A 68,865-nucleotide genomic window follows, 5' to 3' on the forward strand; every position below is an offset into this window, starting at 1 on the left:
CCACAGGGGCCCCAGACCCAAAGGCCTGCTGAAGGTCCTGGCTATAGACCTAGCGACCTGGCGCTGCGACCTTGGGCACATGCCCGCCCCAACTCAGGGCCCGGAACCCTGCGTCTCAGGGGCGGGGAGGACGTGCAAGGAGGGACAGTGCGTGCGCAGGGCAGGCGGGTTGACTGCAGATCCTTCAGATCAGCCTCCAGGCGAAACCATGGCCCCACCTGGCCGGACCGCTGCCACGCCTGAACCCTTGTCGCCCACCGTGTTTACATTCCCCCAGGGCCAGCCACGAGGCTTTTCGCCGCGTCTGCCCGGCGCGGCCCCGCCCTCCGCGGCGCGCGCCAGCCAGCCTCCCGCGCCCAGCCTTGCGCAGGCCCTGTCACTGGGCCCCGCCCCTCCGGCGCGCAGGCCCTGTCACTTAGCCCCGCCCGTCTTACTAGCTCCGCCCCCGGCGCGCAGACGCCGCCACTTAACCCCGCCCCGCCAGCCCCGGCTCCGCCCCCGACCCCGCCCTGAGGTGGCCCCGCCCCCACCGATCCGGCTTCTCGGCCAGTCCGAGCGGGCGAGGGCGGTGCTGAACACCGCGCCGGGCAGTCCGGGCGCTCTGCGGGGCGGGGCCGAGGGTGGCGGGAGGGTGCGGGGGCGGGCCGGGGGCCGGTTCCGCGCGCTGAGATTTTTAAATGTCCCGCTCTTCGCCGGGCGCAGGAGCAGCCGGCTCGACCGCCAGCACGGTGTAGGGGGCAGGCGCGGATCCCGCCACCGCCGCGCGCTCGCCGCCGCCCGGCTCCCGGCCTCCGGCTCTCCCCTCCGCCCGCCTGCCTCCGGCCTCCGCGCGTGCTGCCTGCCTGTCGCGACCCGGCTTCGGGTGAGGCCCCGCGCGGCTGCGAACGGCGCGGCGGGCGAGGACTCCCGGGTCCGGCCAGCCCGGGTGGGGTGGGGTGGGGGTGGGGCGAGGCCGGGTCGCTGGGTCCCCGGGGGCGTCAACGCGGGGTGCCCGGGCAGGGTGTCTCAGAGGGGAGCAGGGGAGGTGTTGAGGGGAAGACTGAGGCAGCCCGGGCCCCGAGGGCGTCGGTGGGCTGGCAGAGCTTTCGGAGGGCGTCGGGGCCCCCCCAACCCCGGGTTCGGACCCGGCATCGCGGGCTGTTGGCAGCGCCGTGGGTGACAAGCCACCCCGGGCCCATCGGCCATTTTCCCGACCGGGCCGGGAGGCTCCCGCCGCTGCCGCGCGGGAGGGGGAGGGGTGTTCGGGGAGGGCCGGCAGGCCCCGGACCCTTCCGTGGATCGTGCTCACCCCATGGCCCACTTCGTGCCCCTCAGGCCTGAGGTCTGACCCTGCGCCCCACGCCATGCCGAGAGAGAGAAGTGAGAGGTGAGTGGCCTGGCCCCTGCGGGGAAGGGAGTGTGTGCGGCGGTGGGGGAGGGGTGGCCCGCACCCGGGACTACTCGCCCTCACCTCTGTGCCACCCTGGCTTTGCAGGGATGCCAAGGAGCCAGAGGGCATGAAGGAGGAGAGCGGCGCCGATGTCTCTGCTCACTCCAGGAAGAGGAAGGCAAATGTGGCCGTTGTGAGTACAAAGGAGACAGGTGGGGATGCGTGGGCTCCCATCTTACCTGGGTACCCGCTGGGCTCTGCCCAGGTAGTTAGTTAGGGATGGGGCGTGTGAAGGGCCGTGTGCGTTTGGGGAAAGGCCGTTCATAACCTAACCAGCTCTTTCTTTTCTCTCTGTGTATGTTGTCTGTGGGCTGCCTGGCGTTGGGGATTGTCGGATGTCAGTTTTTGCAAGACCCAGATGAAGAAATTGACAAAATCGACAAGCCCCCGAGAACCGAGAGCGGCAGTCAGGTGGGCTCAGTCGCTGGTTGGGCCTGAGTGGGGGCTGCCTGCCCCGTGGGTCCGTGGGGTCTTGTCCTGTGTGGCCACTTGCGGAAGGCTTTTTCTCTGTGGCCATGGTCCTGCTGCTGAGCACCGTGCCTGTGCGGGAGTGCGGACCTCTGTCAGCCTTGGGTGTTGAAATGCGTGCCCATGTCTGGGGGAGCGAGAGTGGACGGGAAGTAACTCGCTCCTGTCCTTCTGTCCTTGAAGAGACTGAGCCCTCAGGGAAGAGACTCAGTGGCCTGGGGCGGAATCTGGCCTCCAGTCTCCTCTTTGGGCTGCCGACCGGAGGGGTGGGGGGTGGGGGCCAGACACGTAGCTCCCTGGGTGACTAGGGTAAGGGGGGCTTGTGTGTGTTCACAGACGGCTCCCCCTACTCACACTTGGGTTTTCACCTCACGGAGCTGAAGGCCTTCCCTTAAGGGCCTTTAGATCAGGTTCAAAACTTGAACCCCGTTTCCAGAAGCTCTTCCGGCCCACCCAGCTGTGGCCTGTGGTGGCCGCTGCCTGCGGCTGCCCCCGCCTCAGCCCGAGTGCCAGTGGGCCGTGCTGTGCGACGGTATGTGTGCCCCCACACACTTCTTTACTGACGAGCCCAGGTCTCCCGCCCTCCTTCGTGGGCTTCCCGCCACATTTCCTGCGTGCTCCCGATAACATTATAATATCAGAAGTTTGTGGCAGAAAAGCCTGTATTATCTCTTCACCTCCAGAGATGGCTGTAGACTGTAGTTACGGCTGCAGTAAGGGGGCCGCCTGTCTCCAGACTAGAGGGCCAGGCCTTCGGACGCTCTCCCAGGTGAACGTGGGCAGGGTCGGCATCTGAGCCCGGGGCCACAGCCCTGATGCGGGAACAGTGGGCAGTGCACCCCTCCGTGGGGCCGTGAGCAGCAGCCGCAGGCCACATCATGCACGGTCAGATGGGAGGGCCTGGCGATGAGCATTTCTGGGCCCATGCACTGAATATTGAACAGGGGTTTGTGACTTCCTTCTCTATTTGAGAAGAAATACTTCACTTGAGAACAGGAAATTCCTTTTTGGTCTTTTTGGTCTTTTTCCCCCCTTAAAATCAATGATCAAACCAAGCAAGCTGATGTTGGCGCATCTCTCTACTTTGTGAAATTCAAGTTCGGTTACTTTCTCGGCTGTGCTTGCAGTGAATTTCCGATGGAGGACGAGGCAGTGGTGTTGTCCACACTGACTTCTTGTGTTTCGAGGAGTGTCTGATTTGAAGGGTCACTGGGGCGGTGCCTAGGGCGCCCCAGATGGGTCGGTGGCCCCGTCCCCCACTGCGGAGAGTTGAGATGCGTGATGTGTGAACGGCTATATCACTCCCCCGGGGGGCCTTCTCTGGTTCTCCAGAGATCACCGGTGACATTTGTGTGCGTTTGGTGGGGTAGATAGCTAGGATGTGACCTGCTCTTCTCTGTCCACTCATGAAGCGAGGATTTGGGGGTGACACAGAGCCCTTTTGCCTGTTAATTACACAGACTTACATGTCACCCTGGCTGGGCCCAGCACAGCAGCCGCCACGCCGACCTCCGGGCTGCTGCTCCGCCAGGGCCGCACGGGGCCTGTCCCTGTCCCCTGGGCCTCAGGGGGGACGGACTTCACCTGACTGAAGTCGATTTGACAGGTCCCTGTTGTGTGGGATGCAACTTTCTTGCGGAAGCGGCAGCCTGGACTTCCGTTAGTTCTCAGAACGCCCTTTTGTGTAAGGTAGTTCTGTTGCCGGCTGTAAGGGGCACGGGGAGCCAGGTCGTCAGCAACAGGCAGGTTTGGGTGCTTGCCACCCTCTTGATTCTCCTTGAAGGCAAGCCGGTCACGCCTGCTCTGGAAGAGTGCCTGCCGAGGTCACAGGGCAGCACTGCACTCTGCACACTGCCCCTAAATGGGCTGGCTTTGGGGACCACTGCTCATCACCTGGTTTTCCCGAGCAGCAGGTCAGAACCGGTGCTGGTTCCCGCCCTGAGGTCTGCACTCGGCTCTCCCAGCCGCTCCGCTGCCAGGGGTGGCTCCCTGATCCTGCCTTCAAGCCAGAATCCTTCCCAAAGGATAGGATTAACCCTTGTGTGAGTCGAGGAAGGAGACCGGGATGGGAAGAGGAGGCACCCACCCTCCGGCAGGGTCGGCGAGAGCTGCCTGGGTGGTCCGCATGCCCTGCACCCAGAGCCACAGCCACTCTGGCTTTGCTCTCCTTGGGCCCCGGGACTGCTCAGGCCCCCTGAAGCCACTGGGGCGCTGGGACAGGCAGACCTGTAGCCCCAGTCCCACCCTACTTCGTAGTCAGCTCAGTCGTCCTTCCTTCTCCGGCCAACAAAATGACCTCGCAGCATTGGGCTCTCGCAGGATTCCGTGCGGGTGGGCTGTCACCTGCCACACCGTCAGCAGAAGCGCCACCTTATCATTTCAGAAATCAGTCATGCAAGACAACAATGGCGGTTACCGGCGGGGAAGGGGGACAGGGGAGGGGAGGTGTTGAAGAGTCCATTACAGGCTTGTGTTTAGAGCGGGACGATGAACTGTAGCTTCAAGAAGAAAGTGTCCTAAATGGCAAAGGGGCATCGGTATTTCCAGGTATTGCAACTTGAATAAGGTTAGATGTCCGGAATCTTGAAAAGAGAAGCCCCCTGTTTTGGTTCTCGATGACCTGCGTTCACTCGTCCACTGGTCGTGTCTAACTTTCTGCCATGCGGCTTCGGGGTGGGAGCCAAAGGTCTCGGGACCCAGGCCAGTCTGTCCCCACAGACTTTCATGTCACCTGTGCCTGTGCCTTGACTGGGTTCCCACTGGGCAGATTCTTGACCTGTTTTGAGTGGAGGGAAACAAAAGGTCCCTGTTACGTGACATGTTGGGCTGGTCCCGCAGCCCAAGGAAGACGTCACGTTGATGGGATGTGCCGTTCAAAGCGGGGAAGAAGTCGTGGGTGGCGATTCCCACTTTTGATCTTTTATTCTTGTGAATGGAGAGTGCTTACGTGAGCAGTTTTGGGAATTCTGCCTTCTGCTTCTAAGAAGTTCTTAAATTTTATTTTAAAAATGTTTTATCTCTTTTCAGAGAGAGGGGGAGGGAGGGCGAAAGAGGGAGACAGAAACACACTGTGTGGTTGCCTCTTGCATGCCCCTTACTGGGGACCTGGCCTGCAACCCAGGCACGTGCTCTGACTGGGAATCGAACCAGCGACCTTTCAGTCCTCAGGCTGGCGCTCAATCCACTGAGCCACACCAGCCAGGGCTAAGAAAGTTTTGGAGCTGAATTGTGCTTGTTAAAATACAAACCGTGATTGAGCTATCCCCTAGCGCACTGCAGTTGTGCCCCATGTCTCGCCGAGCTGCCCGTGGACCTGTGCTCTGGTTTTGGTGACGGCATGAGAGCTGTTCGCAGTGGGCAGTGTCTCGTCCCTCCTGCACCCCCAGTGCCGCTCCTGCCTCGTGGGAGAATGACAATCAGAGGTGGAATGCTTCCGCCCTCGGCGTTTCTCAGACGCTGACTCACATTCGAGGACACTCCAAGGGCAATGGAATGAAAGCTTGGGGTCCTTCCTGTGGCTCTTCCTCGCCCGAGTGTCTCCGCCCCACTTCGGCCTGGAGGTGGCTCTCTGGGGTGAAGACACGCCTTGGATTACTGGCTCTTCTGCAAATCACTGAACATTCAAGTAGCTGGTTTCCATCAACATTGAAAAACATGTTTTTCATTTTTAGCCTTGGGATGACCACGCAGCCTCTGAGAACCCATGCTCCCTGATCCCCACGCCAGACAAGGACGAGGACGAGCTGGGGTACCCGAGCTCTGCACACAAGCCCCCCATCGCCAGGCCCGCCCGAGCCACGCCCCTGCCTATGCTGAAGTGAGCCCCTGCCCCCGCCTCTCGCCCCACCTGTTGGCGCTGTGGGCGCACGCTGACCCCCTGTCTGTTGCTTTGTTGCCTGGTGGTGTTTTCTGCAGCTGGGCAAACCGAGAGGAGGTTTGGAAGATCATGCTGAACAAGGAGAAGACATACCTGAGGGACGAGCACTTTATGCAGCGGCACCCTCTCCTGCAGCCGAAAATGCGAGCAATTCTTCTGGACTGGCTGATGGAGGTGAGCTGGTCTCCCTGGCGGCTGGCAGCGGAGCCCTTTCCCGAGCCTCTGAGCTTCTCCAGTCTCCGTGGGTTTGGTCCCAACGGCGCATGCCAAGTCTCAGAAGCTACAGTCACACTACCACGTATTCACTTTTCCTTGCATGCTTCCTTGAAAGGATTTTCGAAGTCTCTTTACCGCCTAGATGTTTCTAAGTTGGCATCTGTTTTTTTCCTTCACAGTTTTGCAGCAGCTTTGCATTTGGGAATGGGGCGGGGGAGGGGCAGGGGCGGATTAGACAGTGGGAGGAAGCAAAGTGTGGACAGGATTACAGGAGAGTTAAGGTTTTGTGTTCTTGAGGATTAAGAGCCCCGCCCCACCTTGAGGGGTATCACTTCTGGCATCTCCAAGGTGTGTCAACCTAGACGCACAGAGACAAGGAGCAGGACTGGCTTAGAACCTTTCGTTACAGAAGTGACGAGCCAGGGGCATGGCCACCTGCGTGACCTGCTGGGTCAGGAACAGGTGACCAGATGCTCCTGGGAGGTTCTTTCCATCAGCCCCCTTTGTGCCCACAGCTCCCCTGAGGTCCTAAATCAGTCTGATGGAGGTGTGGGTGACCGAGCTTTGGGTTGGATCGTGCGATCTCTGTGCTAGGAAGGCTCGTTCCTAGGAGTCTCAGTCTTGTCATTGTCCTGTTGGCCACAGCGGATGGGGCAGTTCTGTGACCATGGGGACCTGAGGTGGGGCTGAGTGTCCCCAACGCAGAAGGATGGGCAGGACAGTGGCAGGCAGGGAGGTCACAGGGTCGTCCTCATGACAGCCCTGGTGGTCCCTGCCCCGTGACCTGCCACGGCTGGAGTCCCGCCTTCTGCCTCGTTTCTGCACTTGGGTCTAGTGCAGTGGGCTTCTGACCCTTGCTGGGGTTTCCGTCGTTGCAAAGATGGTCTTTTCAGTGAACTGTGGATGTTGGTGTTTGATCTTTGTTGATTGAACTGCTTTGGGACGCGTCCGGTGGGGGGCAGGTCTCTGCTATTTCATAGCCACTAGCATCGTCGTGTTTATTTTTTAAAGATCTTGTTAGTTCACTTATAGAGAGAGGGGAAAGGAAGGAGGAGAACATTGAGGTGTGAGAGATACAGTGATTGGTTGTTTCTCATGGGCCCCCAACCTGGGACCTGGCCCTCAACACAAGCATGTGCCCTGACGGGGAATCAAACCGGCGACCCTTCAGTTCGTAGGCCAGCACTCCATCCACTGAGCCACACCAACCAGGGCTGTGACATTTCTAGCAGTGTTTGTCTTGCGTGACTTGTGTGGATTACAAATAGTGTATATCAGGGGTGTCAAAGTCATTTTCACCGGGGGCCCCATCAGCCTCGCTGTGGCCTTCAAAGGTCCAAATGTCATTTTAGGACTGTGTACATGTAACTACTACTTAACTAGGGGCAAGGAGCTCAGCGCTGCCGCTGGGCGGAAACAAGGTGAAGGGCCAGATTTGGCCCAAGGGCCTTGTGTTCGCCACCGGTGCCTTACAGTCTCCAGTAGCACAGGGATGGCGGTGTTAAGGGGACCATCAGGAAGGGGACACACACAGACAGCACTGTGGTGTGTGCTGACAGCGAATCTGGCGGTGGGCCTGTGCGGGTCGACCCGCCTGGTCAGCGGTCCACCACCCTCGGGCCGTTGGCAGGGTGTCCGGTGCTGGCTCATTGGTTGGCTCTGGGCGCTCCTCCACTGTGGAGCCCTGGGAGGCGCGGCGAGGGTCGCCCGTGTGTCCCCATGACAGCCTGGACTCCCGCCCCGCATCTGGGATGTGTCCATAAATGGCTCCGCCGCTGGGGATGCAGAGTTTGGGTGCGTTGCAGCCTCTGGTAGGTGCACGTTGGGGCCTTTCCACGTCGTTCCTGATGGCACCCAGCTGGAGGAGACGGGTCGTGCTTTCCCTGATCCGTGACAGAACTTACAGGGGGCAGCACCCAGAGAAGACTCTGGTTTTCCGTGACACGCCACGCCGCCAGGCTGCGAACACTTGCCCTGAAGGTGTCGCAGGGCGGGGCGGGCAAGGGGACTGTCCCTTCGCAAAGCTGGCTTCTCTCTCCCTTCGTTGAGGTCGCCCTGCACCAGACGCGGGGCACGGCTTTTCCTTCCTGTTCTCAGCAGCCTGAGCTCTGAAACCTGCTGAATGTCCCTGCAGGTGTGCGAGGTCTACAAGCTGCACAGAGAGACCTTCTACCTGGCGCAGGACTTCTTCGACCGCTACATGGCGACACAGCAGGACATGGTGAAGACGCTCCTGCAGCTCGTCGGCATCTCGTCCCTGTTCATTGCCGCCAAGCTCGAGGTGCGAGGCCGGCAGTGTGGCGTGTGGGGGGCGGGGGGGGCTCTCTGCCGCCGATGCCGACCCCACGTGGGTCTCACCGGAGGCCCCCGAAGTGAAGAAACACCAGAGGAAAAAAGGCTAAAAGTTAACCGAGAGCGAAAAGCATGAGTGTGTGAATGCCGAGATCATGGCAAGGACTTGGAGCAAAAATGTTAAACTTGGTCTGAGAGGATTGGAATGTCGGCGTGATGGGAAGGGTGGATAGGCCCGGCTTTCGTTCAGAGATGTTGCTAAAGGCTTTCTGAAAGAGGAGAGTCTCAGAGGCATTCCCAGGAAGAGGAAGTCTGAGTGAGGGCCGGGAGAGGGCGACTGGTCCACACCGCGGGGACCCCCGCAGCAGCTCCGGGGCCTCTCCCATCGGCAGCGTGCCCCCTCTGTGGCCGGCACGCTGGGAAGAACAGCTCTGGGTGCTTGTTCCAGGTTCGGAGGCGGGCAGGGGTGGGGAATGGGCTTCTGTTAGCGGTTTCTTCCACCCCCTCCCCACAGGAGATCTACCCCCCCAAGCTGCACCAGTTTGCCTACGTCACCGACGGGGCCTGCTCTGGAGACGACATTCTCACCATGGAGCTGATCATCATGAAGGTGGGCCACAGCCTCCTCTCGGGGCCGCGCGCCACCTTCTCCAGCCTGCGCACCCCACCTGGCTGGGTGCGGTCCCACCGGGCACAGGGGGCCTGGGTCCTCGGGCCTGGGCTGTGTTTCGGAGGACAGGGGGGAGCAGAGACGTCCTCGCTTTCCTGACCACGGGTCTCCTCCTGTCTCCTGCAGGCTCTCAAGTGGCATTTAAGCCCCCTGACCATCGTGTCCTGGCTGAACGTGTACATGCAGGTGGCCTACCTGAATGACCTGCACGAAGTGCTCCTGCCTCAGTATCCCCAGCAGGTCTTCATCCAGATTGTGGAGGTCAGTGCTGGGGACGGGGCGCCTGCCCCACCCACAGCCCGAGGCCCGACCCAGTGGGTGTCGGCCGGCCCAGAACGCCCCGTTTCTCCCCGTAGCTGTTGGATCTCTGCGTCCTGGACATTGGCTGCTTAGAGTTTTCCTATGGCGTCCTGGCCGCTTCCGCGCTCTACCACTTCTCCTCCTGCGAGCTGGTGCAGAAGGTGTCTGGTAGGTCTGCATCCGGGGCATCCCGGGCGGGCCTCCAGGGCCGGGGCCGGTGCTGGCGGAGCCTGGCTCGAGTGTGCCTTGCAGGGTTCCAGTGGAGTGACGTGGAGAGGTGCGTCAAGTGGATGGTGCCCTTCGCCGTGGTCATCAAGGAGACAGGCAGCTCCAAGCTGAAGCAGTTTCGGGGTGTTCCTGCGGAAGACGCCCACAACATCCAGACGCACCAGGGCAGCTTGGAGCTGCTGGTCAGTCTTGTCCCCGAACATGCCTCGGGTCAGGCTCCGCCCCTCCCACCCTTCAGGAAGGAATGTTCTGCATGTGGTGCGGTGTGGCACAGACTTCTAGATCGTTCTTCGCTGTTTCCCCCACTCCCCCAGGAGAGCAAAGCACATGGTGAGTTGTGCCCAAAGGACACGCTTCCGCCCTCACACTCCTCACTCTTCCAACCCACAGGACAAAGCCCAGGAGAAGAAAGCCGTGTTGTCTGAACAAAACAGGGTTTCTCCTCCCCCGTCCGGGCTCCTCACCCCGCCGCCGAGTGGCAAGAAGCAGAGCGGCGACCAGGACACAGCGTGACACTCCAGCCTCTTCACCAAAGACAGTCGTGCCCAGCCGCCTGCTCCTGTCCCTGCGGGCCTGGCCCGGGCGCCGCCTCTGCCGCCCGGACTCGACCCGGGGGAGCGTCCTCCCCTAAAGCACAGGTGCTCTGTGGATGGCGTGGGGCATGGAGAGGCGTTCCCGCGGCGTGCTTACGTTTTTTCCTGAGTGGGTCAAGTGCACCCGCCACCTCCCGACGCCAGTGTGCGCGCCCGATGCTGCTACGGAGGGTGCTGCTTGGCCTGACGGACGGAGGCGGGGCTGGGGGGCACGCGGTGCTGCCGGCCTCCCCGAGGGCATCCTGGGTGCGTGGTGCCACGTGGGGCAGGTGTGAGTGCCGGGCGCCCTCTGCGCTCTCAGTTGGTGATGTCCGATGCCTTCTATGAACTGTCGTTTCCGAGTTGCTGCTGCGTCTGTCTGGTTTTAATAAAGGCGACACTGTCTCCGAGACAGCTGGTTCCACGAGCTGCGTCTGGTCACTCGAGTTAGAAGTCAGCTCTGTGGCCTATCCTAGATTCTAGCTGCCTGCTTCCCAAAGCTCGCACTTCCCCACAAGGGCACTTCAAAGGGAACTTGGGGGCAGCTCACGTGCTCCCTGGGGCGCCGGAGCTGGGAGGAGGCTCCCGGCCGGCCCATCTCCCACGGGTCTGCAAGGGCCTCCCCCACCCCACAGTTCGGTCAGGAGGCCTGCACACGGCAGCCGGCAACCACCATGAAGGAGAAACTGCTGAGTAAGGTGTGTGCAGCCCAAGGCCGTGATGCGGGACATGCTCTGACCGCCACCCCCGATGGAGTCCCTTGTGTCTGGCTCCTGGGGATGTCACTGTCCCTAGAAGGCCTGCAGTGCACGGTTCACATCATGTGTGTGACACACTCAATGCGGAGGCCGCACCCAATCTCACGTTCCCGGGCCTCCCAGCACCTTGGGGTACGCATGGGTTCGTCAAAGGGAGGGTGAATAAGCAAATAAACTTACTTTTAACTTGGTGTTTTATGTCATTCTATGAAAAATTCTCTGAAGTCCTAAGAAAAACCACCATTTTAAGTGTGTCATAATTACACCAAGTGGGAGAGAAGCACACTTCTTCACACTGGTGTTTTGGTTCTGGCAAGTTCCAACACGGCTTCCTGGTAATGCGCCCCAGGTGTCAGGGTGACGCCGCACAACCGCCATTCACAGCGTCCACCACACAGACAGTTGCTCTCGCCCTAAAAAGGAGCAAGTTGTTACTGGTGGTCCCTCACAAGTGACTTGCAAAAAAAATTCTAAAAGTGGCTCATTTACATGAGACATTTTCTGTGCAAAAAGATGACACTGAACATTTCCAGAGTTTTAGAAGTTGGAGAGGTTGACGGATGTGTGAGGTCACGGGTTCTGGAGAGCGTGTCTGAGGGACCCTAAGTGATCGATCATTCGGGAAGCTGTCCCTTGGCCGGGTCTCACGGAACATGACGGGATGGTCTAGCCTTCTCTGTGAAACGGCTGGAATGCTGTTTCTCGAAATTGATATATTTTTAAAAATAACTTGCCATGGGCAGTTGTCAATTGTTAGTGCCAGTAGAGGGTAAGTCCTGACGGGTAAGCCAGATTGACAGTGATCAGTTATTTTCTGCGGTTCTGCTAGGAACCCTAGAGCCCTGGGTACATCAAGGCGGTTCCCCTCCCCAAGGAGCTTCCTCCAAACTCGAGCCCCTTTTGGGGTGGCCCTACGTGCCCATTTGCTGAGTCATTCTTGTCCTGTGATAGCTGGACCTGCCTGAGGCCGGGCGGCCCTGAGCGGGAACCGGGGTAGCAGTGGTAGTTCTGGTCCCCCTGGCTGGACTAATGCTCCGAGGGGCATTCCTGAGCAGGAGGGACACAGAGGCGGTGTCAGCAGCCGGGGTCCCCTTGTGTACCTCCTGGTGCCACAGACGGAGAAACAGCTCACCAATCACTGTGGTGATGTCTGAAGCTCACGGAAGTCACCTCTGGACCCCATCTGAGCTGCTCTCATGTCTGTCCCCTGAGCCTGAGAAAGAGAACGATGGTCTCGGGCTGATGGGTGGGAGAGTTACCAGTCCCCCCCTCAACCATGTGCAGCTCTTACCCCTCCATGGGGGATAGAAGAGGCTGGGTGCATGCGGACTCAAGGTTCCGGAGATGAGTAAGTCGCGCCGTGGGACCCTTTACAATATGGAGCTTAGGGCGACCCCCCTTCTCTGTCCTTGAACTCCCAACACAAATGAGATTGCAGTCTATTTGGGCAAAATTAGGCTCCAGCTCGCGCAGGGATGGGAGAGACATCAAATCGGATCACGTCTAGGCAGACTTAGCCAGCTGCGCCCTCCCCTACAGTGTTTTGAAATTCAAATCACATTTCTACCTTGGACATTGTTAGAGGACTATTTTTATCCCGCTGTAATCATCTAATTTGCTGATTACGGGTCTCAAATTGCCACAGAGAACTCAATTTTTGAAAGAATTGTCCTGTTTGATCAAACACGTTATTCAGGCAATGCGGCCGTTTGTTCCACAAGGGTACCTGCCAGGCAGGGCCGACCGGGAGTAATGGCATTAGAAGCCTGCACTTAAAACCACGCATTAGCTAATCTACCGGCGACAATAGAGTCTTAAATATAATTTGCCGCCGATACTTCAGCTCCGGCGCGGCAGACAATTGCATTGTAGTGCAGATTCTCCTACCTGGTCCCAGTTCCGAATTTAACTCCGGAAGACTCTCATTCGCAGGCTCCCGGGTTCTGCTTCCCCCGAGCCTCAGACAGGGGGCGACGGAAGCCTGTAATGAAAAAGCAGCCCTGCCGCTGCCCGGCTTTTAACCCGTTTTTTCTGATTAGCTCCGACCCCCAACTGGGTAGCGGCTGGCTGTGCTGAGGGGCCAGTCTGCGGTGGGCTTCCGTCGTAAGACACGCAGGTGAGCTGCCTGTACCTGTGCTGGGCACTACCTGCAGGGTGGGCTGGGTGCCGAGGGGAAGCTCAGGTGAGCCTGGGACCCAGGCGAGCGGGAAGCCGTACAGGTGGTGGTGTGGGGGCGCGGGTGGAGGGTGGGAACAGGCTCCTGCAGCAGGAGAAGCTGGGTGCCAAGGAGCGGAGGATAGAGGGACGCCAGGCAGAAGGGGAGCTGGAGACCGAGTCCCTAAGGGCGGTTGCTGTTAGGCGGAAGAGGAGCCCAGGGTCCCGGCAGCAGGGGGCAGTGTTTGCAGGAGCGGAGTGTGGGCAGATGGGCTCTGCAGCGCTCCTGGGGAGAAACAAAGCCTGGCGCACACAGGTGAAGCCCGTCCACCTCCCCCGAGCCCACGGTCCTGGGTCCCCGCAGAGAAGCCCGCTGCCCGAGGTCACGTCTCCCTCCGCACGTCTTCCTAGATCGTAGCATTCCATGGTTATTTGGATCCACGAGCAGCGGATTCACAGAAACCACGGGGGCGCGGGGGCGGGGGGATGTTAAAAGTTCACAGAGACGGGATCAGACCGTGCCCAGCGTCCTGCCGCTGGTTCTCCCCCTTCAACGTCCTTTCCCAGGTGTGCCCGAGGCGGTGCCTGCCCGTGGGGCTGCCTCAATCCCGACGGCAGGGGACGCTGTAACGCCTCCGGCCCTCGAGCCGCGTTCCTGCGGTGTCGCAGCCACAGGTGGCGCTTCCTCAACACGTGCACACCCGTGCCGCGTGCGTGGCTCTCCCAGACACGTTCCCAGGCACGACAGACACCTCTGCTCCGTGGGGTCAGCCAGTCCCCAAATCCTGCTGATTCTGCCCCCGCCTGCGGCGGGACGGCGCTAGCACTGGGCGCTGCCAGCCCTGCTGCCCATGGCAGTAGCCATCGTCCCACCGGGTGGGCTTTTGTCGGATTGTAAAGACGGAGCAGGGCTGTCGTACGAAGCTAGACAGCCAGGAACACAACACAGAAGCAAGTCCCCAGAGATGCCCTGCTTCACGGGTTCGGTGGTGCGACACTGTAACTGGCTCCACGCCTTTGTTCTTGACACACACCACATACTGAGGCCACTTTCTACAGGGCTCTCTCGTGCGGTGCTGCCCTCGATCCATGGTTTTAAATGTGCGTGTGCATGCAGGCTCCCTCCTTTTCATTGCTATTTTTTAAGACTTTATTTATTTTAGAGAGCAGAAGGGAGAGAGAAAGAGGGAGAAACACTGATGTGTGAGAGAGAGATCGACAGATCGGCTGCCTTTCATACGCGCCGACTGGGGACCTGGCTGGCAAGGCAGGCATGTGCCCCGATGGGGAATTGAACCAGTGACCTTTGGATTTGCAGACCAGCCCTCAGTCCACTGAGCCAGCCCAGCCAGGGCAGTTGTTGCTGCCCTTTTTCTGTGAGCACCTGCCCTCACTCAGCACAGAAGCACAGGACGCGGCGTGGAACAGGTGCTCAGTGAGGATTTGCTCCGCGAGTAAACGGGACTGATTCTTACATAAACAGGCACTTTCATTCAATTTTGCACTGTTCCAGAAGAAATGCTTCTACTTGCAAAAGATCAACATTAAGATAGAAAAGCAAGACACGAACAGGAGTGGATCAGCTCCCGTGTCTGCGCCGGTGCCTTTCAGAGGAGAGCCGCCACGCACCGGCAGGTTCCAATTCCCGGAGGGTGGCGAGGGTGGGCTCCCTCCCGCAAGCCGGGTCTGACCAGTCTTCCGGCAGACCATCCGTTCCCTGGGTCAGACAACCCGGCTGGCAGGGGCCTCCCCTCTTTAGGGGAAAAAAATCAGAAATCCAGAGTTAACATCTTCCAGCACCACGGCCTGGGTACAGCAGGACCCGACGTCTCTGAGAGGCGATGGCCTGGTCTGAAGAACCTGTCCTGGGCCATGCCCTCTGTCCCTGCCGGTCTGTCCCTGAGGCTGTGTGGTCTGGGAGGCAGGTCAGTGCTGCCTTCTGTTGTGTTTGGGCTGCATGGGGGCTTTAAGACATGTGACCCCTCCTTTGACACTCGGGAGAGCTCGCACTGGGACACAGCTCCCCGTTCCAGGCGGCCGGAGGCCAGGGATCCCCCTCCCACTCCCTCTCTATCCCTGAAGCCTGAGCTGATCAGATCCCAGGTGGGGCCCAGCGTCCTGAGAAGATACTGTTCTGGAACCTGAGAATGGGGTGAGTCCAGGAAAAGAAATGTTTCGAGGGCAGCGGCAGAGGTAGCGAGCCCCCCTCTCCACCCTGGATGCCCAGGATGTCTGAACACGTTTACTAATCAGGACATAGCCCCGTGCCAGCCTGGCCCCCACGGCTGCTTGCTGCAGATTCCTGGATTTACGAGGGGTCTGTGGGGCTTTCGGCTCATCGCTTACCCACCCGGGGCCTCGGTGTCCTCCTCAGGCCCAAGGGCAGGGGCTGCTGCACCTGGTGAGCCCAGCCTCGTGGTCGCTATAAGGGCTGCTCCGTCTCTGCTCAAACTCTGTCCTCCAGGCGGGGATGAGAGTGGAGCTGGGGCCTTTTCAGGTTTGCAGTCATGTCCTGGGGAAGCCCCCTGCTCCCTGCCAGGCAGAGGTTTCGTTTCTCTAGATGTCAGGAGGGCCCGGGCAAAGTGACAGTGGCCAGCAGGTGGGCTAGAAACCTGCTGCGGTCTGAGAGTTGCTTTACCTCCTCCTTGTCCTCCAGGTGACCCCTGGGTGGCCTTTGACCCTCGCCCTGTCTAGGGCATGTCCAAGTGAGAGGTGGGGCAGTTGTGATTCCAGGATTCCAGGGCTGCTGCCCGGAAAAGGTCCCCTGTGCCAAGGCTGGTGCCTGGCCCTGCAGGTGGCCCTGGACACTGTCTCAGGTGGGAGCAACATTGGGCTCCCTCAGAGCCTCAGCCTGCGGTCGGGCTGTGTTGCCCCTGGGGGGGGGAGCCCTGCGCTGAGCATGGCTGAAACACTGTCTCCCCAGTTCTGCCCCTGACCCAGAACACCGAGGCAGGGAGAGACAAACCGCAACACAGAGTCCCCAGGTGGCTGAAGGGACTCTCCGCGATGCTCACTGGAGTGCCGTCCGGGGCACGGGCTCGAGTGCGGCCGAGTGGATGCGGCAGCTGCGAGGAAGGAGGAGGGAGTCTGGGGAAGCACCAAGGGCAGCGGGGGCGTCGGGAACTGTCCTGCTTTCACACTCTGGACGAGGGCACCTCCGAAACCAGCACTGGCGGGGCCCCAGGGGTGCTGACGATTTCATCCTTTTGTTCCTGTTAAAAGGAGAAGGAAGGAAGGGTGTCTCTCTGCCCGACCCCTCAGTCCCAGCGTGGACCTGGAGCTCAGCGAGGCACTGGCTTCTCCCCGTCGTTCTTGTGCCCCAGCTCTCCCGGGCAATGCCAACAGCAGTTCACTGGGTCCCCAGGCCCTGTCCCCACCCAGCTCCCTTCTGCTTTTTCTTTTGTTGAATTTTAGAGGGAGAGAGGGACATGGATGCACACACACTCACTGGATGATTCTAGTATGTGTCCTGACCAGGGATTGAACCCACAACCTTGGTGTATGCAGATGATGCAGACTCTAACCAACTGAGCCACCAGGCCAAGGCCAGTTTGCTTTGGAATAACCCACCTAAGGTGCCCTGACATGGTAGCATGCCCTGTTTGGGTGCAGTAATAGGCCGTGTGTGTGTGTGAGATGGGTGTGTCCTACAGTATTAGGGAGCCACCATTGTTAGTGCTTAGTTGTGTGCAAAGCACTTCTCTTCTCCCAAGGGCCCCCCTTGGCGCACCTCAAATCACATTTCTCACCCGAGGGTTCTCTATGAAGAAAGAAAGGAAAAGGGTTATGGGCTTTCTTCCCAGTCCCTGTCTGTTGGATCTCACTGATGGGCACGAGTTAGGAAAGGGTCCGTGAGGGGGTGGGGGGCGGCCCAGCGATGGTGGTGAGAGTCACGGGTCTCCTCCTCCTGCCCCAGAACGCAGGACTTGTTTGGAATGGCACCAAAGAAGAGTTCCAGGCTAAGTGTGCTGGCCCTCTGTGGCCTCTTGTCCCCTCCCTGGTGTCCCCACGAGGCTGGGCAGCTCCAGTCCCGAGAGAAGCCCCAGGAAAGCCTCTGGGTGCTGGTACGAGTCTCGGGTACGAGTGGGTGAGGCAGATGTGCACACCTAGCACTGCTGCTACTCTAGGAACACAAACGTCATCACATGGCATGTGTGACAAATACTGGTTCCAATGCCAGCCCCATCCAGGACTCTCACCCCAGAAAGGGCCTTCAGGTGGCGTTCCAGTGACCCGCCTGCCCCAGGTTACCCCAATGTGGGGGAAGGTTTGAGAGGGGTCCCAATGTGGCCACCTCCATAACAGCTCAGACAGGGCTGTCCTGGAACTTCCACGCAGGGCACTCAAGTGGGAGCCCTGGGCATTTCTTGAGGGCCAGTCTGCTACTTTTGCCCAGCTGGGGGTCCAGGCCCCTGCGGGCAGCCCTGGTGAGCCCAGGCAGAGAAGACTGGGCTGAGCCGTGGACGGTGCTTGGGCAGGAGGGCCCCCACCCTGGGCTCATGTGCCCCAAACAGCTGTGGGACCCTGGCATCCTCAGCTGCCTGACTCGACTCCCGGAGAAAGTCTCAGCCTGACCACCTGCAAAGTCATCCTCACTGGAATTGCATCTACAAACCCTGGTTTCCTCCAGACAAGCTCAGACCTGCACAGATGGGCCCTCACACCACGAAGTAAAAATAACAAAGCGTGCAACTCTGGGCCTCCCTTTTTCTCTGGGCAGATGTTCCCCTGCATTTCGGGAGCGCTCTGCCTGCATCCCCTCCTCCTGCGCATTCTCACCCCGTCTGTTGTGCTGGTGGGGACCAGCCGTGCCCTCGCAAGGGCTTCTGGGGTGCCGTGGCCACACTGCCACTCATGGAATGGTCCCGGGAAAGGGTGGGAGATTGGGGCAAGGCCTCAGGGAAGGTAACCAGTAGAAGTGGGGGCAAGAGGCTGCATGGGTGCCCAGGGCAGGTGGCAGGCAGGATGGAGAGGAAGTCCTGGGGGTTCCTGGGCTTCTGAATTCCCGAACCTCAGTCAGCCTGAGGAGCTCCCATGAGCCATCCACATTTACCGCCCATGTGTGCTGGGAGCTTCTACGCCAGGCCCTGGGATGCTGTGCTGGACAAGGCAGCCCAGAGAACACTTGCTGAAGGTCGACTGCAGTTGGGGTGGCCACACACTCCGGTCAGGGGGTCAGAGCGAGGGGTGGAAGAGAGACCAGAGGAGGCAGGGGCCTTGGCCAGACCCACTGTGGAGACCCCAGAAGGCTGGGTGCCCCTGAGGAGCCACAGGACCTGGAGCCCCAGGTGTGGGGGCAGCTCTGCACTGAGGTCTGCCTCACCCCCTGTCCCCCGAGTTTCCTTTCCCGGGGCCCCGTCTCCCTGTGTTCTAGCTTCCACCTGTCTCTCCCTGAGACAGCACTTGCCATCTCCCAACCTGCTCTGGAGGAGGAGAGACCGGGGGTCCTCACCAGCCAAAGCCCCAGCCTCTCTGTCACCCAGACGACCACTTGGGGTCCACTTGTCCTCTTTAGTGCAGTGAGGGTGTCCAGCCCAACATCGCAGGGCAGTTCAGGGGAGCTCCCAACAGGTGTGGCCACTGATCCCCGGATGGGGGTGGGGCAGGGAAGCGGCACTACCAAAGAGGGACGCGCTGAGGCCGGCCAGCAGGTATGTAGTAGGGAGTTAACAGAAGCTTCGGGGCCCCCGCACAGGCCTGTGTCCCTGCCCTGACCTGTCTCAGCGAATGCATCAGGATAAGTCACTTTGAAGGTGCCCGCGTGGAAACTTCCGTGAAGGAGCCGGAGGGAAGGACTGCGGTCGCGGCTGCAGCTGGGCTCTGCTCGCAGGAAGGGGCAGTCCCGTCTCCGCGTGCGCGCTCACCGCGTGCGCACCGCTCCGCCGTCCCGGTTTCAGTCTAGTCATTTAAGTCGCCTCAACCCCATTTCAGAAGAAAGGAAACTGAGACACAATGAGATTCGGAAACTTGCCCAAGGTCCCGCGGGCGGAGAGGGGCTGGCTTCAGAGCCCATGATTCCACTGCACGAGAAGCCCAAGTACGAACCCCCAAACCCAACTGAGGGCTGGCCGGGTCCCAGCTATCACTCCCCGGGACTGCGTCCCTAGGGCGGCCGGGCCACGTGGGCCCACATGGGCGCTTTACCCCGGGCCGGGCAGCTCGGCTCAAGTGCACAGGACACCTCTTCCCGTGCCTCCCGAGCGTCCTGCCCCACGCGCCCCAACCACCCTGTCGACTCCGCAGCCGCGCGCCTCCATGTCAGGACGGAGGAGGAGGAGGAAGCGGAGGAGGGGGCGGCGGTCTGGGGGAAGGGGGGCTCGGAGAAGGAGCCACGGGTGCCCCGGGCGCCGCCCCGCTGCGGGGTCGCTGCTAAGCCCCGGCTCCAGGAAGACACAGGTAGTCCCAGAGGAGGGACCATCCGGGGAGCGGCGGCCCTGCGCCAGAGGCCCCTCCAGCTCCATCCCCGCCACGCCCGGGGGAAGCTATCGCGACGTTTGTGAGAGCGCCGCCTCTGAGCCTCCTCGGGAGGCGGGCACCGCGGTCACCCCACCGAACACTCCGGCAACACAGGCCTTCCTGCGAGCCCCAGGCCAGGCCCAGCCCCGAGGGGCGGGGGCAGGACGCCAGGTCAGGACCCCGACCCCGGCAGGGAGGAGCCAGACCGCCAGGGTTCGGACCAGGCGCAGGGCCCTTCCTGGACACGTGGCTCTGGCGCATTTCCTAGCCGCTCCCGGCTCCGCTGTCCCCGGCAGGGAGACCGGCCGGAGCTGGCCTCACCAGCCCGTCAGGGCTGTGACGTTCCTTGGGGCGCCGCCCGCACTGCCGGCCCGACCTCGCTGTTTGCCTTTGCAAGGGTGGCTTGAGCAGAACCGGGCGCTGAGGCTCCGCGGGGCGCAAGCCGCCCGCGCCCGGCCGCCGCCTCCCAGCCGCGCTCCTCGGACTTCCCCCGGGAGCGCCTGCCGCGCGCCGCAGCCACCAGCTTCCCTCCACCAGCCGCGAGCCGGCGCCGCCCTCCCAGCCCGGCCACCGCTCCACGTGCGCGTGTTTACCCACGTGATCCCACATTGCCCCGCCCACTAACCGGGGCCCGCCCCGCCTCTCAGTGCGTCCCGCGGAAGGGGCGGGGCCAAGAATTGGGGCGTGGTCTGGCTTACGCAGGCGCTCTAGCGGGTCGGCCCCGGGGGCGTAGCCAGCGTGGTCCTGGCTGCTGGTCCCGCGCGTGCTGGAGCCACTGGAGTCAGGTAGGCGGGAAGGGGCATGCCAGTCCCTGTCCCAGGACACGGAGCCCGACCACGCTGGGGCGCTCACGCAAGGGCGCGCCCACGCCCCAGTTCCTCTGCCTTCTGGGCGGGGCCGCTTCCTCCCTGGCGCTGGTCCTCTGGTTCTTCCCGAGCTCGGCTCTCGGCGTCCTGCTGCTTCCCCGCTGGTGTCGCTCGGGGTCCGACCCCCACCTGACTCCCACTCCGGTGCGGACGGTCCTGGCAGCTCTACCAACGGCGAACCCACGTGTGACCAGCACTCGTCTGTTCCGCCCTAATCCTGGTCCCCTGGCTCCCTGCTTTCCCGCCCCGGCGCCTGGTACGCCCCGTGCGGGGCGGAGGCAATATAGTTATTGTCAAATGAGTTATTGTCGAACATGGTGAGCAAGAGAACTAGCAAACTAACCTAACGAGAGAGTCGAAGGAGGGTGTTTCCTATAAGATCAGAATAGACAGTCAGTAATGGATTTTCCCGCAATAATGATGCGTTCCTTGCTTCTTTTCCATTTCCTTCTTTGCTTCCCTTCTTTTTTATTTATTTTTATTTTAAAGATATTTATTTATTTATTTATTTATTTATAGAGGGGAAGGGAGGGAGGAAGAGGGGGAGAGAAATATGAATTTGTAGTTGCCTTTCATGCGCCCCCTACAGGGAACCTGGTCTGCAACCCAGGCGTGTGCCCTGACAGGGAATCCAACTGAGGACACTTGGTTCGTGGCCCGCTCTCAACCCACTGAGCTATACAAGCCAGGGGCTTCCCCTCTTCTTCATCTTCATCTTTTTTTAGAGAGAGAGAGTAACGTTGATTTGTTGTTCCACTTATTGATGCATTCATTGGTCAATTCTTTTTGTGTGCACTTGACTGGGGATGGAACCCACAACCCTGGGGTACTGGGATGATGCTCCAGCAAATTGAGCTGCCTGGCCAGGGTGATACATTTCCTGAAAATATTAATAAAAATAAGATATCCTGTACAATATTGAAATATTTAGGAATTATCCTAATGACAAATGCACCAGATCTTTAAGGAGCTAAATCTAAAACTCAGAAATATAGGTTAAAAAAAAAGACCCAACTGCAGAAATGAATAATGGGATATCTTAACCTTGAAACAATATAACTTCTCCACCAAATGACCTATATATTTAATGCAATTCCTGTAAAAAATCCTAGCCCAGTTGTATTGGAACTTGGGAAACGGATTCTACAGTGTACATGGAAGGGTAAAAGTCCACAGAGTGTTCAGACAGTTTTGAAAAAGAACAAAAGGAAGGTCTTGCTCTACAGGCACTAAAACAGATTACAGCCCCGGCTGGTGTGGCTCAGTGGACTGAGTGCTGGTGTGTGAACCAAAGGGTGGCCGGTTCCATTCCCAGTCAGGGCACATGCCTGGGTTGCAGGCCAGGTCCCCAGTTTGGGGGTGTGTGAGAGCAACCACACATTGATGTTTCTCTCCTTCTCTTTCTCCTTCCCTTCCCCCTCTCTCTAAATAAATAAATAAATAAAATAAATAAATAAATAAATAAATAAATAAATAAAATCTTTTTTAAAAAATGAAAAAATTGAACAGATTACAAAGCCATAGTAATTAAAAGAACATGAAGTAATTAAAATAACGAGAAGGCAGGTGGGAACCTGGTGAATACAGCTGAAGAGACTTCCATCCACCTTCCCTGAGTCATTCGCCCCCAGGGATGACAGCTGCGTCTGCCTGGGGTGGTTTGTAGGTTTCGGAACTTTAGTCACTGACCCTGCTGCCCCTCCCACCAGAGGTGCATTTGGACTGGGCAGGGGAGGAGGGCGGCAGGTGGCCCAGGGTTTCCTGTAAGGGATTAGGCATGTTCTCACTTTCACATAAGGAGGCAGAGGTCAGAGGGTTCAAGATCTCGCCTCAGTGTCAAGGCAGAAAGGGTTCGGAGGGCCAGCCTTGGACTTTGGAGTGTGCACGCACAGGTTCTAGTCCCTTGCCTGCTTTCTAGGCACATGAACTTGGGCAGGAAGCCCAGACACAGTGCACCTTGGTTCTCTTCCCAGTGAGATGGGAATAAAAATAAGGTAGAGCTTAGAGGGCGGGGCCAGGAGGCAGAGGCCATATCGGAAACCGTTCTTCCCTGTGCCCTGCCATTGCCTCTCTTTCTAACAGCATGGACCAGTGGAGACCCGGGTTCTTTGCGGTCTTTGCACACTTTTCTAATCACCAGATGGTGCTCTGGAGGCCTTTCAACAGCAGCTGAGAGCCAGGGAATGCCCTTTGGAAGTCGACAGGGAAGTCACACATCGGTGCCAGTTCATTCAAGTCCAAACCCCTTTTGGCCCAGGTGTGAGATGGCCCTTTGAGTCAGTACCGTTTTGGGAGGCTGCCCAGGCACGGAGGCTTTGGGGCAGCCTCCTGAGGGAGGTGGGCGGGATGGCGGCCCTCACCCACTCGGTGGTTCTGACGCCCACACACCTGTACCACACCCTCTGGACTGCTGCTGCTGTATGGGTCTCGAAAGCAGGTTGTGAAACCCCGCCTGCCAAATTCACCTTCTTTTTTTAGAGCTACTGTAGCCGTTTTAAATCTTTCCCATTTCTATATAAAATTTAAAATCAGATTGTTGCCCTGGCAGGTGCGGCTCAGTAGATTGAGTGCCAGCCTGGAAACCAAAGGGTCGCTGGTTCGATTCCCAGTCAGGGCACATGCCTGCCTGGGTCGTGGTCCGGGTCCCCAGTTGGGGGCACGTGAGAGGCAACCACACATGAATGTCTCTCTCCTCTTTCTCCCTCCCTTTCTCTAAAAATAAATAAATAAAATTAAAACCAAAATGAGATGAGGTCATCATGCGGGAAAGCCCACTGGAATGTGAGCTGGGACCACACTGACCCTACCCATCCTTTTGGGAAGAACCGATGTGTTAACAGTGCTGGGTCTCCTGCTCCGTGACCATGGTGCTCATCTCCGTTTCCTCAGGACTACCCGGTTTTGTTTGACGGGGTTTACAGAGTTGAGCCTACGAACCTCAAACATATTTGCTTTTAATTCGCCCCCAAGTATCTCATTTTTAATGTCACTTTAAATAGTATTGACTAGAGAATCACAGCTTCTCACTGCGGGGGGTGGGTGTATACTCGGGGATCTTCTACGAAGACAATCAGGACTCCTGTGAACAGAGTTAGTTTTAGGTCTTCCTCTCCACTTCGTGCATCTCATTTCGTTGGCCAGGACTTGCGAGGGCCGTGTTGAATAGGAGCCTGGGAGGGGCCCTTTGCGGGGGTCCCAACCCAAGAAGGAAAGTGCTCCTCCCCCCGCACTGCGGGGGGGTGCTAGACACAGGCTCGTCAAGGACGCCTTTTGTCAGATCGAGGGACTTCCCTTCTGTCCCTCGTCGAGTGTATCTCTTAAAATCATGAACAGGTGGTGAAGTTTTCCAGTGTGGTTTCTGCTGCCATTGAGGTGCCCATGTCGTATTTCTCCTTTCTGGGATTATAATGTTTGAATCTTAAACAAACCCACAATTCCTGAGATAAAGCCCACTTTCATGCGTTTCTGGATTTGATGGGCTACCATGGCGGCCCGGCTGCTGCATCCGGGTTCAGGAGGGATGTCCGCTGGGACCTCCTTCCGTGGGGCCTCTCTCTCTCCACCCCACAGTCACTGCCTGTCTGCTGTCATCGCCCTGGCCCCTGGTTCTCCAAAGTCTTGGATCCAAAGTGACCTCTCCAGGTCTTCCTCGCCCGGAGTGGGGCAGACTGGAGCCCGCCCTAGACTTAAAGCCACACGCATGGGCCGCTCACCCAGTGCTGCTGTGCCCTGTGAGCGTGGCCTCTCCCCCACCGCCCACCTTCAGCCCCTCTCTGGGGCCTGCAGTCAGTGGGAGGCTGCGTGATTGTTACCTGCAGGAGGCTGGTCAGATAGGACCTTCTCGGCCCTGGCCAGAGCAGAACCTCTGAGGGATGAGCCTGGGGAAGCAAGAACCCTCTTCCTGCCAATGTCCCCACTGCCCTGACTCCGGGAGCCCCTGAAACTCAGCCGGAGGACAATCGGAATTGAGAGTTGACATCTGAAGTCGCTGAACAGAGCACCGAGCTCCCGAGAAAGCCTGGAACTGCCCTAGACTCTTCTCTCACTAGGTTTCTGCTCCAATAATGAGCACCAAGCCCCCGGCCAAGCAAATCCTTCGGGACAAGAGAGCCTCCTTCCCAGTAATTCCACCACAAGTCTCAGGGCTGAGCCTCATTGGCCTGTCTTGGGTCACATGACCATCCCTGACCCAGTCACTGAGGCCAGCACAAGGGGCAGGGCTCTGATTGGCCACCAGTCACCCCACGGTCCCCTGGACTGAGAGACAGAAAGGGGCTTCCCAGGAAAAGGCCGGGGCTGGACCGCAGGGCTGGGAGCCGGGGTGCTAGGTGAGGACGTGGTCAGCAGACTCACCCAAGGGGGTCTCCCAGCCGCAGACTCAGGACCCCCTCCCCCAGGCCGGCGCCACTCCTTCCCCTCCGCCACCCTCAGTCTTGACACCAAGGAGCCAGCTCTCATTGCAAAAAGGGGGAGAAAGCCTTGGCAACAGCCCTGGGTGCAGACGACTTGATAAAATATTTCTTGTTTTCTCGAGTTTACGTAAACCAAGTTTTCACTGTTGCGAGGGGGCGGGTTGGCAGAGAGGTGAGAGGGGCTGTGTCATTTCTTTTTTTTCCTGTGTGTCGCTTATATTTCCACTGGCTTCGCGAGCACGCACACGCACATATAGGCTCTACTGAAATCCTCAGCCCCTTGCACGCTCTCTGTGGAGGAATAAATATGTACTGTACTTTCAACTTCTGTTCTTCGAAACACCATATGGTCTGTGCTGTGAGCTTAAAATACTCTGGTGAGCGTCCGTGAAGCAGGCAGCCAGGCGGAGCCTTCCCCGCCAAGCTCGCAAGGTTAACGCACCCTTTAAAGTGCGGTGGTGCTGGGGGTGGGCTGTGGTGCTGTCCGAGGGAGGCGGCCCGTTGGCCTGCACCCAGGTGGCCGAGGTGGGCTGGCCACCACCCGGGGTGCCCTTGATGGGCACTCGGCCGTGCTCAGACACTCGCTGTTTGCCTCCCGCATAATCAGGAGTAGCAGGCTGACGGTGTGCATGAATAACTAAGTTTGTCATTGCGGTTAATTTTCCTTCAAAAAAGAGCACCCCCCCCCAATCTCTCTGGGCCAATGCATATTTATAAAGGACAAGGAGGAGGGTGCGGGGAGGAGCCCAGGGCGGTGGAAGGGGTGGCTGGACCCTGAAGTCCCAGCAGCCTGGCTCACTGGTGCAGAGCGCTGTGGCTGCCCCCGCAAGGAGCTGCTGGGGCCCGGCAGCCCCCTCCCCTCTCTGCCTGCCCTGGCCCAGGCCTCAGGGTCCCCAGAGAACTGCCATCTCCAAATGAGGTGGCAGTAGAGGAGAGACGGCTGTGGACATCCATCGCACACTGTTCTCTGAGCACATGTCTTTTGGGAAAAGGAAAATTGTATTGTGCTGTATGTGTTTTGGTATTAATACGTGTTAGATTGTGCACCGTAAACATTTTGAATAGGGGGTGGCTCTCGTGCTCTGCTTGGGGTATTGCTTTCCTCCTCTTTTCACAGACTGTCCCAGGGGTCTCTGGTGGCGCGGCTTACCCCCTTGCCATGCCTCTCAGGGGAGCCAGGCAGGGGTGGGCGAGGCGGGGCTCAGGGACCCTGTCCTAACCCTGTTCTGTGGCAGGTCCTTTCTTCTCAGTGGCCAGTAGGTGGTAGCTCTGAGCCTCCCACTCCACAGAGCTGAAGGCCCAGGTGCCCAGCGAGCAGTCCCTGGGATGTGGAGAAAAGCTAGACGGAGCAGCCCAGTGATGTCCAGTGGCCCCTGCCTTGGGCTGGCCATCCACCCTCCTGTGCAAGACAGGTGGACTTCCTGGAGGAGTTGACATCTTGGGTGAGAGCTGAAGGACAGTGAAAATTTCAGGCAACAGGAGAGAAATATGCCAGGATCCAGAGGGCACCCACCCTGGGCGCTCAGGAACTCACAGGCAGCTGGCATGGCTGGAACATAGACAATTGGGGTGGGACTGACTGGGGAGTCAGGGTGACATATGACACTGGTGGAGGCAGTGGGGTGCGGGTGCCCCGAGTGAAGGGTCTGGACTCTATCTTGAGGGCAGGGAAGAATCCCCCACCCCCCGCCAGGCCTTCTTCAGGGTTCACCCCACCCTGGCTGCTGTGGCTTTGGGGGGGGCGGGGGTTGTTGAGCACTAAGGAAAGGGGCCTGAGGGTCCCCCCACTGCTTGCTGGGCCGCGTGGAGGAAGTGTGTCCCCCTTGTGAGGCTGCTGGGAGCTCCCGGCCCCAGGGTGGCGGCAGGTCGAGGGGAGGGCATGTGGCTGACCCACTAAGTGGTGGGGGTGGGGCCGCTGGGCCTGTTTTTGGAGAGAGACGGGGTGGCAGACCCGGGCCACTGGGCGTGCCGGTTTCCACAGATGTTGCCTTGCAGGAATTAAGCTACTCCCTCTTCCACATCCCGAGACCCAACTGGGAGACCCCTGCCTGGGGGACATGCGGCATTTCGGGACAGCACAGCCCAGCAGGCACTGCACAGTGTCCCCCAAGCGCTTCCGCCACAGGACAGGGAGGCCGAGGCCATACAGACCTGTCCTGGGGGCTGGTGGATGTTGTGGCTCCGTGTCCTCTGAGTCCCGTCTGGCTCCGTAGGTAAGGTTTGTTTTTTAATTTTTTTAAAGACCAGTATTTATTTATTTTTAGGCAGAGGGGAGGGAGGGAGAAAGAGAGGGAGAGACATCCATGTGTGGTTGCCTCTCACACGCCCCCTGCTGGAGACTTGGCCCGCAACCCAGGCATGTGTCCTGACTGGGAATCAAACTGGTGACCCTTTGGTTTGCAGGCTGGCGCTCACTCCACTGAGCCTCACCAGCCAGGGCTGTAGTTAACATTTAACTATTTAATTAAACGGGGCAAATATTTCAGGAAACACTGTCAAAGCCACAGTAATGCTCCACTCCACTCTGCCTCACCCCCTGGGGCTCGCCACCTGCTCCCGACAGCGCAGCCAGGCCTGGTGCCTGGTGGGAAGACCCCTGCCTGCAGCTCGATTCTGAGGCGTAGTGTCCCCCGCACCCTGGGCCCCGCTGTTTGATTAGATATTGGCTGGAGTGGCTGAGGGCGGTGGGGCTCCTTTCTGGGCGGGGACACTGGACTTCTCACGTTGCACCCTGGGCTCCCAAGGCGGCTGTCTCCTGGAGCAGCCGGGCCCCAGAGTGGCCCAGCTCACTCCCGCGCTGTTCAGGTAGTCACAGCTGGTTACAGCAGACAGGCAAATGTGGCCGCGTGTGAGGAGGGGCGGATACACAGCCCCCCCCAGGTCGAGGGGAGCCGGGCTCTCACAAGCTTGGGTGGGAGCTGCTGTGCACGGCGGGCCAGCAGGACCCCCACACGGAGCCTGGTCTGAAGTGCAGCTAGGGCTTCCTTTACAGGAGCGCCCCAGGAGGTTCTGAGGTGCCCTGGGCCCTCTGGTGCAGACTCTGGCTGGATTCCCACCCCGCTCTTGGCTCCAGCCTGACACCCACTCAGAGGCAGGGCCCAGCCCCTTTCTCTTTGATGTCACCTCTGGAACACCCCTCTCATCTTTGGAAGCAGAGCCACAGCGACCAGAGTGCAGCCTCCCACTCACTCATTGTCCCCCAGACCCGCGGTTTCTCTGGTCCCTGGGGAACATGGCCGTCTGTGTGTCTTTGCTGGTCTCTGGAAACCTGGTGGGCAGTACCTGTGGGCCTGGGAGGGCACCACTGGCACCTGGGGACAGGTCGAAATGTCCCAGTTCACACTGAGCTGCCCACACTGCCCAGGAGATGCCAGCAGCCCAACCTGCATGGGCGTGGTTGTTACGGGAAAGCTGTCCTGGGGGGGGGCAGGCAGGCAGACAGGTGTGCCCACCGCCACCAGGTCTCGACCTGCAGCAGAGACATTGGCCTTGACTCCGAAGACAAAAGCCGGAATTTACAGCACAGGAGCAGTTGGGGGGTCAGTGGATGGACAATTGCTGAGGGGAAACGGAGGGGTGAGGGAGATTCTGGTCCAGCCAACAGGACAGGATTCGGGCTGAGGACAGCCTGGGAGAGCGAACAGGGGTGGGGCTGGGGGAGGGGCAGGGGAGGAGTCTGATTAGATGGGGAAGGTGGGGGTTCCCGTGAAACCACGGGAGCCCAATTCCAGCTCGTGCTGGACGACGCAGGGGCGGACAGGACAGTCCAAAGGCAGAGCCCAGCCCGGTGAGTTTGGGCGGCTGGGTTGGGCGTGGCCGTGGGGGCGTCTGCCAGTGTCCAGGGAGCCCCGGCCACGCAGAGCTGGGAAAACCGGCGCCCCTCTTCTAGAATGCAGGAGTCGGGGGAGGAGTCTTAGTGGGGTGGCAGCAGGGGACAGGGACAGCCGGCCTCCTGGGGAAGACAGGGAGTGTCAACCAAAGCTCACGATCCTGAGATTGGCGGGTGGGGGAGGACTTTCAGGAACTGCAAAAATAAAATGATTTTCCGCTTTGGACTGTCAACCCCAGGGGACGGGCGGGACTCGGGAATCTCTGAAAATCTTCAGTGTTACGTGTTTTTAGCCTCTGGATGTAAAGATGACTCTTCATCTCTCCATACTCGCTTCCCCACGCCCATGGGCATCTGGGGTGCTTCCGGTTTGGCTGCCTTACTCACAGAGCCGCAGGACGCAGCCTGGCCCAGATGCCCCTCTGCTGATACTTCCAGGGGGGCCCACAAGTGGGCCGCGGGGTCCAGAAGGCATCTGTGACGAAGCTGCACCCTCAGATGTGCAGGATGGGAAGGTGTCTTTCTGCTAAGATGCCATTTCAGTCTCAGATACACAGCTGATCTTGTGAGTGTGGGACTCGCCTTCCGGGCTGGAGTCTAGGTTCGCACCCCCCAGATGCCCAGGCATGGTGGCCGGGGCATAGGTGACTCTCCACCTTCAGTGACACCGTGGACTTGGGACCCTTCAGTCCCAGCATCTCTCTCCTGGTTCTGGGGTGTGCACTTGGGGTGCGGGTTACCAATGAGCTTTCTTTCCGCCCAGCTGCCAGAGCCCAGCATCTCAGGGCAGGGCCTGCCCACCACTTCGCAGCCCTTCCCTGCTTTCTTGGGGCCACTTCCTGCCATCCTCTGCATCCCCAGGAAGGCCACCCCCCTGGACCCCACACTGGAGAAATCATTCTTGAAGGGCAGGGTGGAAGGCAGGGTGGGGGGAGCTTCCTTCTCCCTAAATCCCCTTCTCCTCTCCTGTTGTCTCCCCAAACGCTCCCCATGGGCCCAGGGTCTTGTCTGACAGCTCAGGGCCTGCCTGAGGTGGGGGAACTGAGCTGGAAAGAGTCTGCAGTGCCCCCAGCCAGCTCTCTCCTGGGGCTGGGAGCCAAGAGTGGCCCAGCCGCAGGCCTGGGGTAGGGAGGGCATTCACAGGTGAAGAGAAATGAAATGGGATAACATTTCGAAATGCTGCCCCCCACAGGTTCACATTATAAAGTAGGAGGCACAGTTGGAAACAGGCAGTGGCTCCCCCCCTCCCCCGCCCGCGGGCCCCACCAGCCCCTGTTCTAGGGCAGGTCTGTCCCCTCCGGGGTGCTGTTCTCGTGGAGCGTCCTGACACTTAGAGACGCAGAGGGTCTTTTCACACGTGGTGATGGGACATGGCTCTGCTCCTACCTTTCCCCAGTTTTCTGTGGGTCTTTGCTTTTTTCCTTGTCAATTTGAAGGGCCTTTTGTTTAGAAGTCAAGGAGGCCTGGGGCATGCGGGGCGGCTGGGGCAGGGCGGCTGAGCTGTTGGGTTCTTCTTCCAAGGGGCTGGCCAGAGGGCTTGGGAGAATGGCCCAGGGGCTGAGTGCTACCACCCGGAAGCTCACATCTGGACAGGGCGAGGACAGGGGTGTGGCTGCGCCAGGGTGATGGTAGGCTCCAGGACAAACAGGGAGTAAAAGCAATGATGTAAGAGAAACAGACTGCAGGAGAAAGGAGAGTGAAATCAGAGGTAGTGGGGCCCTGGGGCAAGGCCCTCCCTGGCGGAGGTAAGGCCCAGACACTTTGAGATGCCCCGCCCCCGCCCACACACTCCCACCCCTCCTCATGCACCCAGAGCTGTCCTGTGAGTGCGTGACTGTTCCCGCTCCGTGGAGATCAGGGAGGCCCAGAGAGGCAGAGCGACATGTCCCCAGTGCAGAGGGCGTGGGGGATGGAGCCAGGAACGGGACTCGAGGCTGTCGATTTGGTGCCACATCTTGTCTTTTAAAGTTTTTTTTCTTATTTCCTTTCACTGTATTTTGTTTTACCCGTTTTTAGTCTTTCTTGTTCAAAGAGCTACCGAGTGAGTGCATGGGTCAGCACTTGCACACAGTGGGTCCCAGAGACTCTACTGGCTGGGCACTGCCACCGCCGGTTCGGTTCGGTTCGGGCCCTGTTCTAGAACTGTGGTGGGAGGCGAGACAGCAGGAGGCCCAAGGGGGCCGCTGGCTCAGCCACTGGGCCTGCCTGCCCACTCCGCCGCTTCAGCTTCAGTCTGCAGAGGGCGCGCGCGGGCTGGGGGTTCCCAGCGCGCACAGGATGCCAGCCCCTGGGTCAGTCATCGCCCCCTGGCTGAGCCGAGCCCACAGCCCCTTCTGCTTCGCTCCAAACGCACACGGCTCGGAAGGCAAACCCTCCCCAGATGCTTGGAGGTGGGAAGCAACCCCTTTCCTCTTCTCTGCCGCCCCACCTCTAAAGCTCCCCGCCTGCAGCCAGCTCAGAAAGTGCCCAGGGCTTGCCCGGGGGCCTGCGCCCATTCCTGGCCAAGGGCATCATTGTTGCCCGCGCAGGATGCGTCATCGAGTGTGAGGCCGGGCCTGGGCCTCGGGGCGTGGAGACCCTGAGCAGGGTCCCGCTGGGCTATCCCCCACCGCGTTCTCAGTAAGGCCCTGGACCTGTCCTGGCCGCACTTCCCTCGGGGATCCAGTGAGGTGACAATACCCTCATGGGGTTGGGGCGGCAGCAGAGCGAGAGAAGTGTGAACGGCTAGAGGGCGCGCTCGGGGCAGCCAACCCTTTCCAGCGGCCGCCGCCCGCCCGCCGCCCGCCCGCGGGAGCGATTGCTCCTCGAGCACCCGGGCCTCGGCCACAGCCAATCAGCACGCGCGCCTGGAGCGGCGTGAGGCGGTCACTGGAGGACCAGCTTCGGTCCCGGCCCGACTCCCCCAAGGCCTGTGCCACCTAGGGGTACGGCGCAGCCCGGGCAGGCGGCCGGCCTCGCGGGGTGCGCTGCAGGTGGGCCCTGCGGACCCTGCTCCGGCCTCGGCCTTGCCTTGAGCTCCCCCCGGGCGCAGCGATCGCACAGCGTCTGCTGCCATCTGGTGGCGGCGCGGGGGCGGCTGCGGCGCAGCGCGGGGGAGGCCGGGCCGGGGTAGCGCGGGGTTCGCGCGTCCTCCACCTAAAGCTCACCCGCCGCGCTACGCGGCCGCGAAGCCCCAGTCCTCCGTGCTGCGCAGCACCCCGCAAGCCCAGTGGGGTCTGGAGAGGGGTGGCGGTGCCGTGGCCCGTGCCCGGCTGTTGGGTGACCTGCAGCAGGGCCCTTCCTCTAAACCCGGCTTTCTCTGCTGGAACCCGGGCTGACGGAGTCGCGCACCTGCGGGGCCGGTGGGGGGATTGCCGGGGGTGGGGTGGGGTGGCTCGGAAAGCCCCAGACCCGAGTAAGAGCTCGATCGATGTGAGCCGTTGCTCTTGTGAAGTCCCAGACTCCCTCTCCGCCTGCGGCTCAGCTGTGCGCGGTGCCCGCGGTATCTAGATTCCCCATCTCTCCGTCTGCGAACTGGGGACGTGGTGAGGCGACGGTGTGGGGACGGCTCCGCCTTCCCGAGGACACCAGCACTTGCCGCGCTGGGCTTTGGGACGCGCTGCCTCTACGGTCCCAGCCGCGAATCCTTTTCCAGAAAAGAAGGACTCTCTCAGCAGCTCCAGGAACCTGGAGGCTCTGCCCCGGGGCTCATAGATGGGGACCCCTAGTCAGGGCGCACGCCTGGGTTGCAGGCCAGGTCCCCAGTAGGGGGCGTGCGAGAGGCCACCACACATTGATGTTTTTCTCCATCTCTTCCTCCCTTCCCCTCTCTCTAGAAATAAATAAGTAAAATCTTAAAACGAAAGAAAGAGATAGATAGAGAGAGAAAGAAAGAGATAAAGAAAGAAAGGAAGGAAGGAAGGAAAGAGAGAAAGAGAGAGAAAAGGCTGTTTGGATCTGTTCAGGCACGGAGCCCTGTCCCGGAGCCTGGGGTCTGGCGTGTGTGCACGCTGTGTGTGCACACAGTTCTCGCCTTAATTACTTTTCAGCACGCAGCCAGAGGGGGCTCCAGAACCAGGCGCTATAGCCAGGTACGCGGGTGCGGGAGGGGGACGTCCCCGGCAGCTGCCGCCACTGCACCTAGGAAAATGTCGGCTCCGATTCAAAGGTATCAAATATTTGCCTAGCTGTTCAACATTTCTTCAAATAATATACTCGCGGCTAATTCATATCTCGACTGTACGTCTTCATCTCTCCCAGGCCTCCCTCCTGGATTAGCGTGTCTCGTCTATTCTGGGAGAGAGTTGTCCTACATTCTAAGAATAGGCCCGGAGCTCGGACACCTGCGGCCGTCAGCAGAGCTTTTGTCTGTCTGGAGAGCCGTCCTCTGGGACAGCTGCGGCAGAGCCCGGCGGCTCGCTCGGGAGACAGCCAGCCTGGGGGCCCAGGTGCATGCAGGACCGGAGGCCGGGCCCTCCGGAGCCATCCTGCTGGCTGCTGGCTTCCAAAAGGGGGTGCATCTGCTCCCAAGGCTCCCCCACAATCTCTCTTTCCACCCCCCAGCCTGGGACCTTGACCTCTGAGGAGGGTACAGGCCTCACACCTGAGAAGTTCGGGCCTTTCTTCCCCACATCCAACCTTCTCCCACCAGGGTAGCAGCCAGGGTGTCTCTGTGTCAGCCGGGACCTGGCAAGAAGCAGGTGTCCTGCGTACTCTGGCCGCTCGGGGAGCGTTAGGGACTTCTTTACAGGGGCATGCGCGTGGGCAGGACGCACCTGGGCTCCAGGGGCCCGGCAGGGAGAAGCCACCTGAATCTGGGGACCAAGGTGCCGTCTGGTAGGAGGCGTCCCCAGAAGGGGCACAGGCCACCTGGCGACTCCCCTGCGTCTGCAGTCCCCTGCTGTGGTCCCCGGGTCCAACCCGCTCAGAAGGCAGCGCACTGCGTCCTGTGGAGGAGGCGCAGCGGGGACGCAGCGGGGACGTTCGGCCTCCTGTCCCTTCCTTGAGACCCCTCCTGCATGCCAGCCCCTTTCCTTCCCTCCGTGTCAGGACCGCCGTCCCTCTCACCGCCTCACCTTCTTCCCGTTCCCCTCAGCTGTGTTCTCCCCATTCTCCTGCCTTGAAGATTGTGGGGGTCAGGGCAGGGCCGGGGGGGGGGGGCTGCTCCTGTCATGTGACCTTCACTGCTAGAAGGAGAACGCCAGGCCCTGAGGACAGGCGGCGGTGACTCCGGGCCCTTCCTTCTCTGAACTGCTCTGGACGAGGTCCATCAGCATCGCTTCCATTCTGTTACTCAAGGACTCCTCGAGCCCCTGCCTTTCCCGCTCCTCGCTGCCCTGGCGGGATCAGCGAGGAGGGGCTCTCTGCTCCCCCGGCCTCTGGCCACCGGCAAGCTCCTACCGTGTGCCCAGCCCAACCCACCTGAGAGGCTCAGCTGCCTGAGGTCTGGGCGTGCAGTCCGGGTGGGGGCAGGACTGCCCCATGCCCACGTGGTCACTGACAAAGGGCCTCCAGGGCCACCACACAGGTTCCAGGCCATGCCCCAGGTGTCGATGTGGCCAAGAAGGGTTTAGTGTCTGCTCTGACAGCTCAGAGGGCGGGGTGTGGACGAGCCCACGTCAGCTCAGCGTCCTCATCTATTCACTAGGGGGATGGGCCCTACCTCGCAGGCACTCTGCTTCGGGTGATGTGCATTCACAGGGGGCTCGTTCAGTGGCCGGGACTTCCGCCCCCTCCAGACATCGAAGGTGAGGTGAGAAGATGCGTCTCCAAGGCGGTGGCTGGGGGGGTGCAGACCTCAGACGGCGGGGCTCACGGAGCAGCAGGTGAGCAGCTGGGCCTCCAGCCTCAGCTCTGGGTTGAAATGGGATGGACTGATTCCCTGAAGGACTGTCCCTCCCGTGTGGCTGTCCACAGGGGACGGCAGTACTTGAGCTCTCCACCTCACTCTCCCACCCCGGGGGTGATGTGCCGGGCAGCGAATGCAACACGAGTGTTGGTGTAATTTTTGCTTATTTCCCGGTCTGTTGGGTGTGCTGCAGCCGATCTCCATCCTGACTGTCCCCTTCTCTCATTAAGAGACACGCCCCCCCTGGGTCGCCTGTTCTAGGCTCCGAGCAGAACAGCCATGTCGCTGGTGCCCACTGCCCTCTGCGTGTGGTTAAGAGAAAGGCACCCTGCAGGGGAGAGAGAGAACAGGGTACAAAACAGCCCAGTGGGTGCTCTTCTCAGGAACTCCTTGTTCTTCGCTCCCAGTGTCCGCCCCCAGGACACCCTCCTAGACCTGCCAGGGCCGCCCTGCCTCCTCCCTCTGGGGCTTGCCCTCCCTGCAGCAGCAAGTTTTCCCCCTTTAGCTCATTCTGGTCCCTGGGATGCAGCTAACCTGTGTGGGAGGTGGGGCGAGGCACGGGGAACCAGGGCCATCAGAACGAGACTCAGGACCCGCTCCGGGGAGCGTCCTCCTCCGAGCCTGGCCCTGTCCATTGTGGGGGAGAACCTGTCTTGAGAAGGAAGCCAAAAGCCAGCCCGCAGGACAGCTGAGCCTCTGGTGAGAACCTGGGGCCTGGTGTCCTGTTTGGGCTCTGGATCCAGGGCTGCTGGACTTTGCAGACAGACTTGTCCTTCTCTCCCCTAAGTGTCCCTCCAAAGTAGCTGGGGACCCTCCCACCTGCCTGTGGCCGAGGGAGCTCGAGGTGGGTCCCCAGCCCGAATCAGTCTCTGGTGGAAGCCCTCAGGGTAGGGCGGCGGGCCCAGGTCTCCCGCCCGCAGTGAGGGGCCTGGGCAATGAGAGGCCTGGGTGTGAAGTGTCCCGTGTGCAGACCGGACACATTGTCACCCACAGGGATGACCAATTAGTACACAGGTGGCATCTCCGTAAGGGCCAAGAGTCCCATGTGCAGGACTCAGCCTGGGGGTGAGTGGGGCGCTCCGGGCTGCTCAGTGGCCCATGCGGCACCGGCTCAGCCCAATGCCGCGCAGCGAAGGAGTGAGACTTTCATCCCGAGAGTCCCCCTCGGCGGTCCCTGCCTGACCCACAGGAGGCTGGTTCTGCCTGGAAGGGCCTGGCGTCGGCTCCCCGGGGGATGGGCCGGGGGGTAGGGCCCCAGGGAACAGCCTCCAGTCAGTGACAAGAGAAGCTGTGGACAGATGGTCCAGCTCCCTTGCCCCTCGGGGGGCTGGGGCCAGGTGGGTCAGCGCTGGGTCCCGGCTCTGGCTGTGGGTGGTCTGCAGCAGAGCCGTCTCCCTGCTACCCTGCCTCGCCAGCCGCCCACCCCCGCCCCCCTTCCACCTCTGCAGAGCCTGGAGGAATTGTCTGGTGCTCAGTCTTTATCTGCAGCACCCTAGGGGCCTAACGACTGCACCAGGTGACCTGCCCCAAGCGGACAGGTGTCATCTCTCGTCTTGGGGTCCTGTAGAAAGCAGTGATTAAAGTTGCCATTTGGAAGAGTCTGTGGCCAGAGCCTGTCGGGGGATGGGCAGAGGGTGATGAGGGCGAGACAGGGAAGTCCCTGGAGAAGCAAGGCCTCGGGACCTGCTGCCCTGGAGCCAACTCTGCAGCCGGGGGAAGAGAGCAAGGGCGTGGCGGGAGTGGAGGGGGCTCTCCTGCTCCTCCTGCCCGGGAGCAGGGGTTTCTGGGAGCCTTCCTTTTCTTGCCAGTTCGGCTAAGGAGCAAAAAGGAACAATAGATTTAAGCGGAAACAATTTGCATTTATGATGAAGACAAGGAATATCTACCTTGCATTTTCCTAAAAAAGAAAAATTAAACCCGTTTTTAATTAACTGATAAACTATTAATCAAATTTTTGCAATGTTAGGTGACACATTATTCATTTAGATAGAGTGACTGTGAACTTAAACTAATCAAATCTGATTTGCCCACATAGGCTTGATTGAAATACATTTTAACTAGCATATACAAAGAGAAAATCTTGGGTTTCTTACCTAATCTTCAGAGTATACTGCTGAGTTAATAAGGGCATTTTTTTAAAAAAAATGAGACCACCATTTCTTCATCTGCATATCAAAATCAAGAAGAACTTAATTGCAAAACACATATTCCTGAAATCTAATCATTACACTGCTTTAGGGTATTTTATTGAAGCACGTTAAATTATGGACAGAATATTAATGGTGGAGCTAATCAAACCCAATTAGTCACTTCTAACAATAGTCACATAAATATACAAGTCAGGTACTACGGTACTGTAGCTATGATGTAAAATTGTTAAAATGGTAAACCTATGGGATATTCATGAAGCATTCGTGTGGAATTTAAAGGCCAAAATGGTGGGGTAAGTCACTTTGAAGAAAACAAGATAGGCAGTCCCCTACAATATTTGACAAGAATTCACACGTTTCCGCACAATCTTCAGGTCCATGGGAATCCAGGAGATGAGGGTGTCTATCAGTCAATCAGCAAGTTCTCACAAGGGGGCTTCCCACAGGCATGACCCAGGGTATGCCTCTTGCATCCACGGACTTCTCTTGGTCTTTTGTTTTCCGCCTCATTCAAGGCCTGGTGGAAACACAGGTCTGAGGTCCCCAGGCTTCGGTGAAGCAGATGGAGGGGTGGGCAGAGTGTTGGGGATGGCTTGTCCGTGGGGTCTCCCTCCCTCCCCCGGGGGCAGAGCCAGGCAGGACCTCCTCCTCCTCCTCACAGATAGGGCTTTGGGGAAGGGCACTGCAGGGCTGTGGGGAGGCCCAGCCGAGGCCCGTGAGAGGTCTTGGTGGAAGATTCTAGGCTTCAGAGGGGGGCCACAGGGGGTAGGGAGCACCTTACCTTGGAGACCCCCTGCAGAGACCTCCCAGATTCTTCCCCAGCCCCCCAGCCGAGCGGTCCCAGACTCCAGCCCAGAGGCGTGGCAGCTGCAGCCTCATGGTTCCCTTCACTAACTCGTGTCCTCTGGTGTCCAGTCCAGAGCCCTTTCTGCAGGGGACAGGGGGACAGCCACCTGCATCTTCTCCAGTCGACCTCTGTGGGATGGGGGACCCCATCCTTTCTGCACCCTTCCTCTCCCCCTCCTCCACCCCTCCCTCCAGCTTCCCCGAATCACCTTCCAGATAGACCACCCTGGTCCCCGTCTCAGTTCTGTGGGACCCCTGCACCCAGGGTCTGCTGGACGCTGTGACGTTATCTCGCCATGTTTGTTATAATGAAACACACACTGGTACACTTTTTAAGATGATAAGCTAGAGATAAAACAAGCAGTATTTAAAGTAAGATTTATGAACAACACACCTTTTCGCTCTCATCCAAATATTAATTATGATATTCTTGGTGAGTGGCAATGTGATTAAATGGGCTTCATTATTTCTGAAAATCTTGATTAAGAGTTTGTGATGTAGCAATTTAGAAGCCCGGTCTGGTTTCATTTCATCGTAACTCTCAGTTTCATGGTTTTGGTAACAAAGAGGGTGTTTCAGAGAGGGGCGGGGCGCACAGGGGCCTCAGGCTGCCCTGCATCACTCGCCCGACCAGCCGGCACCCTCCTCCCAGGCGGCTGTCACTGATGGGAGAGAGTCGCAATGTCCCCTTTTCTAGAAGAATTGCAGAGTCCAAGGGTTTCGACGTTTGAACATCTGAGACGGTTTTCCTGGATCACGCACCCCTCGGCTGCGCTTGCTCCACGCGCTGTGTATAGCATCTATTTTTCCTCTCGGTTTCCCATGCCAGAGGTGAAAATATTTAGTTTTCATCGATCTCATAAATAAACTATCACATCTATTTAAATTTGCATTTCCCGAGGATTAGAGAGGCTTGGTTATTGTCCTTACGTGCCTTGGCCGTTTATATTTCCTCTTCTCTGAATTGCACCTTCTTGTTCTGTGTTCACTTTTTTTTTTAAAGATGTTATTTACTTATTTTCAGAGAGAGGAGAAGGAAGGGAGAAAGAGAGGGAGAGAAACATGAGTGTGAGAGAAACGTCACACCTCCAACCGGGGGCCTAGCCCAAAACCCAGCCTCGACTGGGAATCGAACGGGCAACCTTTTGGTGTGCGGGCTGGCATTCAGTCCACTGAGCCACGTTAGCCAGGGTGTATTTTGTCTGTCCCAATTATTTGTAGAAGATTCTTATATATTCTGCCTATTCATCTTTTGTCCGTTACACATGTAGCAAATATTTTTATTCTGAGGCTTCTTTTTGAAGTCTGCAGTATCTTTGTGGACAAAAGTTTTAATATTATGTTTTAATGCTTTTTATTGTTTTGAATCTTTAAACCATCAGACATTAGCTTGTAGTTATTGAATTAGGTGTAAGATTCTTTTTCAAAACAACAGGTGGTTATTCCAAGGGTGTGTATCGGAGAGAAGCTCACTGCCACCTCCCTGCTCTTTCATTTGCGATCCCAGATTAAACCCGACTGGTCTTCAAGAGTCGTTTCTAGAATGTCTGTCCTGCTCTCTCATGGCCTCATGTCAACACGGTGTCGTCTGCCTGCTGCTTCTGAGACCGAATTTCGGTATTCAAAGGCCCAGTATTCCCAACTGCTCTCTGCACAAGTCTTTTATTCTTGGCATTTACACGCCAGATGAACTTGAGAACCTCAACAGGTTCAGACCCCAACCTGCGTGGCCGTCGCGTGGCGCTGCATCAAGTCGACAGACTCCTCTGTGCAGAATCCCCGTCTGACGCCCCAAGCCATCGCGTACGATTGATACCTTGACTTTTAGAAATCTTCACTGGAAGGATCTTCAGGAAACATGGTTTGGTGTCCACAGTTCTCATTCGGTTGAGTTCTGGACGTTGTTTTTTGTTGTTCTGAAATAAATTTATGGACATGCATTTTTTTCTGGTCTATTGGGCCCAAACCCAGGGATGCAGTTTTTGCGATGTGATTGCATTTCTCATACAGAACACACCCGCACGTGTGGTACCTGTGGACACCGTCGGTCGTTGGGTGTAACTGCCTGTCTTGTTCTCCGCCTCCACCGGTTGGCGCTCTATTCTGATTACTTTGTGTCTGATATCTGACACACAGTAACAAGTCAAAACACCTTTGCAGAGGGAATGAATGAGTGAAGAAATAAGTGATATTGAAGGGCCTACACAGAGAGAACAACCATCTTTTCCCCGAGTGTGTGGAATTAGGATTTTCTGAATTATGAAGTTCTTTGTGCTTTCCTGTGTTTTTAGATTGATTTCTTTGTGATAATCTATTATCTTGTATTAATACTTAAAAAAAAGAAAGATGATTTTCACTTGGGAAAAGAAAAACCACAACGAAAGAAAGAGTACCATAGGGTGTGCCTCGATATTATTTGTCAACTTAAAAAAGAGAAAACTGGCCCTGGCGGGGTGGGGCAGGGGACTCAGTTGGTTTGGAGAAATGTCCTGATGCGCCAAGGTTGTGGGTTCGATCCCGGGTCAGGGCACATATAGGAATCAACCAGCGATGCATCAGTAAGTGGAATAACCAATCAGTGTTTCTCTCTCTCTCTCCCTCAAATCAGTAAAAAACTAAGTAAAAAAGAGGAAAGTGTGGCCCTGGCTGGTGTAGCTCAGTGGATTGAGCACAGGCCTGCGAACCAGAGGATCACGGTTCAATTCCCAGTCAGGGCACATGGTTGGGTTGCAGGCCAGTTCCCTGCAGGCCAACTCCCAGCAGGGGACACACAAAAGGCAACCATACATTGATGTTTCTCTCCTTCCCCTCTAAAGATAAATAAATAAATAAAATCTAAAAAAAAAAAAAGAGGAAACTGTGTACCTTGTGAGCGGCTAGGGAGGGAGGTGACTCGTGTCTCTGGATGACTGACTGGCCGTCCCAACATTAGAGGCTCCGTACAGCCCTCTGTGACGTTGTGACATGCCTGTCTCTGGCCTTCCCAGGCCACGGGAGGGTGCAGCTGCCTTTGCTCCTCCTGCAGGCCTCATGACCTCCACCGAGCCCTGCCCAGGCAGGAGGAGTTGGAGGGTGGCTGGGGAAGGGCTCCCCCCCTGCCCCGCCCCCGCCCCGGCCCCGCCCTGAGGTTGTTCCTGCAAGAGGATGATCTACTATAGTACATGCTGCTCCGGAGCCTGGGACACCCGAGGGAGGGCTGACAGGAGGGCCACTGGGTCAATAACACATGCAGCTGGCCAGGGAGGACATCGACCGGGTTTCCTCCAGAGGACAGATGCCGGGACCCTGGAGCCCTGGCTTGCATGTAAATAACGAGTAAATAACGAGCCTGGCCTCTCCACCTGGCTGAGGACAGTGAAACAAGCCTGACAACCACACATTAGAAAAATATGAGGGCGCCACTTATGGATCTGTGCAGAGAAGGGTGATTCATCAGGTGAATTTTGCTCGCTCAGGACAGGGGCACGGGGTTGGGGTATTTCCATACCGAGGTAAAAAAGAAATCTTGGTGTGATGGTTATCTAGCAATGAAAAATAATAACATGTTTCTCAGGAGGAAGAGCGACGCTGGGATCACAGCAGCTGGCGACGGAGCCGGTCACGCCTGGCGCAGCGCCAGGCGCTCGCCCCAGACCGGAACCGCCGGTGACAGAGGTTGTGACCAGAAAGGAGGCCACAGGGGTGTGAATGGGGGAGGCAGGCTGTCTTCCTGCGCCTGGAACTGGCCTTCGAGAAGGGAGCGCTCCGCCTGCTTTCCCCACGTCTCCCCAAGGGCAGAGCCCCCGCTGGTGGGCACAGCGACTCCGGTGCTGGGCAGGGGCTGGACCACCCCCGTGCGCTCCCTTGGTTCTCACCCACCCCCTAAACTTTTTTTAAAAAAATTAAGACAATCTCTCTCTCTCTCTTTTTTAAGAGCAGGTTTAGGTTCACAACTATATGGAGAGGAAGGGACAGAGATTTCCCATCACCGACCTCCTCCACCGGGGCGGGGCATTTGTCACAGCAATGGACCTGCGCCGATGCGTCCTTGTCACCAAAGCCCACAGTTCCCCGCAGTGCTCATTCCTGGGGTGGCGCCTCCTATGGGTTTGTGTAACAATGCCACGCAGTCATCACGATGGTGCCCTGCAGAGAAGCTTCCCTGCCCCCAACTCCCTCCGTGCTCTGCCTGTGCCCCCCTCACGCTGCCCCCCAAAACCTTGGCGAGCACTGGTCCTTCTCTCTCCGTGGTTCGACCTTTCCCAGGAAGGCGGCAAGACGGAATCACACAGCAGGCAGGTTCTTCGGACGAGCTTCTCTCGCTTGGTAACGTGCATTTTGAGTTTCCTCCATGTCTTTTCATGACTCGATAGAGCTTTTTTTTTTTTTACTGCTGAATAATGCAGTCAGGATGCACCACAGTTTATTTATTCATTCGCCTACCAGAGGACATCCTGGCTGCTACCGGGTTTCGACGACTAAGCTGCTGTCAACACCCACATACAGGTTTCTGGGTGGAGGTAGTTCTCAGCTCCTTTGGGTAAACACCAAGGACCGTGACCGCTGGATTGTACTGTGAAAATATGTTGAGTTTTGTAAGAAGCTGCCAAGCTGTCTTCCGGAGTGGCCACACCCTTTCGCATCCCCACCAGCCAGGAATGAGAGTTCCCGTTGCCCCGGAGCCTCGCGAGTGTGTGGTGGTGTCGGCGTTTCGGATTTTGGCTGCTCTGCTGGGCCTGCGGTGGTGCCTCACTGTCGTTTTACCGTCCACCCTCCATCACGGAGAATGTAAACACGCACCTGAGGAGACAGACGGGCTTGTGTAGCACGTGCCGCCCCTTGCCCCTCCCCCAGCTGCGGTATCACCAGTTCAGGGCCAGTCTTGCTTCAACTCCACCTGCACCCCTCCTCTTCACACACCCATGGGTGGGGGCGGGGGCGGGGGCGGGAGCCTTGGGGGCAACTCCAGCCCTGTGTGAGATTCCAGGGCCCAGGGAGCCAGGCCTGAACCTTGACAAGACTGTGACCTTGTCCAGGAAAAGGGAAAAAGGGGACACTGGGCTGGAGAAGGAGACAGTTGAGAGGCCACCAGAACCATCTTCAAGTTTGGGCCGAAGCGATTCAGGAGCAGAGCAGTGTGAGAGCTCGGGGACCCCAGGGAGACGAGGGAGGGGCACAGCCTGAGGAGAAACGCCGAAGGCACAGAAAACTGTGGAAAGATTCCGACCCAACTGTGATGCTTTCGAGAGAAGGGGGCTGGAACCCTCGCTGGGGGCTGTGGTCCAGGGGCATGTCGGCCTTACCTGAGTGTTTGAATCCCTTATTTCAAAGGAAAAGACATTCAGGTTTTGCCTCTCCTAAGAGCACCACAATTGTAGAAGAAGGCATGTTCTACAGTGACAACTGTCTCCCAAAGGAAGTTCCTGGTCCCTGGAGACCCGCCCAGTGGGAGGAGCTGGATGTGGCAGGTGCCCCAAGCCAGGCCCTGGGAGAACCACCCCAGACTTTGTTGAAATACAGAGACCAAGGTTCAGCAGGTCTGGGGGGGGTGGCTAGGACAGGTTTTCTTCTAATTTCCCCCACATTTGAAACTTCACTGGATATTGGAGGATATTAAGGCATTATTAAGGCCCAAAAGATGTGTATAAAGGTGCTCCCCTCACTAATTATCAGAGAAATGCAAACTGAAACCACAACAAATGTAACCTCATACTTGTTAGGATGGCTGTTGTACCGAGAAATACCGAAAGCTAACAGATGGCATTGAGGACGAGGAGAAGTTGAACCCCTGTGCACCTGGTGGAAGTGTACAATGTGCAGCTGCAGGGGAAAACAGTGTGCCCTCCCCTTAAAAAATAAAGATAAAACTACCACAGGACCCGGCAATTCCACTTCCGGTTACTTATCTGAAAGGGTTGAGACTGGCATCTCAGAGAGATGTCTGCGCCCCCCTGTTCACTGCGGTGGTCTTACCAAGAGTCGAGATGTGCGAACAACCTGCATGTGCATCTGGGGATAAAGACGTTGTGGTGTAACATACAATGAAATAGTCAGCTTTAAAAAAATTAAGGAAATCCTGTCAGATGGATGTGACAACCGTATGAACCTCGAGGACATTATGCTAAGTGAACTAAGCCAGTCACAGAAGGGCAAACACTGCCAGATCCCCTTACAAGAGGAATTGAAAGCAAAATCAGAAGCAGAGGACACGGTGGTTGCCAGGGGCTGGGGGAAGCGGAAATGCGGAGCCGCGACTCACCAGATACAAAGTCTCAACTGCACCAGATGAGGAAGCGCTAGGGACCTGTTGTGTAACACAGTTCACAATATAGTGACTTAAACATCTGTGAAGAGGGTAGATAGGTTAAACATCGTGGCAAAATAAAAAAGGAACGATTGTAACTCTTTCTTAGGTTGGATAATGATATTCTGGTTATATTTTTACAAAAAGTATTAACCGTTTAGAGACCTATGCTGAAAGACTTACAAGGAGATACAAAGTAGCGAATTTGCTTCTGAACAAGGAGGTAGGGAGGTTGGGATGAAATGAAATCGGCCGGGAGTTGGTGATTGTTAAAGATGGACCATGGAAAGGTGAAGTTCATTACTCTGCTGTTCTGCAAGGAGGAAAATTTAAAGAGTGAGGTGTGGGTGCCAGGCCCTTGTAGGTGCCTGAGGAGCAGGGAGGGGCTTCTAGGGACAGGAAAGCAGGAAGGCCTGGCTGGCGATTTGAATGGAGGCCATGGAGGCCGGAGTGATGCAAAGGAGTTGGTATGCACGGATCTGGAGGAAGTCTCGCAGGTGAAGGATTGGCCAGGGCAAGGACCCAAGGCTGACATTGGTGGAAAGTGTCTGAAGAAGAGACTGGGAGGCAAGGGGCTTGCAGGGGGTGGGGATGCAGGTAGAGAACGCAGAGCTCTCCTGGGGCCCCTGGGTTTCCTGGCTGCAGTGACATCTGGGTCCTTACCAAAAGCTCACTCTGGCCTCGGTGTGCAGCTGAGAATAGACTGGGGGTGTGTGAGCCACGTGTCTTTGGCGGCCAAGGATGGAACTCCTGGTGCCAACTGCTGTAACCAGTCAGGAAATTCCCTGGTGCCTTTAACCGGAAGTTCGGGGGTACCGTGGACTCCAGCGTGGGTGGCTTCAGCCTAGGAAGGGGCGCTCGGGTTCTGCCGGCCACAGACTCAACGTCCGTCTGAGATTTGGATGTGGTCCAGGCGGTCTTCCTGGAGGAAACACACAAGGCTACCTCCTCGGTGCTTCCCGCCCAGGGACCGGTAGTTTTCTTATGGAAGCGTCTCCAAAGAAGGAAGAAGAACTTTTGCAGAAGCCTCCAGAAAACCTGTATTTGTGGGGTGTCCCATGCTCCCTCCTGAACCAACCAGGCACAGAGAAAGTTCATACTCCTTAGACTAGGGCTGGGGGCCGCCAGCTTCCCGCGGGCCCAGGAGCTGGGAGGGCTGGGGCTGATCGCCCGCATGAGGGTGGTGGGGCGGGGGCGGGCAGCAGCCATTGCCCATCACGGGGGCACAGTGACCAGGGGAGAAGCTCCCGAGGTGGCTGAGGATGAAGAGAGGTTGGTGGAGAAGGTGCTTAGGGCTGTTTCAGCAGTGGTGAGGTGGGACCCACAGGGAGGAAGGGAGTCATCAACATGGATCCTCTCTGTCCAAGGTGCCCTCCTTTCTGTGTTGGGAGCACATGGAAAACGGGTGTCTCAGGACAGGCACGGGCCAGGAGGGCAGACGGGCACCCCAGGGTGTCAGGTGCAGCTGCCTGCGGGCACACTCCCCTCAGCACACGAGGAAGGAAGGGGTCATCGCTCCCGTTGGGGACCGGAGCAGAGGTGGCTGTCAGTGCCAGGCCACCTCCATGCAGCACGTGTTCATGGGGCGCCTACTGGGTACAGTGGCCGCAGGACAAAGAGAGCCCAGGAATACTAGGGCGAGAGAAAAAGTTTTGTTCACACCCAGCTATGTATTACTACAAGTACCGTAGCTTTAGACAAGGAAACATTAGAATGTATGCCGTAATTAATACCCATGCAAATATAATCGCATCTTTTAATTCATTCAACGGGAACGGTTTGCACCTGCTACCGCTGAATGGCTGAAGCGGCAGCCTGAGTGCAGGAACAAAGTGCATGAGATGCAGCCCTGAACGCCCGGGGTGGGGGAGAGCGGGGCTGTGGGGCGCACGGCTCAGTCTGCGCCCCGGTCCGGAGACGCTCACGCCGTGGGGTTGCGCACAGCCGCGGCCTGGGGCAGCCGCGCACCACGTGACCTCCGGGGGCGGAGCGAGGGAGGGGCCGCGCGCGCTTCCCGGCGTGCCGCGCGGGGCGGGGCGAGGGGCGGAGCCACGCGGGAGTTCGCCGCCGCGGGACGCCAGGCTCGGCTGGGCCACCGGACAGCGCCTCTCGTTCTCCCGGGTTCCCTGCTGCTCGGAGCCGGCGGCGGCGGCGGGCGGCGCACGGGGGGCGGCATGCGCGTGTGAGATGCGGCGGCGGGCAGCCGGGACGCGAGCCGCGGCGGAGCAGGCGGGCGAGGCCTCCTCGGAGCGGGGCGCGCGGTGCATGAGGGCGAGCACGCGGGCGCCGGGCAGCCGCCGGCCACGCCGCCTCCATAAACACTCGTTTAGGACTCGTTCGCCCCGCTGAGGCCCCGGCGCCGCCATGGAGGCCCCGCCGGACCCCGCGCCCCTTGCCGCCGCCTCGGCCTCGGCCCCAGCCCCGCTGCGCGCCCCGGAGGTGGCGCGGCTCCGCGAGGAGCAGGAAAAGGTAACAGGCCGCGGCCGGGCCCGCGCTTCCGCCGAGTCTCCGGGGGGCGCCCGCGTCCCCGCCCCGGGCCCGCCCCCGGCCCCGCCTCGCGGTCGTGGCCCGGCGCGCTCCCACCCGGCGCCCGGAAGCGCACAGCCTCCAGGCCGCGAGGGAGAAAGTGACGGGAGAAACTTTTGTCACGTGCTCGTGTCGTCTTTTGTCTGCAGCCCTTCGACCCCGAGGGGGCGGGGACGCGGAGAGGGCCGCGACCCTGCACGTCACGTACGTGGGAAAGCGGGTCACGCTGTCAACGGAAGCGGTGGCAAAAGTGTGTCCTCTGTATCCTCGCCCTGAAACGTTTTATCCGGCTTGTAACGGAGCCGCGGGTGCGCTTCCAGCGCCCGCTGTGCGGCGCAGGCCCGCGGAGATGCGCCCCGACCGCGTTTTAACTTCAGGCGGGTGGTCCGTGGGCTGGACGCCGCCAACGAGGGGCAGGCGAGTGTCGCGTTTCCTAACGGGACTGTCTGCGAGGACGACCCCACCCCGCCGAAGCAGCACAGCGCTACTGTTTAACCTCGGATTTCCCCCTTTGGATTCTGGAGCATTCCCGTTTTTATCACCTTCCCCAGAAAGCTTGAAATCCTGACTCTGAAAAGCAACATGTAATTTACTTAAAATGCCCTGTGTCACACGCTGCGAGACAGGATCCAGGTGGAAAGGGCGAGGAAGTTGTTTCTAAACCCCAACGGGGTAGCCCCCGCCTGTTTTGTGTTGAACGTCCCTGTGCGGAAACGAGGACTCCTCACAGGCCGGGCACACAGGTGCGGCCCCCAGGTGCGGCCCCCAGGTGCAGTCAGGTCAGCGGGAGGGAGTTTTCATAGCCCCTAAAACAAAGAACCAAAAGAATACCCAGCCCTCGTTGGCTCAGGGGCCGCCCGTTGTGGGCGTTTTTCCTACTTGTGCTGCTGGGGCTCCTTCAGGGTGCGCGTTGGCGCTTTCTGACCCATTTTTTTCTAGAGTGACAATTGTTGGGTTTTAAACCTGGCTTTTTTCTAGGTGGAGGTTAGAAAACTCACACAGTTCGGCTTGTTTAAGTGATAAGACGTTAATGGATCTTCATTTTCTTGAAGGGAAAAGTAAAAGAACAATGAAAGGATAGCTCTTTCTGAAACCAGTTTGTCCATTTTGGGTGAAGCTGTTTACACTGTTGTTCTTGTAGAAATCGCGAAGCCAACCCCCAGACGACGGTGCTCCCGAGCGATGGTCGCCTGGGTCGCAGCAGTGTCGGCAGGCAGCCTGCAGACCCTGCCCGCTGCCTCCCGGGGCGCATTAAACAGAGACGTTCTGGGTTTCACTGTGACGCCAGTGTGTCTGGAACACGCGGGATCCGTGTGGGGTGCTCTGAACAGCCGTCTGTGTGGTGTCCAGTTACATCCGAAAACTGCCTTTGGGGTTCGATCCTGTGGGAGCCTGGGCAGCTGCTTTGAGTGGACCCTGCGCCCAGGTCCCTATCCTGTGTCTTGGTGCCAGTGTGGGGACACATCATAAATGTGTGCGTGTGTCTGTCATGCTGCGTGCGGTCACTCTCATCAGGATGCGGCCCCTCCAGGAGCAGACGAGGCTGCGCTGTAAAGGCTTTGTGCCCATGGGCCGGGGACCGAGAGGCAGCTGCATCTGAACGGTTCAGTGCTGGAGAACTTCCCCCGGGCGGTGGTCAGAGTCCAGCGTGGTTGAGGGGGACCTTACTCAGGCTGTCAGCCCAGCTCCCCGCAGGAGCTGAGCGAGGCCAGGGCGTGGGGCTGTGGTAGTTCCACACAGCGGTGCGGCCTGGCCTGGCCTGGCCTGGCCCTTCCCTCCCAGGGTTCTGTGAGAGAGGAGGGAACCTGGGGAAGGGGAGCGAAGGGCCGGTTGGTCCTGCCCCCAGGGTGGTACCTGGCTGGTTTCCTCACCGCAGGGCCGCCTTCGGGTTGGGGCGCGGGTCCTCTGCGCCTCGGTAGAGAGGGGCTGAGGCGGTGCGGGCAGGCCTTGCTCCTCAGTCTGCGGTTCGTGGGTTTGCGATGAGTTTTGCCGAGGAGCGTGGCAGGGTCCGCCGAGGTCCCTGTCTGTGTTGTCCTTGTTTTCCCTTGGAGCACACACAATAGGGACGATAAATCGGAAACCCAAGGGGGAAAGGGCAGGAGGGGCACAAGTGAGCCACACACGACCCCCACCGTGACCGAATCTCTAGTGAGTGGACAGTGAGAGATGTTTTAATGTGGTTTTCGTCCATCACGCCCATGCGGGGCCTTCCGCTCACGCCTTTTTGATGTAGTAAAGACACTGTGGAGCAGTTCCTCACAGCTTTGCTTATGATAAAGAAGAAACTAAAACTCCAGCACTAGGGGCATGGTTACTAAGCCCCTTGTGCAGACAGTGGAAGGGAAGCGTGTGTGTGCGCGGCGTGGTCGCAGGTCTGCCTGTGCACACGAGTGTCATCCCCTTTACACAGAGGGCACGCCCCTGCAGTTTCCAAAGCACAGTTTCCTTTCTCAGTTTACCTACAAGTGAAGGAAATTGGGTGGGGTTTTAGTGTTTTCAGTAAAAGATGTTGGTAACAGTTCATTGTTCTAGTGAAAACTGGGATGTTGTATCTTTAACTGCTAAATGCTTTCTGTGTCTGAGAAATGGCTCTTGGAAGGCTGCTGGCAGGGTTATGTCTTGGTGTTTCCAGAGCTGATGGATACAGTTTATCCAAACGTCCATTCTCCATTAGTTTTTGTTTCCGTTTTCTTTTTTCCTTGGAAGTTCTGTTTACTCTCAATTCTCTGTCAAGAGATACAGGGACAAGAGGGAACTTGGGTTAACATTTTTTTCTTTTGACCGGTTCTGTTTTTACTGATAGTAAAAGACTTGGTGGGAAATGAAGCTCCTTCGGAGCCTTCCCAGACAGACCTGGGCTGTAGGCGGTCGGATCCGGGACTGCAGTGTTGTGTCGTGGGCTGTTCGGGAAGCTTCCTCCTACCCAGAGCTTGTTACGTCTTGTTCTGTCTTTGAATTATGTTCTGTCGAAATTTTGGTTTCTTGGCTGAAGTGATATTTCTGTAATATCAGCATTTTATATCTCCAGAATCAGTTATCTTTCAGTAACAGAATTACTGAGATTTTATTGTAATGTGGGAAAAGAACCGTGTACTATTGTTTTTGTAAGTTTGTTTACAGGAAAATAGTAACTTTTGGAAAACTCATGAGCATAATATTATCTATTGTTTCATTATGCTCGTTATTGAGTGGCTCATGTAATTCTTACGCAGAGTTTTGGAATGACTTACACTTTCTTGATGTAGAACCTGGGGAGGTAAATGCATTGAGCACATAGTTCAAAATGTTTATGAAGCAAGATAATAACTGTGGAGGCTTCCACATTTCTCGTGGCGAGGCACTGCCTGCCAGGGTCCTGTACGACAGCTCCGCTCTCCAAGCCCTGAGTCCGAGCCGTCTAATTCCCACAGATGCCTATCGAGTGGCTGTCACATGGCCGCCGTGTCCTGCTGCAGGGCCAGTTGTGAACAAAACAGAGGAAGCCCTTGCTTCAGTGGGATTGTGTGCTGGCGGCAGAGACACAGAACAGGCCCGTTAAAAATGTCCCATGGGCTGTGCTCTGCAGGGCTGGGCAGAGGAAGTCCGGGGAGGGTGCCACAGGCCATGGGGTCTGAGCAGGGGACAGAGGAGGGATGCCCTGTCTGTGTGGTGCGTTTGTGCAATGTGTTTGCACAGGGCCCAAAGGTCAGGGGGTGGGCTGGGGGGCTCAGGGCTCCAGGGCAGGTATCCATGGGAGCACCACTGTCAGGACATCCAGGCCAGGGCCGGACTGGGGCAGCAGGAGGGTTTGGGTTTGGTGTCTGTTGGGTGAGGGGCACTGAGATGCGCTTTGAGATCACATTAATCTCAAGGGATAAGTATCCACTTGTCTTGTGCGGGGAAGGGACACTTGGGATGGCACTGGGCAGGGCGAGCCCAGTGTGTGCCAGGCGCTGCGATGGGCGTTTGGGGTGTGGGCTTGCGAGTCTTCGCTAGCTCTCACTGTTTCAGGGGGCAGTTGGGTCGTTTCTAGGTTTTGCCTTGAACTTCTTTCTTTTTTTAGCTTTATGATTTTTTAAAAATGTAATCTTTATTATATATTTCATTGATTACTGTGTATTCTTTGGCTGCCCCCGCCCCCTGCCCTGAGTGTTCTCATGGGTGTTCGTGCCTTCGGGTGGGATTGTGTTGTGCAGTGGCCTCGGCACGTGGCGCCCTGTCCGCTCCGGCGGCCCCACGCCCTTGCCACTGCCTGGCACTGTCTGTCCTGGTCGAATCTGCTGGCTGTTCTAGTCACGACTAATGAAGCTGGTTGCCTTTTCCAACGTTTATTGGGTATTTGCATTCCTCTTTGGTAAAACACCTGCTCATTTCTTGTCCATTCCCGTTGGGCTGTTTGCCATGTTCAAATTGATTTACAGTACTTCTTCGTGTACTTCTGATATGAATTCTGTTTCGGGAACGTTCTGTCAGTTCTCCCCTAGTCTGCGGCCTGACCTGACACCCCTCGGGGGCGCCCTGTGATGAGCAGGGCCTGCTGATTGGGGGGCGTTCCCGCCGGGCCAGCGCCTCTGCCTGGGTTTTCTGCAGCCTCCCCGGCCTCTCGTGCTGTCTCCCGGAGGCTCTGCCCAGCTGCCTTCGCGCCTGTGTCCCCGGCTCCCTGGGAGGGTGTCTGCGTGTGATGGGGCAGAGGCAGCTTCCGTTGTTACCGGGAGGACAGCCGGCTGCCCCGTCACCAGGGCTGGTTGGGAAGGTGGTCGGTCCTCTCTGCACTGCGTTGTCATGTTTGTCATCAGTCAGGTGACTGTCCCTGGGTCTCTTTCTCGACCCTGCCCCACTGGCCTGTTTGTCCATTCTTGCTCCAGACTTGCACTAATTATTACCACTTTGTGAGTCGTCTGGAACCTCGGTCACGTCTGTTTTGCTGTGATCCCTGAAGATCGTCTTATTTCACTCTTTTCTGTCCTTGCACTGTTTGTTTTCTTTGCCCGGCTCTGGCCAGGATTTCTAGTGCACTGTGGGGGAGAGATGGGGACAGTGGGTTGCAGGGGCAGGCTTAACCAACTCCCCCTCCCACCCTCGGCTGCGGTCTCCTCATCCTGGGACCCTGGATCCCAGGCTCCTGTGTGGCCTCCGCCTCGCAGCACAGGCTCCCTGGTCTTTGCCGGGATCTCCATGTTGTAGGTCGGGACGCCCGTAGGCCACGTCGTTCTCACCAGACCACCACAGCCTGCCTCCTCACCTCCTCCCCTCCTCCTGCCCGGTGGGCGGGCTCCTTCAGTTCTTCAGTGGGGGCGCACACCTTTCTCCGGGGGTCCTGCCTTCTCTTAGAGAGTGCTTACAGGGAAAAGCGCATCGGATTTGTCAGGCAGGTGTCACCAGGTTGGGTGTTGCCTCGGCAGGCTCTCGTCCTCGCAGCTTCCCTCTGGGAGCACGTGACATCTGCCTGCCTGGGTCGGCTCACTCATCGCGTGGTTGTGGTGCAGGCCTTCCCGTCGGGCCACGCGTTTTCCACTTGCCAGATTTGTTGTGCTTTGTTTCTTTCCCCTTATGTTAGTGAAATATACTTTAAAAGCTCAGCTTTGTGGTTGTATGGTTTTTACTTTCCTCTTCGTTGACACCTTAGAGATCACAGTATGTACTCTCTTCCACTCACGGTCCAAGTTAAGTAGGTAGGGACTTACTCGCCCCCTTAGCCGTCTTTGGTAGCTCAGGTTCATGGACCAGTGCCCTCCACTGTGCTGCTGTCACGTGTTTGGGTGTCTGTGACCCTGGACGTCAGGGTTGACACTGTGTAACTGTTACGTCTTACCCCATGTCGACGCTTGAAGGATGCTATTCCATTTCTCTGACTTCCTTTACTCCTGTTCATTTCTGTCTGCCTGTTTTTATCCCAGAAGAATCTTGCTGTATTTCCCCCTCTATCTGCTTCTTTGCACGATTGTCTCCACCTGTGTTTTTTCGCCTTTGATTATGATGCACCGAGGTGTGGTTTTCCTCGTGTTCAACCTGCTTTAAATATGCACGCTTTCTTGAATCTGTAATTTGGTGGCTTCTGTGAGTTTAGAAAATTCTTACCCACTCTTCAAATAATGGCTGTGCATCACTGTCCCTCCTCTGCCGTTGGCACTCTGGGGACACACGATTAGACGTTCGGTGGTCTCGCCTCCCTCTCCTTTCCAACTTCCTGCTGCTGTGATGCCAGTTTGGACACCTTCCGTTCACCAGTCCTCGGTTCTTATCTATTTAGTGCATAGGCGTGGCCAAATGCTTGATCCCCATTGCTTTCTCTTTCGTTTTAGACTCAGGGTTTGACATTGCAAGTGAACTCTGGCCTCTGCTGCCCTCTCCAGCCACCATAGGTTTTCATGATGCATAAATTGTGAAGCATTCACGGTGTTTCAGTCAAGTTAGGGTCTGTTTCTGTTTACTTTTTCCTCTTGTTTTTTTTTTTTTTTTTAGCTGCTTCTGTTTTCATAGACTGCTCAGTAATTTTTTATTCAATGCCAGACATTGTGGAAAATTGTAGGGACCTTAGATGAGGTTACCTTCCTTCAGAGGGTGAGTTTCCTTGCAGCAGCCTGAGGAAGGGTGGGCCTGTGCACCCGTGTAGGCGAGAGCTGGCTTCGGGTTTCCCGAGGGCTGGTCGTTGGGAGTTTGGCTGTGACTCCTGGCATGTAGCCCTCACTCCGAGGCGTAGCTCAGAGTCCACAGGCGGTATGACTTCCTCATCAGTTACATGATGACATATGTGTAGCTCTGTTTCTCTCCTGTTCTTGCTTTTGGATTACTTCTCTCCATTTGCAATAGTACCACACTTCTTACATGGCTTTGGTATCTTGTAGTAAAATTCCTCACGCTTTGTTCTTTTCCAAGATTGCCTCTACTTTCCTTGACCCTTTGCTTTTTCGGGACTATTTAGAATTAGCTTTTCAGTGTGAACTCACAAAATAACCTACCGGGGTTTTGCTTGGAGTGCATCGGGTCTGTGATCGATTTGGGGAAAATCGACGTTTCAACAGTAAGCTTTCCAATCCATGAACATGGTATGTCTTTCCATTTATTGAGTTTTTCTATAACTTCTTTCAGTAGTGGCTTTTTCAGTATATCTGTCTTTCATGTGTTTTAGATTTGCCCCTAGATATTTATTTTTTATTGCACTTTATAATGTATTTGCTTTTATTAGGTTGGCCAAAAAGTCTGTATGTTTTTTTCCTGCAAAAGAAAAGACACATTTTTCATTTTCACCAATAACTTCATTGATTTGGATATTCTGAGTACTCGGCTACCTCCCGCGGGCTGTAACGCTGCCGGTTCTCAGTTAACATCTCAATTTGATCACTGTCAACTCCCGCTGGTCCACCCGCCTGGGCAGCATCGTCCAGCAAGGAACCTCCAGCATGAAACCTCGCACCCACTTCTGACACGTTCAATCAGTCACGGCACCTTCTCCACACTTTGCACAGATCTGTGTTTTGCATTTAAGTTACCTTTCTTGAAATAGTAAAGCATAGATGTTGAAAATGTTGCATATTTTCTCCCACCTTCAATATTAAAATGGCTACAAAAAATTCACCAATTTTGCGCTTTTTAAGCGCACACTGGTAGGTCAGCTGTCACAGTGTGGTCTAACAAAGTCGTTTCGAATGCAGCAAAGACAACTCATGTTGCTGCTAGGGCCTCTTGTGGAGAACACCTGGGGACTCTGGCCGGCCCGATACCTGGGTTTTGCGGGACGTGTGTTCTGTCTCCTCGATTGCGGACTGCTCGCTTGTGCACTCTGTCGGGGGGGTGGGGGTGTGGGTGTGTGGTGTGTGGTGTGTGGGCGTGTTGTCTGAGCAGCAGTTGTGCACTTCGAAGTTCTCAGGCCTTGGTGTTATTTTGCTGCCTCCCGAGCAGCCGTGGCCCGTTACCGTAACATTGGGCGGAAGTGCTGGTGGGAGCTGCCTCGTACCATCCTGCGTGGCGGGGAAATGCTTCGCTTGCTCCGCTGTTGTGGGTGGTGTTTGCTGTGGGGCTTGGTGTTCTTCGGGAAATAAGGAAATGTTCTTTCGTTCCTAGTTTGCTAGTTTTATCATGAAAAGATGTTCAGTAAAATGCTTTTTCATCAAATGCTTTTTCTTTGTTTATTGAGATATTATATGGTGAATTAATTTGAGTTTTCAAAATGCCAAGACACTGTTGCGTTCCTGGAGAGGACCTCTTACGTGTTTCCCTGGTCACATCTGCATTGCCAGACAGACTTGTACGTGACAGTGGGCTCTGGATTGGAGGCAGGAGCGGCTGATGCAGGGCGACCGCCGGCCGCAGTTCCCAGCTGGTTCATCCCGTGCGGACGAGGGCTCCAGATGCTCGTGGCCCCCTCAGGCCCAATACTGGTGCCCTGACCGATTGGAGTGGCGTCACCGTGACTGGTCGCTGAGGACGCGAGGAAGGATACAGGTGCACACTGTGGGGGGGGGGAGTAGGTCTTCAGCCCTTCGGTTGGGTCCCCAGCGTGGGACCTCGGTTCGAGGTCGGCCCCGGGGCTGGGGCGGGCAGTGCAGGGCAGCGTGGGGCAGGCCGCTGAGAGGCCCCTGTGCCCCGTGGCCGCTCCACTGTCTGTGACGTGGAGCCCAGTCAGCCACCGGCTCCTGAGCACGCACGTGGCTGCTCGGATCAGTGTCAGGTCGGCCACGGGTCTGCGGTCGGCTCTCCTCCTAGTGGCCCCACTAGGGTTTGGTTTCAGGATCGTGCTGGCCTCGCAGAACAGCTCTGGGTTCTGTGTGTCGTCACAACGTCTGTGTGTCGGTGCTGCCCCTGACCGCAGCGTCCGGGTAATTCATCGTGGGACGGCCTTGGCCCAGTCTTTCCCTGTCGTGGTATTTTAAACTGTGGACTCAATTTCTTCGTCAGCTAAAGGACTCTTCTGAGTTTCTATTTTTAGTTGTGTCAGTTTTGTAATGGGCTTTTCAAGGACTGTTCATTTTTATCTGAGTTAAAATTGCTTGACCTCGAGTTAGTTGTGAGTACCTCCAGTCTTACTGCCACCTGCAGGTTTGGTGGCGATGTCCTTTCAATGGCTGTTATTGACAGTCTGTGTTTTTCCCTTTGATTTGTCTTCCTAGGCTTTTATCAGTCTTCAACTTAAAATTTATTTGTTTGTTTATTTTTAGAGAGGGAAAGGGAGGGAGAAAGAGAGGGAGAGAAACATCAATGTGTGGTTGCCTCTTGAGCATCCCCCACAGGGGACCCGGCCCACAACCCAGGCATGTGCCCTGACTGGGAATCGAACCAGCGACCCTTTGGTTTGAAGGCTGGTGCTCAGTCCACGGAGCCGCACCATCCGGGGCTTACTGACATTTTTTTTCTTCTAAGACTTTATTTGTTTATCTTTAGAGGGGAAGGGAAGGAGAGAAGGAGAGAAATGTCAGTGTATAGTTGCCTCTTGTGAGTCCCCTGCTGGGAACTGGCCTGCAACCCAGGCATGTGCCCTGACTGGGAATCGAACCGCGATCGTGTGGTTCTCAGGCCCGCGCTCAATCCACTGAGCTACACCAGCCAGGGCTGACATTTTTGAAGAACCAATTAGTTATCATTTTCTTTGTAAGTCAGCTTTCTACGTCATCCATTTCTGCTTTTATCCTTTTCTTCCTTTTAGAAATTTCTTGCTGGCTCACTGTTCTTTTCTGGCTTCTTGAGGTGGGAGCTACTGGAGGGAGCAAGTCACCGGTTTCCAGCTTCTCCATGACGTGCGGATTTAAGTTTCACCGCATCTCTCATCGCTGCCCGAGCGCCCACACGTTACGTGTGTGTTATCAGTCACTTACAGTGCGTTCCGATTTCCATTGTGACTTGTCCAAAAGTTAACTTTCTAAATAAAGGTTATTTAGTTGGCACACATCGAGTATTTTTGATTTTCTGTTGTCATAGTGAATTCTATTCTGGTCCGAGAATGCATGTTGCGAACTGATCTTGCCATGTGGCCTCCTGTGCGCTGCTTGCCTTCAGGTCTCCTTGTCAAATGTTAGGGTGGTCACGTCAGCTTATTGGTTTTTGCACCTTTTCATGATACACCTTTTTCTGTTATTTTTGTTCTTCACTCTTTTCTTTTAGTTTTACCCTATTTGTGTTCCGACTGTGTATCTAGAAGCAGCGTTAGTTACTGTTTTAAAGCCCACCCGACATCTCCGCTCTCACCCGGGCCGTTTGGTCTGTGTACAATGCACTCACCGGTGCCTGCAGTTTCACTCTGTCAGCTTTCTCCCGGACTTCTGACCGTTTACTTTAAAAACTGTAACGAAACACACGAGAAAGGGGGGCACACCTAACCATTTCGGAGTGTGTACGCAGCGGCACTCAGCCACGTACGTTGTTGTGTGGCCCTCACCGCCGCCCGTTTGGAGAACTTTGTTGTCTTGCTGCGAAACGGAAACTGCCATGGACCAGTACCTCCTCATTTCCGCTCCTCCGCCCTCCAGCCTCGGCTGCCCAGGTGCTTCTTGTTTCTTCCTCTGTGACGCTGCTTGCTCTGCCTGAGTGCCGGCACACACCCTCGCCCTTTGCCTCCGGCCTGGTCTGTGGGACGTCTGCAGGGGTTGTCCGAGTTGTCGAGAGCACCCGGGCTTCCTGCCTTTCACAGGCTGAGCGGCATCCCGTTGTGCGTGTGTATACACAGCGCCCTTCGTTCCTCCTTCCTCCTTCCTCTCGGGACCACAGAGGTCGCCTTCCCCCTTTGACCCTTGTGTCCGCTGTGACCCATGCTGCTGTGAACCTCAGCGCGCTGCCGAGCGCCCGCATTCCCCCGCTGGGTGTGTTCCTGGCCACGGGACGGCCGGACTGCACACAGCTGTGTGTCTGGTTCTTGGGGGGACTGCCTGGCCGTCTGCCGCCCGAGAGCCCGTGTTCCCTTTCCACCCACAGTGGGCACAGGCCTTTCGCGCACTGGGCATCGCTTAGCATCGTTTTTGCAGCTGTCCCTGTACGAGCGACAGGACACCTCACAGCTCGGTTTGGCCTACTCTGACGTTCTGTTTTCTCTGCTTTTCTGGGGCCTTCCTTTGACTCAATCAAACTTACTTTGTTGTGTCTTTCTGTTAACTTACTCATGACACATTCATTTTTACTGTGGTACTGTAGTACTCCATGGGCAGTTGTTGGCACGCAAAATAGTACAGTAATTAATAAGTAATAATGATGAACTTTCGCATCCTCAGGACTGTAAACCAGCCGTTGCCTGGCCCTGTATCTGTTAGCACTAAATGCGTTTACACCGCACTCTGTTCACTGTTCTTCTTGCCCCTGGGGAATTCACCCTGGATAGTGCAGCCTGCAGCCCGTGTCCGTCCGGTGCCGGCCGTGTTGCTCCATGCATTTCAGTTCCATGTGTTTCTTTCCCCCCAAGATTTCTTTTCTTATTTTTAGAGAGAGGGGCAGGGAAGGGGAAAGAGAGGGAGAGACACATCAATGTGTGTTTGCCTCTAACGTGCCTCCTACTGGGGACCTGGCCTGCAGCCCAGGCGTGTGTCCTGGCTGGGAATTGAACCGACAGCCCTTTGGTTCGAAGGCTGGCACTCAGTCCACTGAGCCACACCAGCTGAGGCTGATTCTGTGTCTTTTAAATACTACAATATTTTCATAAATATTGTTTTACGGGACCAACATAGATTTATCTTTACCTTTTTAAAAATACATGTATAGTTGCCCTTCAGTTCTTTTTGCATTTATGTTGCTCTGAATAGTCACTGTGGTATTTCTCTTCTCCCCCGGCTTTCTTGAGATGCAATGGACATGCACCACTAAGTCAAAGGCCGGCACCTGGCCACGTGGCCCGTGGGTGTGTGTGGCCATGGCCACCCAGCGTCGGCCAGTGCCTCTGCCAGGCCAGAGTCCTCCTCCTTTGCGAAAATGGTTCCAACTTTACCTTCCTGATGGAGAGCCTATTTGCGCCACATACAGTTTTGGATGTTCAATTCCTTTCCTCAGCACTTGAAGGTTTTATCCTGTTTTCCTGTTTCCATGATGCCGCGTTGGCGTCAGCCCTGGCTCTGACCCCTGGCTCTGACCCCTGCTGCCTCTTTGAAGGTGCGGTCTGCCCCTGCCCCTCGCCCTGCGGCCACCCACCGAGTCCCCTTCTCTGTGGTGTGTGTTGTGTGGCTGTGTGCCTGGCACACTCTGTCTGTGTTTAGTCTTTTTTTTCCACATACAACCTTTTTGGATTATTCCTGGGTCCAGTGGTATTTACAGTTTTAAGGTGTTTTTTTTCTTTTGGAGACCAGGTATTTGCATTTAATTTTTAAGTATGTTTTGTTGATTATGCTATTACAGTTGTCCCATTGTTTTTCTCCCCTTTATACCCCTCCACCCTTCACCCCCCCCCCCCCNCCCCCCCCCCCCCCCCCCCCCAGTATCTCCCAGCTAAAGTTCATGTCCATGGGAACTCCTTTAACTTGACCTTGTCTGGGAAGCACTTTATCTGCCCTTCCATTCTACATGGTAGCTTTGCTGGATAGAGCAATCTTGGATGTAGGTTCTTGCCTTTCATGACTTGGAATACTTCTTTCCAGCCCCTTCTTGCCTGTAAGGTCTCTTTTGAGAAATCAGCTGACAGTCTGATGGGCACTCCTTTAGGTAGGTAACTGCCTCCTTTTCTCTTACTGTTCTTAAGATTCTTTCCTTAGCTTTACTTTTTTAAATATATTTATTGATTATACCATTACAGTTGTTGTTCTATTCCCCCCTTCATTCTCCTCCACCCAGCACACCCCTCCCCCACCATTCCCCCCTTTAGTTTATGACCATGTGTCTCAAGTTCATTAGATTCTATATTTCCCCACTATTCTTGCCCTCCCCCCTATTTTCTACCTACCATCTATGCTATTTTCTGTACCTTCTCCCCCCTTCTCCCCCTCCCACCCCCCTGTTTCTAACCCTCCATGTGTTCTTCATTTCTATGGTTCCACTCCTGATCGAGCTGTCCTCTTGGTTTGCTTTTGTTTTAGGTGTGGTTGTTAATAGCTGTGTGTTTGCTGTCCTTTCACTGTCGATATTTTTCATCATCTCTTTCTTATATAAGTCCCTTTAGCATTTCATATAATAAGGGCTTGGTGATGATGGACTCCTTGAACTTGAGCTTATCTGAGAAGCACTTTACCTGCCCTTCCATTCTAAATGAAAGCTTTGCTGGATAGAGCAATCTTGGCTGTAGGTCTTTGGATTTCATGACTTGGAATACTTCTTTCCAGCCCCTTCTTGCCTGTAAGGTCTCTTTTGAGAAATCCACTGACAGTCTGATGGGTACTCCTTTGTAGGTGACTGTCCCCTTATCCCTTGATGCTTCTAGGATTCTCTCCTTCAGTTTGGTCTTGGCTAATGTAATTATGACGTGCCTTGGTGTGTTCCTTCTTGGGTCCAACTTCTTTGGCATTCTCTGAGCTTCCTGGATTTCCTGGAAGTCTATTTCCTTGCCAGACTGGGGAAGTTCTCCTTTATTATTTGTTCAAATAAGTTTTCCACTCGTGGCTGTTTCTTTCCCCCTTCTGGTACCCCTATAATCCGGATGTTGGAACGTGTAAAGTTGTCCTGCAGGTTCCTAAGCCTCTCCTCATTTTCTTTTAATTCTTGTTTCTTTATTCTTTCTGGTTGGATGTTTTGTTTTTCCTTCTGGTCCACTCCCTTGATTTGAGTCCCGGTTTCCTTTCCATCACTATTGGTTTCCTGTGCATTTCCCTTCATTTCAATTAGTTTAGCCTTCATATGTTCCTTTAATTTGTGACTATAATCAACCAGTTCTGTGAGCATCCTGATGACCAGTGTTTTGAATTGTGCATCTGAGAGGCTGGCAATTTCTCGGTCGCTGAGAGTTATCGGGTCTGGGGCTTTGAGTTCTTCTTGAACCATGTTTTGGACTGTGTGCCTGTTACGTACAAGGAGTGGAGCCCTAGGTGTTCACCAGGGCGGGGCCACTCAGTTGCTGGGTTGTGACGGCTGTATGTGGGGGTGGGGTCAAAGGAAAGCAATGGCGGTCCCCTCTGCCTCCTCCCGCTGACGGGGCCTCGAGGTCCGTCTCACTGCTCACTCCTTTGCTGGGTTTATCTGCGTGCAGGAATGTGCAACTGTGCTCAGCCTGCCCTGCACCCTCACTGGGTCTGAGATGCTGCCCCAGCTGCCTGTGCGCCTGGGTCTGGGGATCCTTCCAGCCCGACCCTGCTCCGCTGCCGCCTCCGCCCCTCCTTCTGGTCCTGGTTGAACGGTTCTTTGTTGTCGGACTTCCGTATAGTTCAGTTTTCTGTTCTTTGGCTGCATCTTTGTTTACTGAACCTTTGTTGTATTCAAACTTGGTTGTGGGAGAAGACACAGTGTTTCCACTTATGCCTCCATCTTGGCGGAAGTCCCTGTCTGTGTTTAATCTTTAATGGATCGTTTTGGTTTTTTACCTTTGAAGGCGTGTTAGAGCCCACCGCTTGTGTGGGAAGGGGCTGGTCACTGTGTTAGGGGCTCTGCAGCCAGAGTCCGTGCCCTGGGCCTGGGCATGTCCGGCGCCCCCTGGTGGGCTGCTACCTCCTGGTGGGCTGCCACCACGTGGGGAGGCAGAGGGAGACCTGGGTGCGGGAACTCCCGCCTCCTTCCCCCGGAACGGGTTTCTGACCTGGCAGCGCGGGCATTTCTGCTCCTGTGCCCCTCAAGCCTCCCAACTGGAGTGCTGATTGGGTGTCCCCGCAGCCGGCTGTGAGGCAGTGCGCGCACGGGTGCCTGTTCCCTGGGTGCTGACGTCACGGAGAGCGGCCGTCGGCGGGTGTGCGTCATGTGGCCCTGGCCCTCTTCCTCGTCCAATTAGGAGTGAGGAGCAGAGCCCTGGCACCCCTGCCTGTGGGGGCAGCGTCGGGTCATCAAGAGTGCCAGGCGCCCGGCCGACCGCCGCTGGTTGGTGAGGACTGTCACCGAGAGCGCGTGTCTGGAGGGGTGGGGGCCAGCTCATAGCCATCGGTCTGCACTGCCCACCCGGCGCCGGCGGCTCCTGAGCGCGTCTTGCAGGGTGGGTTCCGGCTCCAGGTACGGCTGTAGTCAGGAGTTCACTAGGCCCCTCGTTTCGGTTGTCGAGGCCTGCTAGCTGACTCTTTCCGTGGGGCTGAATCAGTAAGATTTTCTTTTCTTCAGGAGCCATGGTTGGATGTTTTGGCAAAGTGAACTTAAAAAGCTAGAATTGGTCCCCGATAGCCATCTTATTTTTAAAGAAAGCTTTTGTGGAGGACCAGAAAGCCGCAAGGGTTTATATTGCTTTGGATTGCTTTTCAAGAGTTGCTGTAACAGAACCAGGCTGATTGTCTCTTGGTTGCTTTGTTTATTTAGTAGTTAAAGGGGTTAACCTGAGTTCATTTTCGGAGCACATGTGGTTATTTGGAAGTATTTCACTTAACAGAAAATGCAAGATAGTTCTTTTTCACCCAGGTAGATTCAAGTTTGAGTTATAAGATTTTCTTCCTTTAAAAATTTTCCTTCATAGCTAAATTGTAGACATTTACTGAATTTTAAACATCACCTGCTGCCTAGAGAAGAGAACTGCCCCCCCCCAGTGTAAGTGCAGCTGCTCGGCTGGGGTTTCTGGGAGGCCTGGCCTCCGAGTCTGCAAACAGGTAACCGCAGGCCTCCCTCCGAGGGCCGTCCGCCTCCGCCGCTCCTGTTTTACGCGGGTCTCCGCACAGCTTCCCTGTGTCCGGGTGGTGCCAGGGCGGCGTGTCGCTGATGCAGGCTGCAGTGTTGGGTGGTGTTTTGGCCGTGAGCGCTTGCCTTGTGATCTAGGGAGCAGATTTTGGTTGTTGTTTATTTACCCTTGAAATCCGTTCCTGGGAAACTGTTTTAGGAAAGAGAAGGGAAGGGGCAGGGTGCATTGGGGGGTGGGGGGATAGCCACGACCAAGCAGGGAGCAGGCAGGGTAGGGGGCCTGATGGCAGGGACCCAGGGACTCTCCCAGGACCTGGTTCTTAACCATGAAACGCATGCGTGCCAGATTTGCATATTTACTAATTAAAAAGGCTTCCTGGAAACATTAAGTAGACGATCTCCTGTAACCTCTAACACTGTCACTAATGGATATTGCATAGAAAATCTCATCGAAGGTCCTTTAAATAATGTACCTGATTAGGAACACGTAACTGGTTAATATGCGGCTGCGGCGGGATGACGGTGCAGAGGTTAATGAACACCCTGCTCGGGCGCGGGGCCTCCCGCCTGCGGTCCGGCCGCTGCGTGCTGCGACGCAGGCGCGGGGACTGCAGGGTCTCCCCTCGGGGTCTCCTCTCGTGCGGGAGCTGACACAGGAGCGCTCTGAAGAGGGTCTTGTCATGTCAGCGTCCTTTTCGGTTGGTGTTCAGTTCTGCTTGTGTGTGTTATGATGGTCGCCAAATCGGAAGCGGCCCAGCGGCTTGGTGCGGCGTCGGGCCGCCGGTCCACACGTGGTGCCGGGTGCGGCCCTGTGCACGTGCGGGCTGGAGGGCCTCCTCCGGAAGTGTGTGGACGGCTGGGTGCTGGGTCCAGGCTGCTGCCTTGGCCTTTAAGAGGTCTCAGCGGAGGACAGTCGTTCCAGGGGTTAAATGCTGTGGTGGGACGTCCAGTGACAGCCCCCACCCCATGCTGCGGTTTCTGGGGAGAGCCGGCTCGTGGGGGTTGGGTCAGAGTCCAGGACGTGGCTCTCACGGTGTCCCTCCCACCAGGCAGCCCTCACTCCTCAGTTTCTCTGTCTCTGAAATGCTGCTGTTGCCGTATTTGAGGCGACTGTTCACAATTCCCACCAGTGGACTGCTTAGAAACAGACGAGTAATGGTCTTGGAAAACAGCGCTACTTTTAAATTGCTGTTTGTTTTCCCCCTTACTGGTTCGTGTTCTTGTTTTCTGAGCATTTTTAGAATCTACTGAAATACCTCTAAGGGAAACATAACTTTTATATTTAATTTTACTGTTTTAGTATTATAAACATAGCTTCAGCTGGCTAGGAAGTGCTTAAAATTTTATCATAATTCACCAGGGGAACAAGTGGGCTGTTCAGAGCACCTTTTTATCCCAAGTGTTTCTTTTTGAAAATGTGGTAGAAAAATACCACCGAACTCATTTCTAACGCATCAGTATGAAAATTACAGGTGAAAACACGTGGAGACACACTGACAATATAAAATATTTTCAATGCTGTCGTTTCTTTTTTTACTGATGAAACATGGATGTTATGTTGGCTGTTTTGTTATTTATAACACTTGTGTGTTCTACAAAATATGTGACATTGGGAACAGGTCTGTAGACTCTACGATGTGCTGGTTATCTTATATCATGTGTCACCTAATGGCGCTGCAGCGGGTTTTGTACCGAGGAAGAGCCGGAAAGCTGTAATTTGTCCTGTAGTTATCAGCCGCATTAAAGGGTGGTGATAAAGTGTGCTGCTCAAAGCCTCACTCTCCCGTCCCTGTGCCTTTGACAAATAAAAATGGAGACCGAGAGGCCGTGAAATCTGTAAAGCCGCCGCTCTGGCTCCCTGCTGCACTGATGTCGTGCCTTTGTGCCAGCCCCGATTTTCACGACCAGTTGTCTGTTTCCACGACAGGTGGTCGAGAGCTGCCGAGAGAGCGCCCAGCACTGGTGAGTGGAGAGCGGCCTCGTCGCGTTGCTGAAACGCTGACGGTCGCCGTTTGTATTTCAGTACAGCGTGCACTGGTTTTTTTTGGTAACCCGTAATTGAGTTCTTCTAGCACTCTCCATTTCTAATGCTTCTGCCCGTAATTCATGTTGTCTTTCACCGTTTTCTGACTTACATGCTCCATGATTTCCTGAAGCTGTATCACTGCTTGTTTATTCTAATTGCCTCTTTTTTCTTTCTTTTTTTTGAAGAAAGAATAATATGATTATGAAGTGGGACAGACGTTTTTGAACTAGAGTAATTGTTCCTCTATTTGGGAGTATTTCTTGTATTTATACTAGAATAATAATTGGAATCGGTTGTTTTAAAATAAGGGTGGAAACATGCGAATTCTCAAGTTTGAAGAGCCAGCTAATTCCCTGCACCTCCTGCTTGCTGTGCTGACGGTGCATCGTCCCCAGTGCGGGAGAAGGCGAGCGCTGCTCCTCTGCAGCCGCTAGAACGAGGCCCGCGAATAGCGCACCCTGCTCTGGCCCCTGGGGATAGAAGTGCTCAGCTCAGTGTGACTAGACTCTTGCCGGTGGGTGGGTCGTCCTGAGGTCCAGCTGCAGGCCCCACCGGCAGGAGACCGCAGGACACCCACGCAGGGCCTGCTGATTGTCCCCCGGGAGGGGTCTGCTGACGGCTCTTTGGTGCTGAGATTAAACCTCTGCTTAGACGCCAGCTAGCGTATAATATTTTAAATTTATTTTAAGAGGCTTTGTCTTCACGCCTGAGAGACCTCCAAGGGAGTAATTTGTAGTTAGTGCACATCAGACGTTTCCTGGTCCCAGCGCCCACGGGCTGCAGGCAGAAGAGAGGACAGTGCTGCCCTGCCCGCACCGCGCGGGGGCCGCCGGGCAGTCTTCTGTAGGGACTGTCTGCTCTCACGAGACACTGTCCTGGGTCAGCCCTGGTCCTCCACCAAAGAATGAAGTCCGCCCCCCCTCCCGCGNCCCCCCCCCCCCCCCCCCCGGCTAATCTGGTCAGAGTGAACCATTTTACAGATGATTCTTAGAGGAGATTTTATCAATGTTGGCTTTTCTCTCTGTTAGTTTTGGTAAGGAATTCGAGAAATCAGCCAAAGGTTGGATTCAGTGGGAACACACACTAGTTTACACCGGTGTGTGAGCAGCACCTCGTTCTGGTTTATCGCTGAGACCCTTCCCCCTAGATGGGGGGCGTGGCCTCGTCGCCGCCTCAGCCTCACACCTCCGCCCCGCGCTGGCACTGCAGGACCGCTGCGGTCTGAGTAGATGCAGGCGCGGCGGCGCAGCTCTCCCCGAAGAGGGTGGTGACTCCCAGTCGCTGCGGGGGCGCCCTCCCGGGCTAGCACGGCAGCCCCCACTCGAGCCCGTCTCCGGTCCGGTTTTCCAACGCACTCCGCACTGGAGAGGCTTAGCGTGCGTGCTTCTACATATCTGTGCATTAAGCAACCAAAATAATGTTTTCCAGTGAAGATTTGCCTTTTCCTCGGAATCATTTTTAATATGGCTCAGGAAATAGACTTTCCCTGCTACTTTCTAAGGAGGCTCTGACAGTGCTGGAATCTGCGTGCCCAGGGAGCCTGCTGACCTACTGTGTGAGAGGCCTGGAGCCAGAGTGTCCGGGAGTGCTGTGGAGATCCCTGAGGCTGTCCCTCCCAGTGCCCCAGATAGTGGCCAGTCCTCCTGTCGGCCACTTGCTCCCTTATTGCCCTGATGCCACTGGGTGGGAGGGGGAGGCCCGGCTCCACAGGACCCCCTCTGAGCAGGGGTCGCCCCCTGCCTGCTGTGTGCTCTGGGCCCGGAGCCCAGGAGCCCGGTGCCGGAGGAGGGGCAGCTGCTCTTCAGGGCGCCTCCCACACTGCCGCACGACTCTCCCTGGGCCCCCACTCAGCTCCTGCAGCCGGGCACCCCTTCCTGGTGGATGACCCGTGCCGTGAGGGAAGAGCCCAGCGCGGGCGCCCTTCCGAAGGGCTCTTTCACCTGAGGGACGAGTGGTGAGCCTTGTAGGCTACACCTCCTCCTGGAGGCCTTCCCAGCTCCTCCTTTCTGTCTTAGGAGTGGAAAATGATGATTGGTGAGATTTACCACCGGAGTGTTTTTAGGATGAGTAACGTATATGTGAAAATCAGACTAAATAAGGTAATTTTTATTAATTACGCTACTGTAGCTTTAGGGGAGCCGAGGAGTAAACGGAAACCAGCCCTGAGTTTGGAGAGCAGTCATTTTCATCATCCGGAGAGCAATTATCCATGTTGCAATTCGTCCTAATTTCAGTTTGACACTATCTACATGTTCTTTAAAATGACTCGCTGAATTGGTGGGTTTTTGTTATTTTAAGAAACTGGCAGAATTCTGCTTTAAAAAATTGTGCCCTGGCTTTGCTTGGAGCCGACACTGATCTCCAGAGGAGGCCAGCAGGCACCGGCCTCTCCACCTGGGATGTCCCCCAGCAGGTGTGAGGCCTGAGCAGGGCTCACCCCGGGGACGGGGGTCCGGCCCCCCCTGCTCCTACGGCATCACGTCTTTGGGCTGTTTGAAGTGAATTCATCAGGCAGCTCCGTTTTGGTGTGACATGAGGGAGATCCGGAGCCCAATCCAAGTGCCTTTCCCACGATTTCCTCCTGATTCCTCCTAGCCCTTGGGGGGGCCTCACCCTGACCACACGGGCAGGAACCCAGAAGGGTTGGCGAGGCCACCGTTTCAGCCCCCGGGATTCGGAGGACTGGAGCATGAGACCCGACACTGTGTTGGTTTCCATGCTGCGTCCGCGCCGGGCTGCCTGGGGTGGGCTCCCCGCCTCCCTCTGCACAGGAGGCCGCCTGCCCTGTCTGCCTGGGCTCCCGCTTTCCAGAGCCACGTGACCTTCTGCCTCCGGGAGCGGGATCCTGAGGGTGAGAGGGCGCTTCTAAAAGCCAAAGGCCCCGATTGACCTCATTCTTTGAACTTGGTCAAGAGAGGATTTTTACATGACAGCAAACTTTAATCTTTAAATTGCTCAGATCAGGGTTTCCATTGTCATGTGCGATGACATGCAGCTTGAGGGACTCCTTTGTGTGTCACCGAGTGTCTGGTGTCTTTTGTCGACAGGAAGAAGGTGGACGACGACTACTGCGCCCTGCAGGAGAGACTCGGCACACTGCCTGATAAGCTGTCCTACAATATCCTGGTGCGTTCGCGGTGCGTGGCCCTGCGGCCTCCCGTGCAGGCGCTGGCTGCGGAGGGTGGCCGGTGCTGCCCCCCCCCCTGAGTGTGGGGGGCGGGCCTGCCTGGCTGGGGCCGGCGCCAGAGGCAGCCAGCCTGGCAGGGCAGGCGGGTGGTTTGACTGCTCAATAATGCACCGACCGTGGTAACAGGTGGTGTTCACCTCGTTCCTTTTCCCCCAGACTGACACTAACTTGTCACCGCACTACAGTGACATACGTGGCACCAGTGTTAGGACGGAATTTGACACGGTCGGTGTGCAGACCCATGTTAGAAACTAATTATGGCAGCGGTGAGGCACAGAGCTGCCCCCCGTTAGGGCAGGAGGGCGTGGCAAGGTGGAGCCCGAGGGCGCAGCCCCAGAGCGCTGGGGTCGTGTGCGAGGTGCCACTGGGTGTCGAGAATGCGCTCCTGTTGGCACAGCCGTCTGTCCCTGAGCCCTGGGGTGGCTCGCTCCTCGAAGGAGTGTCTTTCTCACGGGGCCTGTGACCGGAGCGACCCCAGCCCACGTGCTGGCAAGTGTGGTGTCGTCTGTTGTCCTGGCAGGGACGTTTTGTAAATTTTGTGGACTCGTTAAAGCTGTGCATGTATTCGTTCCTGTGCTGCAAAAAGAAACGGCTATTTTGTTGGAAATTCTCAGTTTTTAAAAAAAGCAAAGGTATTTGTTAACTTGATGTTTCCTTACCCGTTTTCATCTGAGTTCACGAACGAACCGAGAGTGTGGACCTTCGGGGACAGCTGTGTGGACGCGGGCGGCTCTGCCCCCGGCCTGGCCGACTGCTGTAGTTAGTTTTCCGTGGGTTCTCCTAGGAGGCTTCAGTGTGGAGTTGAACTTCTGTGAGGCCGACGCTTTATTTTTCTTAGTGTGAGGATGAAAAAGGCCTCAACGAGAGCTTCTGATGCTGAGTGTCCCTTAAACAATGTACTTTTTAGTGTTTTTCCTTTTTTCCAATAGGTACCGTTCGGCCCCTTTGCCTTCATGCCAGGAAAACTTGTCCACACTAATGAAGTCACCGTTTTGCTTGGGGACAACTGGTTCGCAAAGTGTTCGGCAAAGCAGGCTGTGGGCTTAGTGGAGCACCGGAAAGCACGTAGGTACCGCCGCGCGGGTGTGTCTTGTCCGGGGTCTGCGGCGCCAGGTGCCGAGTGGGGGCCGTCGTGACGGAAAGCCCCTCTGTCGCCTGGCGGTCGCGGTTGGGCCGCTGTGGGCTGTGGGGGAGGGGCTGGGCAACTGCACCCCCGGGGCACACTAGCACCCGTCTTAGTGCTTTTGGAAAGGATGACGTATGAGTGTCACCATACGTGTCACCATGGTGGCTCGGTGGCTCTGTGGGTGGAGTGGGGAAGCTGTAGGGACGGGTCATCTTGGGCTCTGTGCCCAGGGCGCTGGGGCTGCCTGCGCTGACGGAGTAGGTGTGCACAGTGGGGCGGTCACCCCTCACTGACTGAGAGACCCCGTTCGCAGAGCAGGAGCCGCCTTTGGTAGGTGTTTGGTTTGGGACTGGGGGTGCTTTTACTTTTAGGAGGGGCGGCCAGGTATGGAGAGGTGCAACCTGGGAGGCCCGTTGGTGCTGGGATCGTGGCTTGCAGCTCATCTGCTGGAGCTGGTGCTTGAGTTGCGTTGACCCGTGTGACATGTCTGTCTGTGTGCACACATGTGCACACGCACACGCTTTGTAGTGGTTGGGTGGGTTGTCTTGAGTCCCTGTTTAATTGCATTTACAAATTAGGTTTATTAATCTGTGTTCTTTTTTTTTTAAGATTTTATTTATCTCTAGAGGGGAAGGGAAGGGGAGAGGGAGAGAAATGTCAATGTATGGTTGCCTCTCGTGCGTCTCCCGCTGGGAACTGTCCTGGAACCCAGGCATGTGCCCTGACTGGGAATCGAACCTCAATCATGT

At 56.7% G+C, this 68,865-nt stretch overlaps 2 protein-coding genes across 3 annotated transcripts in view; both read left to right on the forward strand.

Moving 5' to 3' along the window:
* Positions 1 to 649: 649 nt before the first annotated feature.
* Positions 650 to 10,476, forward strand: CCNE1 (cyclin E1). The gene is made up of 12 exons (XM_037066422.1): positions 650 to 862; positions 1,315 to 1,366; positions 1,475 to 1,562; positions 1,772 to 1,840; positions 5,569 to 5,714; positions 5,813 to 5,948; positions 8,125 to 8,271; positions 8,797 to 8,892; positions 9,079 to 9,213; positions 9,309 to 9,420; positions 9,505 to 9,662; positions 9,871 to 10,476. Exons 2-12 carry the CDS (start codon positions 1,344 to 1,346, stop codon positions 9,991 to 9,993), a joined length of 1,233 nt encoding a protein of 410 aa, XP_036922317.1. The 5' UTR covers positions 650 to 862; positions 1,315 to 1,343; the 3' UTR covers positions 9,994 to 10,476.
* Positions 10,477 to 45,672: 35,196 nt separating this feature from the next.
* URI1 (URI1 prefoldin like chaperone) overlaps positions 45,673 to 68,865 on the forward strand; it is a 41,545-nt gene continuing 18,352 nt past the window's right edge. For both annotated transcript variants that reach the window (XM_037066419.1, XM_037066420.1), the window contains exons 1-4: positions 45,673 to 46,102; positions 63,705 to 63,739; positions 66,851 to 66,929; positions 67,920 to 68,055. In XM_037066419.1, the coding sequence (XP_036922314.1) occupies positions 45,998 to 46,102; positions 63,705 to 63,739; positions 66,851 to 66,929; positions 67,920 to 68,055 (355 nt within the window). In that variant the 5' untranslated portion in view covers positions 45,673 to 45,997. The remainder of the gene's footprint in view (positions 46,103 to 63,704; positions 63,740 to 66,850; positions 66,930 to 67,919; positions 68,056 to 68,865) is intronic.

The sequence above is a fragment of the Sturnira hondurensis genome, unplaced genomic scaffold (assembly GCF_014824575.4).
Source record: "Sturnira hondurensis isolate 20B ecotype Veracruz unplaced genomic scaffold, ASM1482457v3 Scaffold0016617, whole genome shotgun sequence".
NCBI classification, from domain to species: Eukaryota; Metazoa; Chordata; class Mammalia; order Chiroptera; family Phyllostomidae; genus Sturnira; species Sturnira hondurensis.

Coding starts and splice junctions, on each gene's coding strand:
- CCNE1 (XM_037066422.1), top strand. CDS start 1,344: ATGCCGAGAGAGAGAAGTGAGAG. Junction 5,715..5,812: donor ACGCCCCTGCCTATGCTGAA/GTGAGCCCCTGC, acceptor TGTTTTCTGCAG/CTGGGCAAACCGAGAGGAGG. Junction 5,949..8,124: donor TTCTGGACTGGCTGATGGAG/GTGAGCTGGTCT, acceptor ATGTCCCTGCAG/GTGTGCGAGGTCTACAAGCT.